Source organism: Danaus plexippus, chromosome 17, assembly GCF_018135715.1.
Source record: "Danaus plexippus chromosome 17, MEX_DaPlex, whole genome shotgun sequence".
NCBI classification, from domain to species: domain Eukaryota; kingdom Metazoa; phylum Arthropoda; class Insecta; order Lepidoptera; family Nymphalidae; genus Danaus; species Danaus plexippus.
Window position 1 is genome coordinate 2,689,223 of NC_083548.1, and position 60,948 is coordinate 2,750,170.

Below are 60,948 nucleotides of genomic sequence, written 5' to 3' on the forward strand. Positions count from 1 at the left end.
TATTTTATTTATGAACGCTCTCGTTAAAGTTAAAATTATCGAGGACTGCATTCGGTTGTGAAAATTAAGTTCAATTGAAATTATATATGAATAATTCAAATTTTTATAATAACTTACAATTGTAAGCGGTCCTGATAATTTAAAATTGTATTTTTATGGTTTTGAAGTGAAATTTAATTAGCAATTTAATTTTGACAGCTTACTGTTACAATTTTTATGACTGCAAGTAGCGGAATTCATTTTGTATAAATAAATTCTAAACAATTAATACGTTTGTTTATAATTTTTCTCTATTTCACTATTCAAAAAGCTATTTTGTTTTATAAAATACACTAGAAATAAATCATTAAATATTTGCAAAATAAATAAGCAAATTAATTAAAATATAATAAATCAAGGATCTGAAGTTGAAAATATATATTACCGATTCGTTCACATTTTGATAGCTTGATCCTGAATGCAGTTAAATAGTTGAGCCGTTATAAGCCGCAGCTTCAATAGCTATATCAGCTTTAATGAGCTCATTACTGCAGTACGCCTGACGGACGAAACATTTGCATATCACCTGACACATACACACATACATACACACACGCACAAGCACACACACACGCACAGATCGAGAGGTGAATTGATATTTTGTCGGGCAACTGCAAACGAAACCCAGGAATAAATATCCCACCCTCATTAATTTGCGCCAATGCGATACAACGGTCAGACGGATACCTACTGTAGGTACACCATCATTGTGGAGGATTTACGGAGTCTCTAATCTCCACCAAATAAAATCCTAATATAATCCTTTGTAATTCTTAAGAAATTTGAAACAGCATCACATTAGTTTACACACTTTAATGACACCAAAATAATTAATATATTAATATATTACAGTACAATTAATATATTACAGTAAAAAAAAGGTTTTTAAAAAAATAAATAAATCAAAAATGGGAAACATTTGAAGCAAATTTATCACTTCATTCACGAATGAAAACCGTATCATCTGTAAAATCCACAAAGCGAATGAATCCACAAATTCCATAAATCCATATATCATGGTGGCACTTGCGCGTCACCTGATTACCTACGACAGAGTATGCGTGCATCTGTAGCGGGAAAAATCGATGGCACGCCGTTTTGAATGACTATAATGAGATTTAAAATTGCAAAGTAATTAATGAGGATTAGCGAGGAACTGGCACTGACGAATGTTGCGGCTCAACTCTCACAAGTTATGCATATTTATATACAAATCCTTTTCATCTGATTGAGAATTTATCTTTAAAGGAACATTAAGGTTTATTGTTTACGTAAAGATAAAAAATTAATCGTCGACATGGGATCGATATTATCTTCAGTTCTATTCTTGTGTATATTTTGTAAGTTATCTTTACTTTAAGGTATGACTGAATTGGATATGTTTCTGTTATTGATGACAAATAATAATGTGAATATTTTTAAATGATATCGCTTATCGGAGTCTGCTCGCAATTAATTACGACAATCAATAATTTTGTGCTTCGTCGGGCGAAACCTACAACACTGTTGGGTAGAGATAACGGCCTTACAAAGCTATCTTGCTAAAATACGACCTCATTATATTATAAAATGTTCAGCTTCGCTGTTTTAAATACAAAACTTTTCAACTATTTATTTTTTTAATTAAATTCTGTGCGTCATAAATACATGTAAGCCATTTAATGCTTTCGTAAAACTCTTCTGTTGAATTATAATGTCACGTCTTCTATTCAATATAAGTATTATTTTATATACTAAAGCAAATATTTTTCTTATTTTTTCATATAAGCCCGTTATAACACGAACTGTCATTTAAAAAAAAAAACAAAAAAAAAGGTTTTATATAAATCGATTAAATCTCTGTGCTTTTAATATTGATAGAAAAAAAAACGAAACAATCCAATGAAAACAATTCATGTTGCGGCCGAACAGAAATATAAACTCTGTTTAAATAAACCATGAACCATACTAAAGCCTTTTAAAGCCGGCTATATATTAGTAAATATAAAAACGTACAGCTATCGTCCTGGCTTATCATCGTCATTTTCATAATGCATACTCAGTGCTCTATAATGCATGCGTGCGCCGCGAACACGGCATATTAATTACATATATCGCTTAATTATTGATTTTTAGTATTAAATACAAGAGCATTTTGGCATTGGACGTTCAGATTTATGCCTCGATGGTAATATACCGTCTAAATAACTGGACGTATAATGAGAGCTGGGGGTCGGTTGGTTTTTTTATTGAGTCGGCATAAAATATAGGGCTTCTGGGAATTAGGAAGGATAACTTGCTGTTGGGTTGTTTTATTTTTGTAATGGATCCGATTATGGAAAAAAAACATGTTCAATATGAGCTTTCTTGGTGAAATATCGCAAAATTTCTGATAAATATTAAATTCTTTGAAATTTTTATCACTTACATCAAAATGTTGATCTTTGAGCTGGAATTGACAATACGGTTTTGTTTCATTTAATTTGTTTAACTATACCTTTAAACGAAAGTGAGCAAGATTAGAGTTAGAGACGATTAAAATCAAAGACCCAAAAAGCTGTTGGAAGCAAATCGTGCAACTATCAGTCTCAACTAGGCTGTCGATGCAGTGGGGGTTTAAGGTAGGGGGGAGCGTAATTTAAAACCACAACCCCCCTTGCGAAATTAAGTGCGAGGCGGTAGCTACGTGACACCGGTAAATGCGCCGTGCCTCCGTGTGTACCCTTAATTGTGAAGCTTCATTTGTACCGTGTCGTCGGAGCGTTGGCAATATTGATGGCTATGTACCCGTCAATATTGCCAACCGCACGGACGTACTTTAAGTTGGCTCATTAATATACCTTCAGATACAAATTTCGTAGGACGTTTGTGACAAATAATTTTATTTTATTAGCTCATTGTTATATGCAATAGAAAAAATACATTAGAAAGTTCATTACAAACGATAATTTCATAATGTCTTAAATCAAAAAATCCATGAAGAACAAAAAAGTGTTTGACCATATATTTATTTGGACTCGACCAATTTTAATTCGCTATCCGTCAATATATGAATTCGAATTTTCCTTAGTCCATTTGAAATATTGCAATTAATACTAGTTCCACACATGAAATGTTTTGCTTTTATAATTTTTACATATACTTAAGACGGTATAATTTTCCCCTACCATTGTCTAACTCGATCGTCTCTAGTCATTTGTGCAGACATTCGCAGACGCGTAATTACTCCTTTCATAGGGACCCCTCAATTACAGTCTTTGTACTTTTGTTTATGTGAAAACGTCAATTATTACAATAATCATGTAACAAAGGGAAACATACAAATTCTTACTTTGCTATACGTATATGTTCTAATTAACGTTATTTCATCCGACGTGTGGAAGAATAAGAAATACGTCGTAATAAAAGTATAAACGTTGAAACACTATGAATACAGATACTAAGATTTTTTTATTAATGAAAATTATAAAAAAGATTTTTCCATGATTTTGTATACAATTTTATTTATTTACATATATATTTTTGAAGCATTTCTGATTAGGTTAGTTTAATTAAGCGGTGTGGCGCTGTGAATGGAAATATTTTAATTATAACCCAGCGCGTAAATTTCCCACGGCTGCGATAAAGAATAAACACGGCCATTGTCTTAATCCCTCCTAAGAATTATTCCTGCCAGGGCTGCCGCTCCATTAAACATCCGTTAAACTGGTCACATTTTAATCAAATTTTAATCCCTGATTAATAAAATACACTAACAACATACCACAGGGCCACTAAATATATATTCAATATGTTTAAAACTATTCTCTAACCTAATTTAATAAATTATCATAAATTTTAGCTTTTAATTTTTAGGTTCGATTTATTAAATATCTTATGGCACATTATACAAGAAACACTGAAATATCTTTTGAACTTAAATAACATACATTATACATATATAATGCTAAATACAACATTTTAATATCATTAATCAAATCATACAATGCTTACACGATTATTAAACAAACAATTAAAGTCGAATCAGAATTTTACTAAAATATAAAAACCATACAAAAAGTCGTCCAAAAAGCGTTATCCCATCATCCCTATGTCTATATCTATGCCTATCCCTGAATGTCTCAAGCCGTGGCTGTCCCGACGGGGCCATTACGCGGTCGCCAGCTGATTACCGCCCGCCTTGATTTCAACCCTTCGGCCTTCGCCCTCGTATTAACACTTCCATAATATGAAACTGTACAAGGAATTGATAATCATATCGAAATTATTATAACAATTATATAAATACATTATATAGGTTAAAGCTATTTATAAAACAATTGTTTATCTTAAAAAAATATATATTTCAGGTTTATTGGAAGGTTATTTATTTTTCTTCAAAACTTTATTGATTCATTCATAAAGTTAAGTCGCGGATATAAGCTTGTTAGCAATAAAACCAGAACACTGACTAATCTAAGTTTAATAGATTTTTCTACGGTAAAATTTTTGAGAGAACCCGTAGTTAATGTTTAAATAATCAGGAATTTACGTAAGTAATAAGGGATATATGACAATTTACAATTTAACATTTTGTTACGTATACAACTACTTATTGACCTACTGACACTAAAACCTATGTAAACTACTTGCGTCTTGATCGTAAAAAAAAATATAATTATATAAAACCTCTTTACATACAGTTCGAGGTAAGAAAGTCCCATTAAAGCTAGATCAAAAAGAAATTAAGCAAGTCAATAAAATTTTATTTTATTGCCAAACAAATTAAAATACAAATATACACTACTTAAATATACACTAATTAAAATACAAATATACACTACAGTACGACTCAAGGCAATGCATTAAAATAAAAGCAATTTATATACATACAAACAAGTTTTCAACTCCACTTAAGTCTCGTTTCCGGGTATTCCTTTTCGTAACCACATCACCGAGTGCCGCCATCTATCGGGGTTAGCGGAAATTGAGAGCACTAGCGCCACCGACACGCACACAAGCAGAACGCAGCACACTAAAAGGAAACCAGGGAAAAGATGCCAAAAATATTACTCAACTCTATTCACTTAAGTGTCACAGACATCGCTATGCCATTTTCTATCTTATTTTCACTGCAGAATGGTTTATATTCAATTGTAGTGGTTGGTAGTTAGGATATTTTAAAATTATTCTCGAATTTATTCAAGAAATTCGAAGAAAATTCCACAAGGGTGTAAGTGTTTTAAATAATACCGTCTTGAGTTCGTTTTGAGCGTTAGAAACGAATACTTTTACGACCTTTTTGAAAATGGAACGAACATTGGAGTTGCTGCGTCTGGGTGAGTTGTCGATGTCGATGTGTGCATAGAGACTGTATACGTACGAGAACTTTCTTGAGGCGTTAGCTTTCTTAAGAAGGCGAAGAAAGCTAAAAGGTTCGCACTTGAAGGAGTTTTGTTAAAAATACTTGCGACACAGTTCGCTGGCCGTCCGTGAGAGGGCGTGTTTAATTTTAGCAAATAAAAAATATTGCTTTTTAGCCACAGACTATTTATATGAAGGTACTAGCAAATAGTATTTTTTTTTGTGAGTAATTCAATGTTGGTTTTTAAAACGAAAGTATAATGAGACCTAGCGTATTAATAATTGGTCGAACGGCACAGCAATCGGCGGCAATCTGCATCGACACCCCAACCGCAAACTCCGCTGATACCACGACAAACAAAACCGATGACAAATCCTTATCACGATACGAGCCATTATCTTAGCGAATAGCGTCACGCGGTTAACCGCAGACTGATCCCGTCCGACCAATCACATCCAATATTTTCTGTTATATATTTTTCCGCGTTGTGGAAATCTTAGAAACCACAGGAACAACCACAAAGGTCAGGTGAACGTCCAATGGGGATCGTAAATAAAACCACAAGCCACGCCCATCCGACCACAAACCAACCACAACGCGAGACGTTCACTTATCGTTATCGATTGAAATAACGAATACAATTTTTTTTCTATTACCCGTCCAACGGTAATTTATCTGGACTCGTTGGACGTCATATTCTCGTCTTATATGACCATACAGTAAGTTTTATATCTATATATCTTTATTGCAATTAATGTTTAATATTGAATATATATTATATTATAATGAGACCGTAAAGTGGTCATCGTCCTTCAAAGATGAAATATTGATTCACCGCGTCGTTGAGAACACTCACACATCTACAGTTAGTATTATTACGCACACACACAACAACATTATATTCATAATGAATACAGCTATCCTACTCGCTGGTCGTCTTTGACTTTGTATAAATATATTTCGTCCCTCTCTGACGGCACTTGAACCTCCGTGGACCCCTCGAGGGAGAGGGACGGCTGAGGGTTAGGAGTTTGTCTTCGAGAGGTCGCCGATTTCTATTTCATTAAGTGGCGCGACTCCAACCGCAGCCGATCGATCGCACTTGGTCACCTCAAAAAATCTTACGCTGGACTTATCGCTTTGGGCTTCATCTGACGCACCTATATCACCCATGAATATATATCTGACTCTATTACTATACCAATAGAGTCTTATTCTGAACAATACTCAGTGATAGGTGGATCATATCTCCATTCAAGACATTTTGTGATACACATCTGGTCAGGCCGATTTTAATAAACATTGTAATATAAGCAAAAAATTTTTTTTGTACTCATAATAAAATATTAGATACGTAGTCTCAATTCATACTATATGTTAAATTATTAAAGCCAAGCGCACTTTTATGGCATTCACATTATAATGGATCCATTTGAACAGAAGATCCATTTTAACATAGCGTTCAAATGGATCCTTTGAGCGGATTCTTATTGTGATTTGAGTGCGCATTAAACATTCATAAGAGGACATGTGCTTTAACTTGTGTTTGTGTATCTTATTTGGGAACGGAATTGCTTAAGGGTAGTCTTTATTATTTATGGATAAATATCCAGCCTCAACGATTCACTAAATCCCGTATCCAAATAAACTAACTGTATATAAAAATAATACATACATATTGTCTTATAAAGTTATGTCATTTTCACTTACAAAGTACACAACAGTTCTTCCATACTCCATGGGTCTTTTATCAATATCATAGCTTAAAAACAATTCAAGCCTTTGAATTCAGTTATGAAATACTCAAATATTTATAGTACCAGTATTAATGGATCTAGCTGAAAAAAAAATTGTACCAAAAATAGCTCAATATTTATATTTTTTTATTCATAATTTAAATTTTACATAATTTTTTTTTTTGTACAAACTACAGTTTTTGTTAACGGACAATGGTCTGTTAAAATGTATGAATCCGATGTTGTATGTTGTTTTGATGCTACTCTCAGCTTCTCCAACGCAGACTCCTGAATAATCAATGGACCGGTCACCTCTGGGACTCTTCAAACATATGTAAATCTCAACCTTTACTGAATGCACCGACTTTACATACATTATAACAAATAATTTACTGTATTCACACGTATAGTAATGTTTTACTATGAAGACAACTATAATGGTAGCTATCAAAGAAAGTTCAAATTAATATAGTTTCAAAAAGTTATTACATTATTTAATAAATTTTAATCAACAAGTTTTTTTTTTTATATCTTTACTGCCACATGGTAGTTATTTATTTTTTCTGTATTCTAAAAGCATCATGTTTAAAGAAATAAATTTTTCTTCATCTCTAAAAGCGTAGTCATTTAAGTATTAGTATTTTATTTAACGCCGCCATGATTTTTATCTTTATAAAAAAATTATTTCGTCCCCCATATTGGGTTGTCCGCCATTTTGGATCGACTATATCACTTACGTATCCAGGTATGAGCATCGGTTGTAAAAAGTTAGCAAACGACTTTCTCAATTTGTTCAGGATAATTAATTGTCAAAAAAATTATTTGTGAGATTTCACCCAAACAACAACAATCACACATACATTTAAACATTTGTACATATATTAAAATACTCAAAGCCTCAAAGCTGAGCATATTATTAATCACTAAACGACATATACCTCTAACTACAAGCATAATTTATTGATTTAAAAATAAGTCACTGACAAAGATATGATTAAGAATATTTTTTTAAATAACGTGTAATAATAAGAACCGAGACAAAGGCTTTAACGCAAACGAGTGCTAACAAGCTATAAATTCTCAAACCCTTGCCCTTACATTAATTAGTGAGCATATTTTGGGGTTATTATTTACGTTAAAGCCTTATTTAGTATCACATGAATGAAATATAAGCAATTGAAGAGAATAAGTACTTAGTATTCCCGTCGTAACCTTTGTTTGTTAACTCTTATATTATTAAAAAAAAAAACAGAGTCCTCGATATATTGCTAAGCAATATATGAATTATAGTGTGAATATTTAATATTAATATAATGTTAATGAAATTATGAACAAAATTCGTATAAAAAAAAAAAAAGTTATCAAGTTATTGAGACGAAAATTTTACTGACATGGTTGACATGTATGGTTTTAAAATTACACATTTATATTTAAATCAGCTTTCAAATTGTAAGCATTTTTTATATGTTTGAAATAACTATAAAATAATTGTTCGTTTCATGAGAATTTCATTGCTCGTTTCTTTTATCCAAATTGCATAGATAAATAAAATAAAATTTAAAATAAATATTAAAATACATTGTCATATGGTTTTGAGTAATTCCTCCCTCCTATAAAGGTGCTTAACTACTTAATCTTATATGATTAATTGATAAAATTTCATAATACTATTTCAGTGGGTATTAACTATAAGAAATATTTATATGAAAATAACATTACATATATGATTCATTATAAAACTATATATAAGATTCCATACAAGATTAGTTTCTTCACTGAAGAGATCATTATTTATTTATAACAAAAACATCAGTTAGTTATCGATCCAAACACTTTATACATGTCTTACTACATACAATGTTATGGAGGGGTAAATAAAATAGAACGAAAATTCTAAGTCAGACCAATTCAGACACAAAAAGTCGGGGCACATATTATTTAAATACAATGGTCGTTCGTTAGGAAGGCCTCAGTTGAAGCAAGATTTAATTAAATCCCCCAGAATCCGGCAATTTCCTCGACTCTTGATTCACAGGTATAGAAGGCGAGCTCTGCGGCTGTTTTGATAAAAATTATCTTCAGATGATTATTATTTATTAGCTATAAAATTGAGAATGTTTAATAAATATTTCGTAGTATAATTATAGTTAAAAATATTATACGAAAGTCTTGATGGAGAGTTACAACCGATTGAAAATACATCCTTTATTAAGATATCAATGACGTTTTCAACAAAATAACGAATCTAGACTAATATTGCTGTTAGTCTAGATATTTGGTCAGACACAACTCTCAAACCGTTACCAAACTTAAGGGAAGTTATAGTTAAGTTTGTATGAAAATGAAATTTATTGTAATCTTTCACTCAACTGCTGGATTAATATAAAAAAGCATTACGTAAATTTTCCACACATTAGTTACCAATTATATGAGTAAACATATTTTTCTGTTAAGTTAGATGGAAAATATGTATGTGAGACTACATAAGAGTTGCGGTTTTGCTTTTAAGGCTTTTATCTGAAGGTAAATATGTATTGAATAAGATTGGTGTATCCAAAGCACATTTCCCTCGGCGAGTTTGTTTCCTTGTCCGATATGATTGTATTTCTCTGCATATGATGATAGATAAACTCAGCCCAAGGGTTGGATCGAACGGGGCTTCGTGATTTATAGACCGGCCGTGTGAAATATTCTGACACTGGATACTTCCTTGTATGAAAATTAATTATATCTCAACGATCTGGAAATATTAACCTATTATTATTATTAAACGTATATGTTAGTCCGATATATAAATAACGACATGCTTCAACTATATTTAGTTTACGTCTAAGCAAAAACTTCGTCGGCATAAATCCAGCGATTCAGAATATTATCCGGAACAAACAGAAAGATAGTCAGTCAAAACAATTAAAAATCGTACCTTTGATATAACAGTCTAAAAAGAGTACAAATATTTTTTTCAACATAACCATCACACAAACTTCTTTTCGATCAAATTTAATAAATATTTATTATAATGCAAAGTTCAAATTAATATATTATACGAAATGTAGATATTATATTAAAAGGCAAGTCGAAGTTGTTGAAGAATTGAGCTGTTTAACGGCGAACATATTTGAGGAGGACTTTTCTAATCCCCGGTCTCTCATCAAAGAACCCGACTTTCCTAAAGACTCTAAACTTTCTTTATTATACAAACTCAAAGCTCTTACATTATCCCTACTAATTAATCAGATACGTATACAAACAAAGTATCAAATTAAAACCGTAATTTCAACAATATTTCATTTAAATATATACTTTATATGAATTATTAACTAATAAATAATACATTTTAATAAACGAGAAGATTACAATAATATAACACATTATAAAATATATACGTACCATATTTATTAGCACTTATTTAATAATCCTTAGCGTATTAATTATTATTAAATCCCACACACTTATAACTATCACCAAGGATTAACTAAAGCACGTTTATAATTCCTTAGAGCACTTTTATTATATCTGTTTATTACATAACAATTTTCGGGCACAACGAAATACGAGCAATAAATATAAAACCAGTTGAGTTATAGCCACGAAGGGCTTGAGTCGATAAATCTTCAGTGGACAAAGAAATGATAAATATAGGAGTGCGTACGAGATATGATTTAGTTTGATACAGTACGTGGTGGGGAAGACGCTGTTCATAAATAATAGCCTGATTGGCTTATTACTATATACGAATATATAGGCGCAAATTACAATATACATGTAATACTCCGAACATACAATCGTAATAAAAATAGACCTACCTATAAATGGACGTCGGTTATTCTATCACGCATACATTAGCGAAATTTACTTCAATAATATCATTACAAAAATGCTGTAACAATGTTCATTGATTTGGTCATAACATCAACGCTAGTGAAACCGCGTATTGAGATCGTAGATATCAATGCTACGTACTGCGTAGCACTAAGTCTACGTGGTGCGTAGCAGTAAGGCTACGCGCCGTCAATGGTATCATTATACCATGTTGCCTTAGACTTTTGGGAAAGCATTTCTAAAATATCTCAAATATCTGACTATATAAGACAAAGGGAGGTTCAGTCTATTATAAACGCCAAGAGAAGATGAGTGGAGGGGAGGACTGGCATAGTCAGATCGACAAAAATATCTGTGAAAATTAACTCCTTTAAATGTTTTGTGGGAGTAACTGTTTAATTCCATATTTATCCAAATCGTGTAAGATTTTTTTTAAATTAGCGCTAAGTTAAAAATTATGGTTTTTTATGACGTACAGTAAAAATATTAATAAAATTGAAATGATATCGTTTTTTAATTACAATAGGAACATTTTCTGATATAAGATTATATTTCCTTGTATAAACTCAATTTAAATACAAACAAACAATAAATTATTCTGTTCCTATATCCTTATATTTAATAATTCTGTAGCTTAGTCAACATTCCCCAGACTCCTCACTATTATCCTGCAACCGATTGCTATTAAAGGATTAACGTCGACTACAAAGCAATGGCATTTTGTTCGCCTTGCCCCTTGTCCACTACGGCCTCCTCCCTCCGCCAGGCTCCCCGACAACCTTGCCACGGATAAGAACCCGTCTCTACCCTTAAGACCCTTGTACATTTGCATAGCTTTGCAACAAGCCTAGACTTTTTCCGTCTTAAAGTATAAAGCCGGATTTGTTTTTCAAATGTTTAAGAAGCCTGAGTAACGATTAACGACCTTAAGGCTTTTGTTTTATACTAAATAGAATATTACTGTAATTATGTAGAACTGGAGTGATTTCAAGGCACTATATATAAAAGATTAGATTGTTTTAGTTCTTAGGCTCTGTATTAAGAAGAAACATTTTGTTAACTCTGAGTTAAATTTTCTCAAATACTACTTACGTCTGTTCAAATGCTACAGTAATTTATAACCCTCCAATAAATTTAAGAAATGATAATTTCTATTTAATTTCCACACATGGAACAATTGATTATAAAGTCACAGACAGACAGACGGACATTATATTTGATAATGTCTTATCTCAGTTTGTATACTTTAATGTGTTTTTTAAATAAAAGCGTACGAAATTTATTTATACTATACGCTCTCAATCTGACGGCACTTAGATAACTCTTCTACTTTAATATTTAATTTAAAGCTGTGGCTATGACGCCCTTTTTTTAAATGCAGGATTCTTAAGTAGCTTTAAATATATATAAGAACTATTTTCATATACTCGTACTTTTATAAAGAATTTTAAAGCGATATTATTTCTGTCAGAAATGTATTACAATGACGGGATACTTATAAAGATGTTAAAATGAAACATGAAGTTTTAACTGTACATATACCTATAAAATATATAAAAAACTAAAATTTGAAACAGCTTATTATAAGATGAGTTGAAATTAAAGGCTTCTATTATATAAAATTTTACATATCACTTAAGAATGATAAAAAAACGGATTTTAATTAAGAAAATTCATTAAAATATCTACCCGACAATATATACTTAGTATATATATTCCAAAAAATAGATTAAATACATAAAATAGGTTGATATAATATTAATAATAAAAATTTGACAACTATTATGTATGTACGTATAATCTGAGAGTGCATATCTCGAATGCCTCACGCTCCTACATTGGAACGCGATGCCGCGTGAATTCTACCGCCGCCAGAGGACTGTGTAATGCCGTAATTTGTGTTATTGCTACCGTGTAAATACCGATCAGTACTGTTACATGTTAATATACAAAATTAACAACGATGATTTGATACAACCAGACATTCAGTAATTAGAAAGTGTTATCATAACTTATTAAAAGAAATTTCTTATAGTTTTACAACAATTTATGTCTTGTAAGTTTACAACAATTGTGTACCACATAGTTATATTATTTGAATATATACATTATACGTGTTATAACAAGCCTGTATAAATTTCATAAATGATGTCCAATGACCACGTTCACATACATACATACACACATACATACATAACTAAATAACTAAAGCCTAAAGTTAGAGATGTCTTGATTGTGTCGCCGCTTCGAAGTTTATGTGAACTGACGTGTCGTACACTGATCGGACTAATAAAGACACAAATATCCTCTGCTATCTAGAATTTAAACCCCACATCAATCTCTTAACGATGAGGTTCCTTAACATCCTCTAGGATGAATATTTCGGTCGATATTATGTGCATTATTTTAATAACTATTCTTAATCGCATTTATGATATAAAAATAAAAATTAAAAAATGTATTGAAAAATTAATTATAAACCAAATTAATTTTATACTCTTCATGAAATACTGTTTTAAGTGTTATTTTTTTGAAAATGTTCCATGCGAATTAATAACTACTTACGAAATACTCTGAAAGGCGAGTAAAATATATAATACATAATAACAATTAGTTTGTTAAATAATACTTACATAGCACATATAAATTATAATAAGTCGTAAAATGCTAAGCATTCTTGCTAAATATTAGTTAGTACGAAATTGCGCTAGTTTCACAGATGGACGCACAGACCCCTCGTTTATAGAAAAACTTGTGCACTTAATGTTAGTGTCGCTTTGTGACCTTTGTCCGTATCACTGCACTGTGAAGATAACTTCCAATAAATGCGGTATTAGGACAACGATATATATAGCACTTTTTTCCTAGTTTCTACTAGAGATTTACACAAATATCGTTGATTTATTTTAAACATACAAAATTAAAGTGTCTATTATTCTTGTAGTCTATATTAATAGTTTATAGGCCGTCTTTATTCAATATCGCAAAATACGCTGTTTTCTCCCGAACAATCTCCACTGCCTACACATTAGGGTTCAAAAGTTATGGATAAATCTTACATTTTTTCATTCAATTCAAACATCGATAAAGTTATCTAGCAATACATTTAAAACTGACAAAATCTACACTAACACCGTATTTAGAATAAACTTACGTAGAAGCTAGACATTATATTTTAATACATAATATATGAGAAAATAGAAATCTTTTACAAGGCAGTGACGTAACTTTGGATATTATTGAATTAACCGGTCGCCTGCACATAACAAGCGGAGATAAAAGTATGGGAAAATTAATATCCATCACTACAATCTGCAATGACGCAAAACAAGGGCGAAGGCAGAATTGGAATGACCCCACCTTACATACTATAGCTGCACTGCTTTTATATTTTCTACGTAAACGCTTAACTTTATCTTTGGAAATACTATTATTTTAATCAACATTTAATGCTATTTAGATGAATGATACAAATTCAATAAATTTTTTCTTCAAATTATACAATTTTAAAAACATCTTAAAGCACTTTGTATATCCCAGAGACTGACCCTTCCGTCAAAGAATTTTGTAGTAGAATTAAGTTTTCAAATGCGCATTTTCCCATGGGGCAGGCTAGAGTTGTAACTTAAAATACATGTAAAGGACGTTGGGGCGTACATCGGATATCTTAAGTGGCTGGGAAGGGCTCGTATATATTTATATTCCTAATATATCCGAACCAGCCAAGTTAAGGACAAGTTCCAACTTGTTAGTTGAAGGGTTTCTGTACTGATACGTGATATTTCGAGATATTGATTCGTAGTTTGAAAACTTTAAACTCAGCCGTCTGTGCACGATACCCATCTTATACCCGTACAGAGTCTAAATCTGATGTATGACCATTATTCATATATTCGTATAAATCGTAATTTGATAGTTACATACTAATATATATAAGAATAACTGCTAATATAACATTGATGAAAAATATAAACGGGAAATAATCTACTCTCTGATGATAACAATTTAGGGTGACAGGGTGCACTATCATCAGTCTTCGGTTGTGCAAACATCCGAGTCACCCGCCAGTTATCACAAAAAAACCATTTAATTTCGCCGACAAAGCATTCGCTTCGATCATTGTGATCGAGTCGAGTCTCCTGGGTCTTACGTAACAGGTTAATGCGATTTCCCTGACTTAAATGGATAGGTGTTCGCTGTTTTTCATGACCTACAATGATTTTTTTCAGCTATTCAGCTATCTAAAAATTTACAACAAATGTATTTATTCAATAACTTCGCTTAATACATTTTGCTAATGTTTAAATACGTGTTATATAATTTAAGAAGGAATACTAACCCTCGGTTTCCAACCTGGACACTAGAGGTATTACGTATTACCGTATTTACATACTCTCTCGCCGCTCTCTGTTTACTTAGTAAGGCTCTCATTTAACAAGTTAGACGTCCGACAAAGCCGCGTCTCATTTGGATAATGTTATGCAAATATACACATTGAGTAAGATAGATCCTTTATGGTCCATGGCTTTATTATTCACTTTATAATTTTCACATACAAAGCATTACATGAAAGAATTTAAGGACGTGATTTACATTTTTGCTTTTTAACATACCGCTATTAGATTTTTTTATGCAATAAGGTAGAATATTTAAGTTAATAAAACATATAATTAAGTAAATGAGTTATATATGATAACGATTCGGTTATATGACATTTTGGCGCGACTAGCGGCCGCGTCAATAAAATTTCACGGAACATAAAGCAAAAACACACCCCACGATATTACCGCTACATCTCCCGACCACACACACAAGACCTTCCACATTCATCCAGATCGCTTCAAATGATATTAAATATCGAGATACAAAGTGTCTTTCTATTTGGTGAATAAAACACATTTCGTTAGTGCGGAATCGGAATCGACAAAGTTTCACGGATGTTGAAATAACAGCTAACAATCAAAACTGTCGTTTGGTATGTTGGTAACGATACTAGGGGCATCAGTTAAGTTTACCATCAACTCGATTTGCTGGATCATAAGGTTACCTTAAATATAACAACATAATATCGATCAAGAGCATGTCGACAATCAGAACAATTTATATTGCCCTAAATAATATGGACATTAGAATTCAGTTGAAACAAATTTAAAACAAAGGTTAGCTCCAAATAACTGTCAAGTGTTGTTAAAGTTGTCGTTAAACCATAATTTTGGGTTAAATTAATTCTTTCATAAGACTAGTTACTATAATTATCTATCTGCATTAATTATATCGAGATGTTTGAGTATTACATTGTCATTACAGACACGTCAGGAGCTATGTTAGGAGGCGTTGGACCGTTCTCATTACGTAAGTCAATCACCGTGAGAATATCGCCTGGGATGCTGGGATACTGATGTATTGAACATAACATCACTCGGGAGGGTTAATCCAAGCTTGTTAGCTGATATCATACCTGTAGAATTATATCATACGATCTCTTATTTAATAGATTATATTAATATTGTAGAATATTTAACATAAAAAATAAAACACAATAAAAAAACTTAAAGGATATTTTAAAACAAATAATATTTTTTGTTCATATCGTCATAGAAAGTAAAAAAAAACTTGGTAACAAAGTATATATTCTGTAAGACAAAGATTAAAATACACATCAATAACATAATCTAATTATAATTCTTAGAATGTATCAGATGAGAAATTTAACTCGTATCTATCAGTAAGCTTGCATACATATTCAGAATAAAACAATTTTTACTCTTGACCTCGCTCTGCCGCATCAAAGAACCGGCCGGATGTAGCCGGAAAGATCATTTTACAAAGAATGGAACTGCCCGAGGGATGAATAGTTGGAGTTCCGTGAGGGGAAATGGGGACGGAACAACGTCAAAGACCGTCTACTATATGGGTCAGTTTAAATAAAATAATAATAATAGCGTTTCCAAATTTAAACTAAAATAATAATTATCTAGACCCCTGTCTATGTTTTATAAATGTCATAAAAATTTCACATAACATCTTATTTTTTACGAGATTCACTTAAGATCTATCTATATGAAAATAGACGATGCATTTACAAAATTCTTACATTTTTCCTATCAACATTATCTCAGTAATATATAACGAAGTAAAAAATGTTAAAATATATCACATCCAGGCGTCTGCATCGTCTCGGACGATCGGCGTCTGCGTGGGGTGTAATTTGAACAAATGAGCGAAGACTACCAAACCAAATTAGATTCCCGCCGCGCCGGTCCACCGCCCCGCGCCCGCACCCGAACAGATTACACCAGTCGACCACCGAGCCGGCTATTTACAAGAACACTCAGCTATAATACATACAAAAATTTATGTATGTTTATAGAAAAATTATTGGAAACCTAGAAGACTATCACAGATTACACATACCTTAATATGTAAAATATATAGTAGCTATAGAAAATATAATAAAATCAATACAGGCTCCTTCACTGTACAGTAACGTGGAATAGCGTTGAGTACCTACTATATATTTAAAGATTACTTAATCCTTCTTACCTAAGATAAAATAGCAGTCGAAAAGACAATAGTGGACATTGTCTACCGTTTCTACATCTCTAAAAGAAGATAATTTAGGTTCTATCGATGTTCATCATTCGACTTGAACAATGAAAACAGTTTTATATTATATTTTTTGTACCAATATTATATAAAGAATATCTCGCCTCACACTAACATAAATACATTTCGCCACCGGCCCTGCAATTTGTAAAGGAAACAACAGAAGAAGTAGACTGAATATTTTATACCACCTTTTTCTGTTGCTGTTTGCTTGTGTGTGGAGCGAACACGTCTCTAGGAAAAGTCACACACACGTCTCTAGGAAAAGAGTAGCATGAACATGTTATTCCCAAATAGAGTAAAACTTATTCTGTGGATTAGCAATAGATAATATTATTCATATCCCTATGTTTTGACTTGGAAATATTTCTATAATAATAAATTATAATAACTATCAAAATATTAGAATATTTTCTTTAAAAAAGTTACGTCTTATAACTTATGAAGAAACTTATCGTACTTATTCGATTAATATTTAAATCCAAAAAGCACAGTCTATATAAATCAAATCAAATCAAATCAAATCAAATCAAGTATTGACCGAATGCAAATAAAAACCCTGTTATCCGGTGTTTGAACTGTGTTTTCGGGTAGCATCAGCATCGGCCCCTAATCAAAAAATTGAACTTTCAATAAAGGGAATCATTAATTCTACTTAGGGAGGGCCGTAAGATCCTAACGAACTTGAAGGATCTCCGGATGTTTTTACCGGATAATTATTTGAAAGAAATACTAAAGTACTCGGGGGATCTCGCGAGACTATTAACATCTTGTTTTTAAATGTCTGCTAATCAGCTTTGTCTAATTAAAAGGAGTTTATGTACATTCTACTTAACTGGTAATCTTGAGGAAGATGTAATATTTATTTCTTATGAAACTTACACGTAATGTACACAGCGCTAGTTTGTTATTATAGGAAAAATGTTAAACAGAACAATGAGATCTTCTTTAACGACGTTGATACGCTGATTCGTTTAAAGGCCTGTTAGCATCGATTTAAAGTGTGTGATATACTTGTAAGACGTAATCAAAGCAGATAAAGACCACAACAAACGTCCGGATATTGATCCGTTATTTTTCTCAGAAGCTATTAGAGTAATGCAGCCAATCCCCCGACAAGCGACCGGCGAGAATTAATGATGTCCCTTATTGGAAGCACAATTTTTTGATTCCACCCATCTTCCTCCATGTCTTGTGCAAAGAAAAACATTATAAAAGTTACAGTTTTATAAAGTGTATTTGAATCACCTAATTGTCCTACTTAACGTATGTTTATTCAGAGGTCGGTTTTATGATACGAGTATACAGTTATGTACATTTTATACGTGTTTGAATCAGTCAATAATGAATCAATCGTGTTGTAATAAGCATTCGGTTGACATAATTATTTAAATCAGTGTCACTAATTTTGGTGGTAAATTCAAACAGAATAACATAAAATACATAAATCTAACCTCAGAGAGCAAAGGAATATATTGTCAAATTACATGTTTATGTACATATTACATGTTTTTAAATTTCTTTGTATAGTACTAAAAAAAAATTAATTATTTCAACAACTACTCTGACCTTAATGTATAACATACAAAATAGTTAAAATGTTAAATAATAAAAATGATATTGAAGGTTGTTGAATTTTATTATTATAACAATTATAACTACATACCAGTTCTGTATGCTATATAATCTTTGGTATGCCGTTGGCAAAGGAAGCCAGCGACAGCGTTGTTTACACGAGCCGGCTCACATTAAAAGGAACCCTCCTCGCTTCAAGGCATGTCGGCTCTAGCTGCTTTAAACAAACCAAACATTCTTTATTCAAAAATATTAATAAATATAATACAATAAGTATTCTTTTTTAAAGTGATATTTTTATACTTTAAACGTTTAACTTTTACGTCTTAAGAAAATGTAAAAAAAACATCCAATAAACATAAATACAGCAGGTCACTAAGTAAATATAACGTAAACTTACTCACAGTATTCACTAAAATGTACGTCTTGAATGGAATAACATCAAAGAGGTAATGAAAAATATTATATGCTTGATAAAATTATTTTATATACACAAATAGATTCCGATTATATACTGAAAAAACTATATGTAACGTACGACAACAATACACATTAAAAATAGAGCTTCTAACTACAAAAATAATTTATATAAAACAAAATAATTTTTCAAAAAAAAAAGCTACAAAATTGTTAAATAGATGGAAACTAAACTTTAATTTTAAATTCAAACCTCTATATATATAATTACTTTATGAAACGACGTCACAATCCACATAGGTACATAACTTATAATTATATTACATTTGACCGTACAAATCCTAAATCAAACATATTAATCTCAAGACAAACAATGCACAGACAAGCCGTACGTTTCAATTAGTCGGCATGTCGACATTTCACGCCACTATCTTCACGTAATCGCTTTAATTACCGGGTATCGAACTTGGGACTTCCCCGACGCCTTTTAGACATGATTGCATTACATTGTTACATGCTATAAGTGATATGTATGTTAATTGGAACGATTTTGATTGATTTGATGAAAATATTTACTCGATCCACATTTTACAGGTTCGTTCGTTAAAATGTTTATCCTATTTAAGTCTTGCTTAAACTTTCCTCTGAATGAAATTGAGTTTTTATGATTTAGGCAATAAAAATAAAAAATATTGAACTGACTTAAGTTATAACATACAATAAAGATAAGATATATACTATGATCGCAGTCTTTTTTTTAATATTCGATCATTATTCATCTGAAAATAACAATATTGATAATTGAATACTAATTTTCCTTAAGCCAATATGTTTTTATGATAAATCAAATATATATATATATATAATTTACCTGTTTCTCGTATATATTAGAATCGGTAAAACATCAGTTGGAAATGTAAGTCCATTTCAATCAATCTTGTTTGTCTACAATTAACGGGACTGCGCTCGACTGCTGAAAGTTGTACTGTAAAAGCTGAAGTCACTATTCTATTAGAAAAAAAAAACTATTTACAAATTCCATCGTATTGAGTAGAAAAAGTATAGAATTTTTTTATTATATACATATGTTTTTGTATATGACTACAGTTTTGGTAAACACACTGATATAACGACATCATCGTTTTTTAATTTATTTATTACAGGAGATAAATATTTTGCATTTGCAATTATACTAAAATGATGACATTCGATACATGACATCCTGCTTTTGAAGTTGGATAAAAAGCGAAAACCTGATAAATTCATATATACATTATTCGAAAGGACAAGTGCCATTTTATATAAAATAGATTTTAGTTAAATGGACTCTACCAGAATAAGCTTCAGTTCGTCATGATTGCAATTGCAGAGACAGGCTAGCAGTTGACGCGCAGTTTTCTGCCCGCGGTTTTCTAATCCGAGACCGAAATTTGTTCACGTTTTACTCACTCTCAACTGTTTATTTTATTTATAACTTGTCTGTCGCTTTAGTGGACGTTACACCTTCATTGAGTAACTCTGTCTATTTATGTAACTGAAGTCCCGTTCACTTGTAAGTAAATCAAACAAATAATAAGTTAATAACATTCATATTTTTTTACATGAAAATATTCACCTTCTTAATAAGATCTTGTTTCGATGATGAAAATTTTTAATATTAAAAATATTTAGTTTTTTTTTTTCTTGTTATTCAATATAAAAACTTTTTAAGCAATCATAAACAATATCTCCGTTTTCGAATTGACGTTTATTGTCTATGTTATTTTGTCACAAGGATCATATAAACTCAAGAAAGAAAGTAAACATAGATCCTCACCATTCACAGTTTCAAAATTTCATGTAACATTAGACTTTTATAATATTCATGGGCAAAAAACGTAAAACTCGAAGCATAGCCTTTAGCTGAACAAAAAATGGCTAAAAATTTCTCAGGATCCAGTGTTTTAAATGATGATTACTACATAGACACGGATTCGTCGGAAGAAAAAGACAAAGCAGAAAATGGCACGCAAACCAGGTTTCTTAAATGTGGCAAAGGTAAAAGATCCTTTCTAACGGACTAAGTTACTTTAAATGTTCATGCATTTCCATAACAAAGTATATGAAAAGCTTGATTAAGAATTCAAAAGTAATGATAAACCAAATATGATTGTAGGGAAATCAAGCAAAATAACTTTTAAATATATAGGTAAAGGAATCGGTCAAATCGCTCCAAAAGAAAAACCAAAAAGGAAACAACGTGAGTTGAACAAAATATTTCTCGACGTTTATTATGGGATGTTACATTCAACGTGTTTTCAATTTATAGTTTTAGTAATGGACTGGAAAAAATTTCATAGGCTGAGTGTTATCTATTCTTTTTTGGACCATTTAGAAAAAGACTTCCCGGCTATATGTACTGTGTCGGTTATCGGTAAATCAGTTGAGGGAAGGGACATTAAGGTAATATCAATAAACATATTTTTACATAATGTTCCTACTTATATATAACAATGGTCTTAAGGGTCTCTTTAACAAAACCATATTTTTAGTAGATGTTAAAGATATCGAACAGCAATGCCAGTAATGCGGCAGTATGGCTTGATGCCGCAATACACTCTAGGGAATGGATCAGCACAGCTGTAGTCACATACCTCGCCGACTTCATCGCCAGGAACTTCCAAGACTTATCCAATTCGGTCACGAATAAAGACTGGTAACACAACAATTAGAGATAATTACTCACGTTATTATACATTTCTTGGTAATACTTGGGAATTTCTTGGTATAAGTGCATTATTGTTTTTAAAAGCAATAAGAAAACTATATAATATCTATTACATATAGATTTCTAGCATTTTATTTCAGAATAAAGATGTGTATGACGTGACAGATAGATAGACAGTAAAAAAATCTTTACTACTTACAAATGTGTGGAATTTCATACCATTTTATATAACAAGGCTAAACTAAAAACCTGAATACTCCAGGTATATAGTACCGGTACTAAATCCAGACGGCTACGAGTACACTCACACACGCGACCGAATGTGGCGTAAGAATAGGGCTCGACGGGACGGTGCCTGTGTGGGTGTCGATCTCAATAGAAACTTCAGGTGTCTTGATATTGATCCTTTAAATATAGTGCTAGCGACTTTTAACTCACCCTTCAATGGACGAAAGGATCGTGCCTCTCATACTTGGGAGACTTCATGCTTTGTTACTTCATTTGTTTTACGTGAGGGGCAAAAAAATAATTAACAATGATATACTTTTGACGTATCTGCAAAAATTGCATGATTATGAGTTTTTTTTTTAACTTTAAAAGATTGTATACATTTTTTTTTTTAAATGAATTAAAAAGTGTACTTAAAGTTTGTTTTTAGCTGTGGATGGGGAAACAATGGTGAGGAGGGGTCCTCAGACAATCCAAACAGTGTGTTTTATAGAGGTCCAGAACCATTTTCAGAACCTGAATCATCAGCAGTGCGGGTATTAATACTGCGTGACTTGATTGAAACCCTTTTCATTGTATGAAATGTAAAATTAATTATTTGTATCAAATAACTTACAGGATACAATATTGAGCTCAGCGACGGCTTTCAAGGTCTTCCTATCATTCCACAGCTATTTCGAACTAATTATATTCCCTTGGGGCTACAAAACAGACCCCTGTCCACACTACTTAGACCTTCTGGAAGGCGCCTCAATAATGGCAAGGGTAACCACGTAAGAAACTATTAAATTAGAAGTGTAAATTCAATAGTAAAAGTTTGTTAACTCAAATTGTAATAGTAAGTGATTAATATTCTAACATTAGACTTTTAAAAACATATAAATTGTAGCCTTAAACGTTGAGTTGAAATAACAAAACATTAGAACATAATTTGTATGAAAATATTTTTAAAAGATCCCTTTTCAGGCCATTTATGAAAGCAGCGGAATAGTATACAAAGTGGGTTGTACAAAAGACCTTACATATTATGCTTGTGGGACGAGTATAGACTGGAGCTATGCTATAGCGAAAATTCCATATTCGTATATGGTCGAATTGAGGAGTAAAAAGTACAGGTTTAAGTTGCCCAAAGACCAAATTGAAGAGACATGCGTGGAGATTTGGAATGCAGTTAAAAGTTTAATGGATTATGTGGACCAACCTTGAAAACTGAGCTTGGTCGATATATTTTTTAATTGTTACTTTATATAGATATGCCTCTATAATATAGGTTTAAATCAAGTGACCAATATAAATAAAATGTTTCATTTTATTCGTCTTTATTGATCAAATTACCATCAATACAAAACTTCCTTGGCTTCACACGGTGCAAACTCAACAATTTTTATTATAAAACATGGTACAATTTAAACATTTTTTCTTGTCAACAAATTCGGCTAAAGCTTTTATGCCACTAAATATTTCTTTACAACAGTCTAAAATCTCTTCTTTCGGTAAAAGGAACTTGTGCTGTTTGCTTCTGAGCTCTATGAGATAGGAGAACGGGATCCGAGCCGTTCCATAGCTCCAATCCACGCTGGTGCCAGTTGCGAAATACATAAGATCCTTGAAATTTCCAACTTTGTACATTCGTCCGTTCACATCATATATTGCCTAAAAAATGTGTAAATAAAATTAATATCTAACAAATATTTAGTTGCTATAAAGAAAAAATAAGGAATTCAATTGTGATCAGTCATATATTCTTACTTTAGCCATAGCAGTGGCACCTTCAAGTAAGTTCACGTAATCAGCGCACGGTTCTGATGTAAAACACCAGGGAAATGCGATGACTTCGCTGTATGAATGAAGGGATATGAAGATCTTGAACGGTGTTCCCGAGTAAAGTATCATATCCTAGAGTAATATAATTATTACTATATTAAATTATAATTTTTATAATAATAATGTACAAAGTAATATTCAAAACCTTCACAGCTGACGTTTCCGGTTCGGAAAAAGGTTCAGGGCCACGGTAATTTATATGACTGGGATCGTCTGTTGAACATTCTAGTCCACTTCGACCCCAGTAATAACTATAAAACACAATAGCAAGTATTAAATAACCATTTAAGTAATAAGTATTGCAATATAATCAAGGACTTTACCCAAAATTACGATTGAGATCAACTCCAAAACATGTGTTATCTATCTTAGCTCTATTTTTTCTCCACATTCTATCAGAGTTATGTGTATGATAGTAGCCATCTGGATTAACAATGGGAAGCAAATACCTAAGAAATAAACTCCATCTTAGATACAAATTATTTGTGTCAAGATATAATAATAAATGTTTACCAGTCTTTATTCGTTATGCTCTGAGGAAGATTATCGAAGTTCTTCGCGATTTGATCAGCAATGTAAGTCACAACGGCTGGTGCTATCCACTCCCGACCATGTATGCCCCCATCAATCCAAACACCAGTGTTACAAGCATCACTATTAGAAATTTTTAACATCTGTGAACGGTTAGTAATACCTTTTCCACTTAGTGATTAATATATTCAGCAAAACCTATTTCTCTAACCTTTATGTCTCTCCCTTCAACAGTCCGTCCGATGGCAGTCGAGGTGCAAGTTGAAGGAAATTGTACCTCAAGACTATCTATGAATCTATAAATCTTCTCAAGGGGATAGAAATCCTTCCAATCCATTTCACGTCCTAAAATTTCAATATTTTTATAAACAATCGATCTATATTAGACTTCTTGAACATTTTCAATCTATTTATAATCTATAAGACTATTGACTCGAAGCAAAATTGAAGATAACCTGTCGGTGTCATAATAATTAAAAACTTGATGGCTTACGTGGGGATCTTGGTCTTGGGCTCAGTAAGACAGGGCTTCTGTTACGAGATCCGCTTAGACTGGAAGGTGTCACTTCAAACGAAATGTCTCTGTCTCGGAGCATTTTCTGTATCTGCATAACTCTATTTGTATCTATCAATATATCCATGGCATCTTTTCCTTCGGTGTAGATTTTTATTGCTACAATTTTATAATATTTAATACTATAGAATTTAAACATTATACTGTCCTTCACATACATAACTTTTTACCATACCACCCTTGTTATCCAAATTTTTGAGAAAAAGTTTTTGACCTTCTTTTGAACATTTTACGTCCCATACCTGATATTTCACACTTTTTCGTGCCACTTTGGCTAAATATATTACAAAAATTTAGATATTTTTGGAGCCTCGCACAAGAATATTAATACTTTCTCATAATTTGTCAAAAACTACATCTAAAAACCATAGCTTAAAATAATGTCATCACTTCAAAACTAAAACTGTTGACTTATATTACAAAAAACATGTATAAAAAACTCCTTTCGAGATTCTCGATATACATAAACACTTTTTACTACCACAACGGCTTTTCAATCAAAATTTAATTTTATGGTGAATATTCGAGCAAACAATGGGCATGTAATCAAGGAAAGCGGATCAAAGAGCTAAGGCGTTAAGAGCCGCGCCACTCGCTCGATAATTAGATGTAATCAGATATTTTCAGTAAACGCCTCACCGTCCCTCGACTATGCACTCCCCTTTAATGAAATTGTACTACCATTGGTTAAAGTCATCATTTACTCACGTATGGCTTACACTATTTCACAATAGTGAACGAATTTGATTATAATAAGAGATTTTGGAAACCTTATTTGTGATTTTATAAATGAAGCTGACACGTGATGTACAAAGATATAAGTTAAATATGCTGTAATATAAAAATTTTCATTTTTGTTGTTACAAAACTATATTCTGTTTAAAAGATGGTTTTGATCGAAAATTATAAATAACATATTTTAAAAACATAACTCCATATTGTGACGAGTTTCCGTAGTAATACCGGGTCTCATGGTAACCCGCTAACCAGACAGCGGTCCCCTAAGGCCCCCACCCAAAATGTCGCCTCGACTCCGTCTTACACGCGTTTATCTTTTTAATTGCGCCCCCTTCTTGTTACCCGCTTGTTAGATTTATCGGAGCCCTATAGTTATTTTATTTCTAATGCTACTTAAATCACTCTCATAAAATTTTTTTTTTGGAATATTTTCCCAATACTTCCAGGTTGTAATATAAATATTTACGAACTGTTCACATAAACAATTAGAAAACATATGAAATTTTTGATCAAATATTTTGATTTTTAATTAATAAGCGGACGACCATAGTATATCACAATGTATGTACATGTGTGTGTATTCAAACTTTATCGACGGTTATATTGTAAACATGTATAGATAGGAGTAATAAAGGGTGCCTCCCTTGCTTTGTTTTTCATTACTAACTGTTTACGTCGTACAGCTGCTGAGCTATACAAGATTAATCTACTTCTGTCTCAGCACAGAAAGTTTCTGAGGCTATTATGTCTTAAGGAATTAATATCTGGGATAAACATTGTTAGCAAAAGGGTAAGTTGCATAATTCTCAAAGTTGCCACCATTAATTTATCTAAACATTTGCTACATAACATATAATTCCTAACCAGCTTTTATAATCTATTCTAGAAAATTGTCAAAATACCAATGTCACTTACAACATGACGACGTAAACATTATAAGAACAGAATTTTTGATCATGGTTTCGTTAAACATACAAGATAAATTCACAATCAACAAAATAAATTGAAGAGTATACCATTCATTGTTTAATAATACTAGAAAAGGTCAAATCCTCCAAGTATACAGAGTCGATCAAACAACAAGTAATGGAAAAACAAACTCACCCACATAACACAAGTGGCGAAGAATTTTCCGATAATGAAGGCTGCGTTTACGAAAATGATTCTTACGAAAGTATCCTAGATGGAGTCTACAGTAACGAATATATATATGACTCTGAGATGACCATCCAAAATAAATATCAAACAAAACACGAAGTTAATCACGTCAATGTGGATGACAGTCGTTACGGGGTTTATAGACGTCCAATTAAAGTAGGGAGTAAAAGATTTTCATACAATCATCTTTCAAAAGACAAACCAGGTATTCAGAAAAAAGGACAAGAAGGTAAGAAAGGAATAAGAAATAATGAGAATAGAAATATTTACACTACTAACAATAATATTGTATTAGATAATTATCATGCCGAAGATCGTAAAGCAAAACGAATGGACTGGAACGATTACCAACGCCTAGATGTTATACATTCGTTCTTAGATGAGTTGGAATACGACTATCCTTCCATATGCACAGTGGGAACAATTGGTTTATCTCGAGAAGACAGAAATCTGAAGGTATAACACATTGACATAAATAAAATTAACTCTATTACAGTAGCGCTTTAATAACTATTGAGATATTAATTTAAATTTACTTATTAATATGCTTGAAGAAACGCTACAGCAATGACTTTTAAAATATTGTAATTAAAAAACCCTATATTAAAGATTTCCTGCATGAATCGATCACTATATACATTTTTAACAACCAGATACTGTATGCAGTATTTTGTATAAAAAATCTATTCTAATGCTCGTAAGAAACCGTTGCATTTACAGATTGGATTCATTACGGTATAGAGCACACTGAAAACTTTAAAAAAACCGGGAATACGTGAACAAGATTCACATTCCTTAATTGTCTTACTTAAGCAAGAAACAAATTATAGCTCTTAGAGCTGGGAATGAGTTATCTTGGCTTTCATTTCCCGTATAGAATTTATAAATTATCATAATTCGATTCGATTAACATAAAAAGATGAATTATCTTCATTAAACAATTATTAAACAAAAATATGTCAAGAATGTGTCCTCGTTGAAACCAGAATTTGAAACGTAATGAAGAATAAATGATTAGCAACAAAGCATACATATCGAAGGATTTACGTAAATCATATAACACAATTATAGCGATTTATGTACGCGTAAAAATTAATATTTTGGGCGACCATAATATAAAAATAAAGTAGGAACATCATTATATAAGATGCATTCATAATTTTGAAAATATTTACTATAATTAAAATATTATATTCTTCTAAATGACTATTCACATCGTTATTTTTTTTTATATTTCAGAAAATTTTTTGTATATATAAACATTCTGTCGATCACTGTCGCTTAAATTAAGTAGTATAACTTTTATCTGATAAGAAATTGAGAAAAACTTGATTTTAAAAGTTTTGCAATGTTATAGTTAGATCTAAATATCGGTAATTTTGCAGATTGACTGGTCGGATGAATGAATCAATGATTCTTTAAACCATTTTCTAATCAATCAATTAATTATACTTACTTAATATTTAAAAATATTACTATTAAAGATGAGATTAAATTTATAGCAAAAAAAGTATTAGATAATTTTTTTCAGATTGAATCTCCAATCGAATAAAGTTTAAAATATGATAATGAAATGATACTCGTATGCATTTAAATAAAACTATGATTTTCTAAATTGACCCTTAAATTTTATTATTAAAATTTCTTCAAGTCTGACATCAAGTCTTTAGTAAAGGTCGGAAAAAATCAAGGTATGAAAAATTCAAGATGTAGCGAAATTAAATCTGAAAAAGAGACATTAATATGAACTATCAAATAATATAAAATTATTTCAATGTTTGTGATAATAAAATAATAAGATATCGTTTTGATTGTATGGCTTTATATTACGTATGAATTGGGATCAAAAAATATTTTTTGTCAAGGAATACATGACCCATCTTGTTTTCCCATTGGATTTTTTATTTAAACTCAAAATTTGTATATAACGTAATTTTTTGAAAATTTCTTTGGTTACTCCTTTATAATTTTTTCTAAGGATATAAATAATAATCAACTGAGTAAGGTACTGACGGTCCAAAAGTACCAGCCATTTAAGCAATAATAAATATCTTGCTAAAAATCAATTTACATACAAACCGCTATTATTTCAATTCATGATTTTCAAAAATAGGACACCGATCTCGTCCTTTCATAAAATTCTATAACCAACCATTCATCGAGGAGCAAAAATCTCTCCCTGATAAACCATTGTCTCAGAAAAAACCTTATATGACGATAATGTCCTAACAGACTAACTTTACGAACATATAAAATAAAAATAAAAAAGTCAAAGATAATTCAATGTAATAAATTAAAGATGAGTAACGCTTTAAACTACTAAGGTAACATTTTTTTTTCGATCAGATTCTTAAAGTATCTAACAGCGACGCTCACAACCCAGCTGTATGGTTGGACGCAGGTATTCACGCCCGAGAATGGATCGCGCCGGCGGTCGCCACTTACATCGCCAACCACATCGTCCGCAACTTCAGCTCTCTGCCGTCCAGCATAACGAATAAGGACTGGTGAATGTTGACGTTATCATGTAGTAAAAAACTGATCGTATAACGTACAGTCTCAAGTAATACCTTTAAAATGATATATTAAACAAAATCCTGAAACCTGTCACAGTTTAGTGTGATAATGCCAACGTATATTCAGACTTTTATTCAGACGTTATCTGTGCTATTTATTAAGTACATAATTTTGTTCTATTATAAACAGTTTCGCTATCATAAAGTTAAAATTATAATTTGCTGTATTTTAAGGTATTTCCATCCGGTTGTAAATCCTGATGGATACGAATATTCTCACACCGTTGATAGGATGTGGAGGAAAAATAAAGCCTATATTGGAGGAAAACTGGTCGGGGTGGATCTCAATAGGAATTTCAGGTAAGACATAATTAATCTATATTTTATTTTTCCTGGAAATTATTTTTTTAATAGTTTTATAAGGAAGATAAATCATATTTATCATCAATTAGTTATGGCTGGGGAGGCAAAGGCTCGTCGGAGACTCCTACCAGCGTGTTCTATCGAGGTCCAGAACCGTTCTCAGAACCTGAATCCTGTGCTGTCAGGGTACTAAGAACTTAATCTTCAACTTACATTCTAATCCGTTCAAAAGTGATGCTGCAAAACTAAATATGCCAGCAATCTGAGCATTTTAAACATCTAATATATATTTTTTTGTCGTCATAACATATGTACATGAACGTGGCCAGAATGGCACTATTCAACACAAATTATCATGTAACCATACCGTTATGTAATAACATAAAACGTTCTGAACAACGCCCACCGTGTGTAAAGCCCATTATATTAATACAGGTGAATGTAAATCTAGCGCCATTTAACTGTAATGTGCAGTTGATACCGAAATCGTGTCATCGAGCTGTAACGCAGAGATTAAACTGCAAACAGGTTTAGTCGTAAATCAATTTCACTGCACCGGTTTTATGCTGTTACGTTTCATTAAATTAATTATTAAAATTTTAACTATAATTTTGAAATTAATCATTTATTCCATTTATAAATTGGTTTTTGTTTAATTTTAACACGTTAAGGGGTGTTATTTAAATTTATTGTCTATGACGCACATGAATTCCATATTCAAAAAATATTTGTTTTATAAAACGTTTAATAATTCTTGCTTATTCTTGAACTATTTACACCCATAATAACATTTTACCGATATAAATAGAATGAATAATTAAATTATAAATAACCGCCTAATTCATATTTTAGGACGTGCTTCTTTACTCTGGCATTCCGTTTAAAGTATATATAACTCTACATAGTTATGGCCAAATAATTTTATTCCCGTTTGCCTATAAAGATGAACTTTGTCCCGACTACGTACGGCTCTTAGAAGGGGCAACTGTAATGTCAAAGGTGATTTTTTTTAATAAAAAATTAATAAAGATACTTTAAAAACGAACGAACTTTTGAAATAAATACCTTTATTTAAGTCTTTCAAGTAATACGTACTAATATCATAAAAGTGAATGTGAGCTTGATTATTCATTTTTTTATTTTTAATTATCAATGAACTATTATAAAATAGGATAAATATCTTCTTAGGAATTGTACATCTTCACGAACAACAATATTTTTCAGAAGGCACATCTATTTGCCTTAAGAATATTTCACAATTTTTTTTTATTATAACAGTTTTTGACGTAATTTAGGCTATCCACGAAAGCAGTGGAAACACATACAAGGTGGGACTATCCAGGGATGTAATGTACGGAGCGGCTGGCACTAGTAATGACTTCAGTTACGGGGTAGCTAAAATACCGTACTGCTATCTTCTAGAACTGAGAAGTAAGAAACATAAGTTCAGATTACCTAAAGAAGAAATAGAAGAGACGGGGAACGAAATACTAAGCTGTATAAAGGCTTTAATGGAGTTTATAGACGAGAAATCTGCAACTGAAAAAACTGAATAGTTTGGTAAGTTTGTTGGTATGATCTCATTATTATAATCAGGTCAGCTGTTTTTGAAGCATTGCTTTATATCGCGCAATATATTTCAAAATTAAGTAGGTATGTACATAAAATTATGTATTATATATATATATATATATATATATATATATACTGGTAGAAATATAGCAAAGCTCATAAAAGCTAATTCAGAAGTTTTTGCATTAAAACCTAACTCATATCCACACATTAATAATCCTCTCCAAGCTCTTTTTAATTTATTGTCAATGGATTATATATTAATCAATTGCTTTGTTCTTCACTTATGTACTAATGTACTTAATGTGTAATTTTAGCTCTAATACTAGCTACTAATAATCACCGTTCACTTAACAAAGATCTTTAGTATGCAACACATTCACAAATACTTTAGGCTGTCAGGCGTAACATAAACTTTTTCTAAGTGACATTTGTTAAGTAAAAAATATATATAAAACATTGACACATAAACAAGTTATAGTTTACATAAACAAATTCACAAATAGATATAAGCTTTCTCATCATGAATTTATGTGTATTTTATAGGCAACATGAATTAATAAAGATAATACCGCTTTTTAATTTATAAGGCTTTAAAAAAGTTTGTAATGAAATGATTCCATAGTAATTCTCGCTTTAATCTCACACAATATTAATTTCTATTTTAGGCATATCTCAAAACAGGTTACAGTACTAACCGTATGACATTTTACCTCCCGCTATATATTAAAATTCTGCTTAAAATCATATTGTAACCCCATTCCTATACTTTCAGTCCTATTCCTATCCTATAATTGAATTACTAGCAAATTGTACTTTTTGGAAATATTAATCTATATCTATTAGGGTTTTTTATTTTTTCTAATAATTAAAAATGTTCGCAAGGCGATTAAAACTCAAGTTCTACAGCGTTACCTCCTCATTTTTGGTAGAGACTGGGAATGACTACTAATCTTTATCGAACTGACTCTAGGGACATCATTTTCTCTTCAATATTCACAATAATAATAAAACTTTGCTACAATTCTTAATTTCAGTTGCAACTTTACAACTAACAAATTTATCCAGAAACTTCTCCTCAATATAAACTTATTGCGATATATCTATAGGAAAATAGCCAACAATTTATAACTTAGACGCTTATTTCCATTAACTTTACTTTTTCTAAAAAATCAATCCATCAAAACAACCCATCGCCGTGCACTATAGAACGTAATCCTAACCCAAAGTATTGAAGCCGTCAATGTCCTAAGAAGTCAGTATCTTCTTCGCCAAAACTCTCGAATTTTAGATTCATTGTGCTGCAGAACATCCTTTTCGCTAACGTAGTCGTGGTCTCCTCCTATTATTTTAATCCCAATTGATCAACTAATTACCTAAAGCCAAAAGGCCCATTTCACTTCTGTCTATTTATTTTACCCGTAAAAGTATGGTTTTAGTTCTCTTTATCAGCAATTCCATTCGCCAATCGAGCAACTTGCACACGATAACTCTTATATTCTTTGGTCTTCTGAATATTATGCCATAGTAGATCGATCTGTTCTAGTAAACAAAAATCTTTCCAAAACCCAGCCTGATCAAAAGGTTCGTTATCATATAAGTTTAGATAAAAAAGATTCGTGATTACTTTAAACCATACTTACCATTCTCTAGACATTAGGAAATTTGTCGGTAGTTCTTTAACGTGATACTGTTCCCTTTATAAAAAATAATACAACTACAGCTCCATATACCTCACGCCTCCAGTGTAATTCCATCGTGGAGAACGGTATAAAGAAGCTTCATCAGCTCTTTAGAACCGAGGTACCTGCTGCTTGAAGCAGTTCTGCCGTAATTCGATCCTCTTCCAAAGCTATATCTTTAACCTTCCTATTAACTGCACACAGTGACGTGGTGTGGCTATAACTAAGGGACGTCTCTATGTCAGCTCCCGTTTCGTCTGTGAGCTTCAAATTTCGTCCCGCGGTTTTTGCTCAAAAATAAAGTTCTGACTTCAAAAAGTACTAACAAATTTTTTCTTACTTAAAAAATACGATAGTATTTACCCTCATTTTTCTATATTTTCTATATATTTTAAAGCTTAAATATAATAACATGTTTTTTTTTTTGCGAAATTAAATTTCGTTAAATGGATTAATATTATTTTGTGGTCAAATCTAAATTGAGCTATGCTCGAGGGTCAAAAATATTTTTTTTACCTTGGACTGAGTGTCATTTTGTACCTTTTCAATATAACTACGTTATTTATTAACATAATCACAAAATGTATACAATTCATACTATAGATTCACTCACTTTGATAGACAGAAAAATATTACCATTAGACTTGTTTTTTTATACACTTGGCTTTTATTTTTTTTATATTTGAATAGTTTTTATTAAGAATATATCAAAACTCTTAAATCCATATGAATACAATGTCTTAATTGACATAATTTTTACCCAACCATGACAAATTGACTATACTGTGTCATTCTTTGTAAATATTTCGACCCAAAATCTAAATTTCAGTGACAAAATCTCCTACAAACAAAATAATTCATATCGCATATCCTTAAACTTTTCCAAAGTGGCGGTAAATCAAGTGTGGGAAATTAAATTTACTCACGAAGGACAGAGATACTTTATCAAAACCCTAGACACAGCTGGAGGTAAAAAATATTTGAAATACTACCATCAACAGTTAAACAGAACTTTGATAACAAGACATTCTAAATATTATTCTCATCCACACATTTGGAGTATAGAGCAATTTATTTAGTTTCACTCTTATTTCTTCCCAATATATTTATCAGGTTATTGTTAGATTTAATGAAAAGCCTATTTATGCAAACCAATATTATTTCTATCTTTTCAATATAACTTAGCATACAAGCAATGAATCTTTTTAAACGATATGTGATATATTTTGTCTAATACTAGCAATAAATATTTGGAAAGAGGAGAGAAGCACAATGGACATTATGGTCGAGAGTCCCCATGCCGCTCAGGTCGCTGGGCTGCTGAACGAAAGAGATATCCCATACAGCATAGCTATCAGTGACGTTAGAACTCTGATTGAAAGGGAACAGGGGAATACTTTAAAAAAGAACCTAAATTCCTCCAAAGGTAAATCTTCTTCGATGTCACCAACGTCCAATATGAGATAAATATTTCTCTTCACTATCTATACTATTGCTATATCTTTCATATTAGTACCTCTTCGTTTATAACCTTTGTTTTCTTTGTAACTAATTTCTCTAATTTGATAGATGTAGTTTCTTGTTACTGCTAAATAAATTTCCTTCGAGTTGTTAGACGAATTACAATTGTATATATTACTTAATTATTATTACTGCATTATATTTGTTACATTAAATTGATGGAACATTTGAATGAACTGTCGTAGAAATGATTAACGCAACCAACCATTAAGTTAATTAATTTTAAGTATATAATATAATAACGATATTATAATGATAATTTTTAAGATCTATTTAAAGACATCATAAATTGAGTTTAATTTATTGTTAGACTGATTCTCAACAAATTGTCTTTATTTTTTTGTGTTTGTATGGTATACATTTTTTTTTTTGTAAAATTTTAAGTTCGTTTATTTAAAAGGTGCAATGGATTGGAAGAACTATCACCGTCTTGATGTTATTTACTCTTTTATGGATGACTTGGCAGCACAGTACCCATATTTATGTACTGTTAACGTTATTGGCAAGTCGGCGGAGGGAAGAGACTTACGGGTAACTATTTATTTAGTGCGTCAATTTTCATGTCTCCACATTATGTTGGATAGTTTATGAATTCCGATTGAACGGTTGACTTAACGAAATTTGTTTCTTATAATTTTATATGAAATAAGTTAACATTCGCTAGCTTTTAAGTTATAGGGTTAATTTTTCCACTGCAGATTTCGCCTGAGTAATTTATTCAACATGTTTAAATCTAATGTGGAAATTTCTTAAAAAATGTCTACTCACTTATCAAATCTATAATATATGCGTATCTATCAATAGTAATTAGTAATTATTATTGATGATGTTTTTAGATGTTAAAAATATCAAATGGCAATAACGAAAATATGGGAGTTTGGTTGGATGGATCCATTCATCCCCGCGAGTGGGTGAGCACAGCTGTCGTGACGTACTTCGCTGACCGGCTCGTAAGAAGCTTTCACGAACAACCAGACAGCGTGACTAATAAAGACTGGTATACTAATATCACACACTGCATTTTCGTACATATAATACAAAACTTCAGCATAATTTTCAGATACTTCATACAATACGTCCACATCTACTATGACGCCTGTTAGACACTAAAGTTTAAATGAAATAAACAAAATTATCAAATTCTATTATAATGCAAACTAATTATTTTCTTTAGAGTCCTCTTCGTAGTATCTTATACGTCTACCGACTTCGTGAAGATTCTATCACTCTGTTTTGCTTGACCTGTCACTCCTATCATTTGAAACGAAATAAGTATTTTTCTATTACACTAATATAAGTTATTGGCTTCTGATATTTCCAGGTATATTCTGCCGGTTTTAAATCCCGATGGTTACGAGTACACACACACACATGACAGAATGTGGCGTAAAAACAGAAATCGTTACGGCGAGTGTGTTGGTGTGGATCTAAACAGAAACTTCAGGTATCAATTAACTACCGATTGCCTCATATTTACTTATGTTTACATTTTTTCATAAACAAATAAATATTCTAATTTGACTATACTTCAATGTTTTGTAATGTCTTTTAGTTATGGTTGGGGCGAAAAGGGCGAAGAAGGATCATCAGAGGACCCAGGCAATATATTTTATAGAGGTCCAAAACCGTTTTCTGAACCTGAAACTGCTGCTTTGAAGGTGTGTTTTTAATGACGTCATTTCAATGTCATTCGCAAAGTCTTGTGCTCATTTTTTTACTATTTTAGCGCGTCATATTGGATGAATCAGCAAAATTCGAGGTGTTTCTATCGTTCCACAGCTATGGTGAAGTGATAATATTCCCATGGGGTTATACTGCGGATCCATGTCCCGATTACGTAGAGCTTTTGGAAGGGGGAACAGCTATGGCGAAGGTATTTTAATTATGAATAACAATTATTACTCTTATAATAACGAAACGGATAATTATTTCACTAAAATTCTTTTTAAACAAGTCACTATTGAGTCATGTTTAAAGGAATTATAGTGGCAGAACCAGCTGAAAAAAATAGCTTTCTTCATGATCAATTCAATTTTAAAAAAGCTTGTAAATGATTAGTGACTACATGATGTTTTCTTAGGCAATCTTCGATACAAGCGGTCATACTTACAAAGTTGGCAGCACAAAGGACCTTATGTACTTCGCTGCCGGGACCAGCACTGACTGGAGCTACGCCGTCGCTAATATAAAATATTCGTACATGATAGAACTGAGAGGTAAGCAGCATAGATTTCTGCTGCCTAAAGAACACATCATAGAAACAGCGACTGAAGTCATGAACGGTGTGTTGAGACTCATGGATTTCGTTGACCGACGATGCAGAAGTACGCAGGCCTGTGTTTGTCCAAAATAAATATATTGAAAACAATATCTTAACTAGCCCTCTATAAGATATAAATTTGATTATTTTATAAATTTTTACAATATTTGAATGTAAATATTATATAATAAAGAAATTGTATTATAAATTATCATCTCATATACGATATACCAAAAATATAATCTTATGATGATTCATTGTTTTGTTTTAAACCCATTTTATATGAGACCCAAACCATTCAATTTTACAAACAAAATTATAAATAATTAAACAAATTTCAATTTATATAAATTAATTAAAACGATGAAATAATAAAAATATGCGCTGTATATTTTGTTCATTATGGACGTAAAGGCCATACGTTTCGCTGCGGTCACGAATTATATGGATGCAATCCAAAAATGTATCCTCACACCACGGCATCAAACGAGCTCCAATACGCTGGTTTATTGTTTCACATCACTGCTTGCCAAAAGTTTAATTTCGATAATATTTATTGTATATATACAGATATAGAACCGGTAGAGGACATAAATAAATTGATTAAAAATTTCGAATAACTTTATTTACAGATCTTGCATTATAATACAATCAACAATTGTTAAAACATTACGATTTGGAATTCACATTCATTTATCTAACGTAAAAACACCTATCCACAATTATCACTATGTCATATCGTATTCGATTCTACACAGCACTACAGTCGCAATGTCAACCTGCACACGGACGGTAATCGTGCCAACACTATACACATTTCCTGTAATATTACCAACAAATATATAAAATATTGCACCACCCGTTATTTTAAAGAAATTTTAATATGGGCGCCACACGTCTATTGGGCGACGCTCGGATGTTGTTAATGATTTGCTTCTAGTTCTAACGCTCTCCGACCATTCCGGGGAGGCCGCTCTTTTCTTTGCGGAGCTTGACGCAGTTGATCCGGCTTCTTCTTGGTCAGGAATTGAATTTGAGTCCTCTTGAGGCGGAGGCGGTCTCAGCCACCAATCATAGTTGCCGTATATTTGGGAGTATAGCCAGGCTGGTGGAGTGGGCAGCAGTGGCGAGTTGAGGAATAATTGCGCTGCCAAAGCACTGTGAAAGAGACTTGATGGGGCTGGTAGTGGCTGTAAGGGTTTCCTTGTTCTGGTGACCGAAGTAAAAGCCCCTGGGCGGTCGTCCGGGGGAGGACTGATTGACGCTGTCACAGAAATATCATCGTCGTCCTGAGGTGAGCTGGGTCTAGAGTTTATTGGACTGGTAGTGCTGTGGGGGTGCATTGTTGACGGATTGTCCGTAGTGACATCTGTAAATAAATTAAAGACTGTGAGAAAAATTTAAATCAATACTTTTATTTGTATTTGGCGTCAGTGAAATACTTAGAGGTGTAAATGAAATGAGCTGATGGTCAATGTCAATTAAAGATTTTAATTTTTAAGTACTAAGTGACAATCGATGATTATGAAAACTTATTATAAGATAGTTATAGAACGAAAAAGATTTGGGAAAAGGATAATATTAATGATTCGCCTCTAATAAATCTCGTCTGCCAGCGATCATACTTGCTGTAAAGGAATCGAAACGGCCGGACTATAAGATAATATAAAAAGCTTCGTTTGTATAAAATATATTATCATTACAGCTAATTCACGAAAATATCCTATTAGACATTACCACCATTTAGGTTAGACTAAATAAGTATTAGTGTTCTCTGTTTGACATTAGCAAAATATTCCACGACTCCAGTGCGAATGAAGCCATAGCATAAAAAAATTATGCAGATGAAGACTTATATAAACAAAACAATATAAGACGATATTCACCTGTCTCATGGGATGGTGGCGGCAGACTATGGTGTTGAGAATGTGCTGGCAGGACGTGTGGTGTGAAGTGGGGATGTGGTGGTAGCAGCGGTGGCGGGTAGTGTCGCGACAGAGCTCCCCACTCACCACCCGGCAGACCTGCCAGTTGATGAGCTATACCTGTGACAAATTCATAGATACCATCAAATTCTGCATTACGTTGGTGATGCTGTTCTCAACTTTTTTCTTATAGCACATAGTATTCTTATCATATGTAATTGTATTAACAATCATTCGGAAACCTAGTGAATTTGTGATGAGTAAATTGCCTTTTTCTAAAAAATGACTACAGTTTTCATATTTTAATGTATTTCATATTTTATTTCTTACTAGCCAAGTTCTTGCAATATTATCAAATAGAAGCACGAATTCTTGAAATTCACTTATAAAACAATTCGATCGACAAAACAATCAAGCTGAGAGTTACGCTCCACTAATGCTAACTGCTTAGCGCACTCATCGGAATATTTATATAATGACACCCTCCGCAGTTTCAATTCAAGGCTTATCTCACCACGACACTCTTGCCTACTGGCTATATCTATTTTGCTATGTTCATTGAAATAAGCCTTAGCATCACAATTTATATTGGAAGATTGATAAGACTTCTAGCCTATATAAATAAACATTTACAAATTAACACATGAACTTTTAAATTTTAAATATAATATTTTTTTTTTGAAATCGTAAATAATAAAAATACAGCATCTCATCATAAACACATTAATGAAATAGGAAATGTGTTTCGGCGTCATAATTTCCAGTTGACATTTTTAAGCGCATAAATTAACAAAGTTTGCCGGCGCGACCCCGTATATTCGGCTTAACCCTTTAGCACCCACCTTGGGTAATTCCCACCCCGAACCAACCCAACCCTTTCAGCAATAGAATAAATTACAGGCCGTTTTATGTCGCTGATACCGTCGCTACGAAAATGTAAAACACATTATTCTGTATCCGACCGCTTAGCCTTTATGGACGCTGTGCTTCGAGAGGTGTATGCATTAGATAATAGCCGCTTTTTGAGGATTACTTTAATCATGCCTTAGATGTCTTTACGAGGTATCGAGTCTCCTTGAAAAGGATTGAATTGAACTTTAGAACACTGTAAAAGAACATCGTTAGCTTAATTGCTATTTCGGATTCACTGTCGATACTTGACTTGACTACATAATTTGAAGAGTTCGTATAACTAACATAAGAAAATGCGAAAGATCGGAAAAATTATATATTAAATAGTACTCATAGTAACCTTATATTTCATAATTCTCAAAGCGTAATAAGCAAAGAAAAATATCATATTTCTTAAAATGTCAGTATCGTGAAAATTGAAAATAATTTTAAATATTACCAATAATTTTACCAATTATTATGTATTTTTTATACTCATATTTTTTATGAAAAGTTACATTTTATTATAATACATCGGAATTGGTCGGATTGGATGTTAAAAAGCATAAATTAAAATACGTATCATTAAAATAATAATAATAAAAAGTCGTGGTGGCCTGGGGTTTAAAAGGCCCGCCTCTCATACGTGAGGGCGCGGGTTCGAAACCTGGCAAGTACCAATGTGATCTTTTCCCAGTCATATGTACTTCCTGAGAGTATTTAGACACCACTGGCTGGAACAGGCTACAGGAAGCCTTGGAGTCTAAATAGCCCCAAAAAAAAGTGGTGGTGCAGAAGGCAACGGGAAACCAGAGCAACTATCTCCCCACGAAAGTAATCATGTATAAGGATCACTGATACGTGATGACCACGACGAGTCTGCCAAGACTCTTGCGACAATGAAGAATCATTTAAATATGTCAATGATATTGTAGTAATTATTGTGGACAACATTATTTTGGTTTGAAATGTATTGGTTTTATAACTTTTAAAGAACGTTCATCTTGGATGTCACGGATGCATATAAAACCAATTATTTACAAGCGATAAACGACGATCAGCATTTTAAATCACAGCACTTAACCTTCGCGTTATTTTATTTAGACATATTTTATCATACAGAATAATTATACACATTTCAAAACGCTTTATTACTATATCTAACAAAGAAAAGAATAAATAAAGCTCTTTCCAACATTGTTATATCCCACTAAGAGAATTTGTTCATATAAATGTAGTTTAAAATTGTCATTAGAAAGAGGATTGCCATGATTATTTTATTCATCCATAAATTCATTTATATGAATTATTTTATGAAACTGTCTTTAAACACAAAAAATCAGATTAAATGTAACAGTTACATTTAAAAATTAAAAACTCTTGCAAAATTTCAAACGTCAGATGTAGTTTTTAATTTAGCATAAACAAAAAAAAAACATGCACACATCCAAAACTCTTTGGACACAAAAAAAACAACGCGTGCTATGCAAAGTGGTACTAAAACATAAAAACTTAGCCATCCCTAAAACTAAAGGCATTGTTTCATTTCGTGTTCACTGTTCAAAGTTGCAGAAGAAAGGGTAGCGCCAGACCATTTGCATTCGTTAATGTTGGAATTCTTTGCTGTGTTCATAGTGTGTAATCGGTGTGTAGAGCGGCTGAATGTAAAGGATCCTTTGCATTCATATGAAAAAATATCATACTAGATTCATACAACTAACTGTTATTCCTTGATTATTACAGTCATTCAACATAATAGGGTCATTTTTAAACCTTGATCAATATTTCCTGATAGGTCGTAAGGAAGCAAATTTCATGTCAGTCAAACCTCAAAGTTGTATGCATATAAAATTATCCAATAATAATTTACTGCCACTTCAACTGAAGAAAGCTTAATAAAAAATCAGTCCCTAAAGAAAAAAAATATGCAGTTCCGCATATTCTTATACATGGGATATGGGTTAGAAATAACAAATCACGTTAATTATTACTTATACAAATAAAATACTACAATGAAGTATATTCTTACGTGAACAAGAAGCACATATTAATATTATTATCACATAAAAAAGATACAACAATGTATAGAGGTTTCATCTGTATCTTAATCGCAAAGAAAGACAAAGCATCAAAACGTTTCCATCGCGGTACATTAGTTTGTACCGTCTTGAAGACGTGCCAGTGCGCTACATTACTCTGTTCGAAGGGATTTTTTTTTTTCAGTTTGAAAAATAGCGAGAGGGTTGAACCCAAACATTTTAATGCCATTTACTAGATTGAATCTTGAATTTTTCCTACCGTTCTTACGGCGCTAATCCGCGAAGACGACCGGGATTAGCGGAATAAAAGTATTATCGTTTTTAGTGCGATTCCAATGTCCTGGGATTAGAGAGAAATTTTTAATCGCTGAGAGCGAATTAAATAAAGGGTTAGACACTACAGAACGATTTATTTTAATGGTGATGTTGAGCATCGTTTCTATTTTATGCCCTTTACTGCTTAAACATAAAAAAAACATTCCCTTAAGTTATTTGATATTGTTTTTTAAAGTCGACATTTTATATCTAGAGTAGTCGTAAGGGTAACCTCTTGAAATTTCTTAAGTGAAATGGTTTTAAACTAATAAGTATGTATACGTTTGGAATAGTGTACTAAAACTTATAATAATTTGAATGGTTTTAACCGCGTTGGATGCTAATGACGTAAGCCAAGATGGATGTCCTCCGTACATCATAAGGTTAATAAGAGGGCTCGCGAACTAACGACGTCGCTTTGTCAACGCGCCTTAACCCGACGCCATCTTGCGCGCCATGTTGTATTTCAATCTGTTTAACACTTAATGAATTTGCCTTTATTGATTTTGTTTAACCCCTTTTTGTTTAGCTTAATTAACCTTTCGTTGTATTTAGCGACAAGATTCGATTGCTGATTAAATATTTGAATACCATCTTATTAATTTCGAAGTTCATATTAATGTTCACGTAAAATTTGTTCTGAATGACTTTTAAACTAAGCATCTATAAACAGAGTTTTCGGTTTGTAATTAATTTGTAAAAAAAATTGAGTTACTTATAACATGAAGAAATTTTAGTTAACACCTCAGTCTATTAACCATAATAGAAAACAAAAGTATGTACTGTATAAATTTTCCACAATAATAAAAGGTACGTTTTTGAACAATAAAGATATGAAGCGTTGATTTTAATATAATTTTACCATATAATAAATGTAGTAAAGTTGTTCGCATTTAGAGTTAATAGGACTGGCGTCATCATCATACGAATTCATTTGAAACCGTTTAAAGGCTCGATAAAAGCGCGAATCACGCCATACAAAAGGCTGTATGAGGTGGGTGGGACATTTAAAATTTACAAATGCGTAATTATGCACCCGCATTGTCGCGCGGTAGCGGAAGGGTTATGCCCCTACTCTTTCTTCCCCCTTCCCCCCCACAATCCCGGGCTTCCGGGCCTAATGCTATATTTAATTTTCTCTAAGGCTCCCTCATTAATAATGCGAAGGCTGCGACTTTAAGTGACGCTCACACGACGTAAGGCGCGGATGTTCTAAATATATAATATATACGAACGATCACAGCTCTCGCTAACATTATTTATATTTGTATTTTATTGTTTTTATCATCATTTTATTATATTTAGTATAAATTAATATATTTTATGTGCCTGGTAATTTTACCTTTTAATTTGAATGTATATTTTGCAAGTAATATTCGTAAACGAGATATGGCTTATTTTTTTTATATCACCTAATACCTTAGCTGCACCGACTCTAAACATTTTCTCTATAAATATTCCTCCTGGTATGTTCTCGTCACATCCATACTTCTCACATCCACATCAAGAAGTTTCGTTCTCAAAACGTGAGTGTGTATAATTTATCATGATTTCAAAGGGTTATCGGAGGGCAGTACAAAATCGCGGATTCGTGGAATTTATATATTGAAAGCAAATTGCTTTGACTGTGATAACATATACTCTGAAGGCAAGAAATGTATGGATGGTAGACGTCGTATAAATTTTATTTTAAACATCAAAAATGTTTTAAATTCGATTTTATTTATTTTTTTTTAATTTTTTACTTTCCTTAATAGGAAAAAAATTATTTCCTTCAGTTGTATGATTGATCATTTAATTTTTTTTAATAACAGATGCAGGAGTTTAAGACGAGGCACGCATCAAGAAATATTTTAATAACAGCTCCGTCATAGTCATCATTCAAAATAATTTAACACAAAAACTTAAACTCTCCATAACTGTTTGATTTTAAAACGTTCAGCTTTGGATATTTTTTTGTCTAAAAGAATTATAAAAATATGTTCTTGAGATTAAAGTCAAAAATTTAAATAAAAAAATAAAAACAAGAATATTTAAATTTTACATGTCTGAATTTAAAGACATAAATTTATATAAAGACACAATATCAGTTACTGGATAATATTATAATAATCGTGTATCATCTGCTTATTAAAATCCTTTAAGAAATACATTTTGAACCATAAATTACATTTTTCTTAAACAAAAATGTTTTATCCCTACATAATAAATATTTCAACTAAGAACAGAAAATATCTCCGTTTCGATTATAAAGGGTGCATAAAATTAATTGTCACCTACATAAAATAATAATTGAAGTATCTCCAAGTAAGTGCAAGGTAATTGAGTTAGAGGCTTTAACACGCGCCCTAACAAGATTCACCCGCCACTTGGCTACAAAATGCCTATAGGAGACATATACATACATATATATATACTCAAAAATCGTATATTGTCAATCATAGTATTTAAATAATTAGAAATATACATATATTTTTACAATTATAATTATTGGACGCTATTAAGAGTACAGTGAGATTTTATTTTCAGAAGTTTTTTTACAAGTGGTTCTTAAAATTACGTGCAAGTATGCCTCTTCGATGTTTATTAGAGCAAGGTGCTGGCGGGGTGGTGCCAGGCAACGGTTATCAAGGTGATGGATCTATTGTTGGCGAGAGAGCCAGGGAGTTATCATTCACTAAATTTAACCGTCGACAATCAGAGAGGTAGATGGAAAAAGGTGACACATTTAAAGAATAAAATGTACAGCTCACCCCCTTATACAGAATAGTTGCAACTCAAAAGATAAACTCTGAATTATAATATTAAATTATATTTCTAAGATTTCATGTATGAAAAAAAAATATCCCTGTTTAATGAATTTTCTTTTCCGTATGTATATTTAGTGCTTGAAGATTTTAATTAATATTTAAAACACAATTCTCTTTCATAAAGAAATTGTAATTATCAAAATCACCTGTAACGATTAACATATAGTCTTAAATTAACTATTAGTTTATTTAACAGTTGATCATAATAAATAAATATATATATATATTGTTATATTAGATCTATTTATAAAATATCAAAGCGGCTGTTTCTTACAGGTGTCAAAAGAGGGTAAGAGTAATAGATAATTAATTGTTGCTCGAAACTTCTCGGCCAAATTAAATCCCCTTCTGAGGATTCGGACGCGACGGCTGACAAAGGTCCGGTGACAATTTAATATCCTCTACTGTCTTTATGCGATATTAATCGCCTTACGAATTTTGATATGTGTTACGAATATAGTTGATATACTGACATATTTATTTTTAAATATATATTTTTGTATACGAGTATTAGTTATAGTTAGAATTTGTGTATTTTTTTTGTTTAATACAAACATTTGAAAGGAAACTGTATTTTTTATATATTTAATTCCTGTGATTCCCTTTATTGTCTAACGTAGATCAGTGGTAACAATAAAGTGAAGTATGTAGTGAATATTGTATGTAACACAGTATATTTTACCTGATAATTTGAAAGGTAGAGATCCCATTAGCGGGTCGGGTGCGAAGCGTGGTCCAAAGTGAAACGGATGAAAGCCGTGATGACGAGTCTTGGACCTTGGCTCGCGAGGTCCGTCCACAGTTACCTTGATAGCCTTCTGATAAGTCGCCACCTGTGGCGGTGATGTCGCCAACATTATGGTTAGCGTGAAAGATTTACCTGAAAAGATATTTTAGTTAAAACCAAAATGAAAACCAAATAGCGATTATTATGGCACAACTTTTGGTCGTGAAAAAGCAGTTTTTTCTATCTATGCATATTCTTTTATAATATTGTAGTATAAATGTTCCTATATATGAATTTATTGACATATTTATTAGCAAATGGAAGTATTCTCTTTTAACATTGACAATTTATCTTAAAGATTCAAAGCCTTTCGGCATTTGTTTAAGCATCTGGAGCACGTATAGCGAAGAATGCAAGAAATCGTCAGCAGTCCGTTGATTTGTGGCGGGTGTCGTGCCGGCACGTCTGCGTTCCAGAAGACATTCGACTGGTATGAAAGAATGTTGAGATCAATTTATACTGGCCGTAATAAAAGTAATTGATGTAACACAGAGTTTCCAGCAGATTCGATTAATTTTAATACATCATAAAACGAATAATCTGTTTTACAGCACAACAGACAGACATTAGTATATATATATTACATGTTATTAGGATGTTCGAAGTTTATTTATCTCCTTCTTTACACACACGTCACACATTCATACGCAGGTCTATTGATTTTTACTCCAAAAGAAAATGTACAAGAAGCAACTAGAAAATAAATAATAATTTTAATAGTCTATCAAAAACTTCAATTTATGATAAAATCTTTGTAAATAAATGATGCAATGAATTACATAAATCAATCTAATTGTCACTAGTGGCTCCATAACTGATTCCATCGATTTTTTTGGACGAAAAATATCATAAATCTTATTCAGCATTACAGATTTTTACTTAAATTCAACAAAATCGTTTCGGTTGCTTACTTTATTTGTAACAATGTGACGTTTAGAAACTAACAAAATTTATAATATGAATGGGGTATGACAAACATAAAATAATGAGTATACGCTAAAGCAATGGAACAGTGGAATTGCTGTCGTAACACATCCACCGCAGAACGGCCGCAAACACGAGGCCAAGCGTTTGAACAATCGGTGCTATATCGACACATGGCGATTCTGGTGAAATTCATGGTCGCAATCAAGCTATCATAAGCGGTAAACAGATATCATCATTCTACTAGTTTTGATACGGACGCTATCTCGCCAACTAATGACTTCACCCATTCGATTTGGGATTAATATATGTTAGGATTTGGTGTCTTTCTGCTTTATTAAATAGAATATTGCGAGGCCAAATGGTAGTAAGTAACATTTAAAATCATTTGTAGCTTATCACATAAGATTATTTTAGTTTCAAACATGTTCGAACATGTTCGTGTAAGTCATAAATAAAGGGAAAAACTCTGCTCATAGAATATTGAGAAAATTTAAATTTCAACACGGTACGTGGAAAAGTTAATGAAGAATTAATTTATATGCTTACATAATAATAGTAATGCGTTTTCTTTGTTTAAACACAATATTAAGAATGCGCTGCACCTTTTAAAATAAGTATAAAGTAATTTCACATGTAACATATAAAATTCACTTGTAAATTAGAAAGAAACTGGCAAGCTACCCAGAAAACAAAACTTGGGTACGTTTACTGCTGGCTTTGAGCCAAAAGACGTGTCTCATTTGGGGAGCACAGACATAAGTCAAGACAGTCTTGTTTATACCTTAAATATTTCAGGTATCATAATGCTCATATATTTTTTTTTTTGTAAGAACCTGCATTATAATGTATGACGAAATTTACCAATTTTAACAAAAAATTTGACCAGCAATAATAGACGGAAGAATCAATAGTCGTAACTTAATAAACTATACAAGAAGGTATAGACATCTTTATAAAGCTTTAGAAAATGTTCACTCCTCCTATTTACACTTAAATTACTTATTAAATGACACTCGTTTAACGACATTTAAAATAGTTTTAGGTAATAAAATAAAGAACAATTAAGTAATCTAAACGGTGATTTGCCTTTCTGTACCTAAAATAGATCCGTCTTAAAAAGGATCTCTCAAGTCTGGAATCTATTATCGTTACAGTAATACCACCCTCACCCAACCCAAAATGAGCGGCCGTCCGCATATTTTCATAAAATGATGATAAATTTTCTAACTTGAGATGAATGATATTATTTTTCATCGTCTAACAAAATGATTTAGCGGCATCGTAATCTTTAAAACACCGCTAGTACCTACAAATGAGGCCCATTAAAATACGTCTTATGAGTTGTGGCTTCATGGCAGTACAAAAGTAATTTTTTTATTATTGTTAAATAACTTCACAGTTTCTCTCAAACCATGATAGTAATAACGATACAATAAAACCTTATTTTATAACAGAATTAAGAAATTTTACATGATAAAATAGAATAAATCAATAATAAGTAATAGTTTAAATTATTCGATTCTTTAGGACTTTTCAAGATCTGTTTAATAATAATTTACTATGAAAAATTTATTTAAGAAGAAAATACAACACAGGTTTTAAATATCACAAATCTATAAGAAATATTAGAAAATTACTCATTCACAAACAGTAAATAAAATATAATATAATAATATCCATAGATTATTTAGAGCTAGAAATATTTACAGTGAAAGGCCTTTACACATGGCATCAAAGGGAGGAATCGAAGAAAAATGCGTTCACGTACACTTCATAAATCATTTAAGTTATTCATAAAAAGAGTTTCGTCTCCCTCGCGAACATATTGCAAGCTGCACGTGCTACACACTTCATAAACTGGGAAATTGATCCCTGGGGGCGACACTCTTCATAAAGATATGTTTGCATCGACGAACACGTATCTGATATTTTGGATACACGACACACCGACCGTCTGTAACCGGTTCCAATAAACTGTTTGTTTGCATTATGTTTTTATGGGATAATATTCAGATTTGATCTCAATCTGCAGTTCTTTGGATCCGTCAGATTAAAAATAAGCTTTATAACGTCATAAAGTAGGCGGGGGCGTTAAGATAAGAGTTCTACGCCGGCTAAATAAAAAATGAGCCACAATCGTAATGGCAGTGAGCTCTTTTGATCTCGGTTTCATGGCTTACTGGGGATTTTCAGCTTAAAGAACGGCAATTTGGATATAAAATACCTAATGCGGGCAGATTCGCTTTAGGGACATTAGCGGATTGGCCGAGGGGTATATCCTAAAGTTATATATGATTCCGTTTCGTAATACCACCAACGATTAAATCATTAAATTAATTACATACTAATAAATTACATACAATACAGATGATAATAATAACTACAAGAAATAATTCCTATAATATATATAAAACATTCCAAAGAAAACATAGGACTAAAACATCCTCAGTAATAAAAGCTAACAGCGAGACAGAGTGAAATTCAAGTTTATTGAAGCGTCTCAAAAGAACAAGTGAAAAGTCAAAAGCTTGTACAATTAAAAACCTCCCCCGAGACGTACCTCAAGCCGAGCGGTCAATATTACTCTACAAGACCCTCAATTTTCACCACTCCCCATCGCTAATAATAATAATTAGGAATGAGTGACTCAATAATTAAAAACGGAAAACAGAACTTGCAAAAGAACACCAAAGGAAATTTGATCTCTCTTTCCATCGAATAGATAGTCCTGTATAAGCGGCTTTCCCTCTCGTTATTAAGGCACGTTTAAATTAATAAAAATAAAGAGAGAACCCTCCTAATCTTATAGAACACTTATGTTTATATGATCTTGACACTAAGAATTTATAATGCTTAAATTCTTCACACAATTTATAGTTTGGTAACGAGATCTACAAAGGTTTCGTAACGTTTTAATACATATATACAAATCCTTGCAGAGAGATTATTACAACACATTACGACGTATGCATTACAGTAAACCTTTTAATGGCCCCATATATAATACGAAACCAAGATTCCGTATGCTAATTTTACATTTACAACATACATTCATTTCTAACAAGGCAAATTTAAAACCATGGGGTAACTTTGCACTGCATCAAAGGGCGATGCTTAATAAAGGAAGGTGAGGTGAAATATTTTTTCGCGGCTCTTATACAAAAATAATTTTCCACTGGGAGGGGGTGCTGACGTCTCGTAATGTTTGACTTACAACCATATTACAGAATTTGATATGTCAGTGGAGTTGTCAGGATGCACAAACTTTTTATAGACAAAAAAATTAATGTCTATGGCCTACGTTTAGTACTTATCACTATATATATTTTAAATCTTTTAATTTTTGTTTCACTTTTACAGATATCCTTTTCATATTATAAAAATATGTAAGAATGTTAAGAAATTTTACAAAATACATTTGTTGTAAAAGCGGGGACACCCGACCCCTGGGTATTTTTTGTCGGATCGCTCTAAAGAGGGGTCAATCAATCGATTAGCAGATGTCGCCTCTTGACTATCGGTGCAGTAAATTGGTCTCTTATTGCAGGCAATATAATGAGAACTAATCACGCCTTTAAACCTTCTGTTAAAATTACTATAAAGGTTTCCTATACTCAACATTTTAAAATTGAAATGATCCGAATTTTTTGTTGAAATAGCAAGTGTAACATAAAAAAGTAGCATCCCCAGCTACCGTTAGATTTAAATAGAGCTGACAGGCCGAAACCGAGCAAAAATTCAGGACCCTCATTAAATTTTTCGCTTATTAAAAATTCCCCGCGCCCTGTCCGTCAGCGTCAGGCAACTTTTTTATACAATCGTAACAAAAGTTGTATTCCGATCTCCCCTTCTTACTTCATCCCGATAATTTGAGTGAGATTTTCTCGCAATTTAAGATAAACAAAGAGAGCGCTTACCCTTAATTGGAAAGCAGAACGTTATTCACGAAGGAACGTGACAAATAGACACCTCTTAACTTCTTTTCCACTTTCCAGTTTAGGGCTATATTGGTTTTTTATACACTCTCCGGTCAAACGCTTTTGTTTGTTTAAAGAAATGTTAATGAGTTAGACCTGTTTACTTTGGCTGATAAATAAATGGTTGTTGGTATTCTACATCCATACCATTGAGACTGGACAAACGTAATGTGGTTTAAAGAATGTTTTGGAAACTAATTACAATATGGTACTAATACTAATACAATCTCACTGACATTATACATTGAAATGTGTGTGAGCATGCATAGATATATGTTTGTCTGTCTTTCACGCTTAAACTACTAAATAGATTTTGATAAAATTTTGCAGTAACGTAGCAAAGACATCAAAATAACATATAGGCTATAATTTATCCCAGAATTTCTTGAATTTCGTTTGGGTTCACGGCAAACACTTGTATTTGTATGAAGCCATGTGAAAAGCTATAGATGGTGATGTGGATTGGTAGATGTGGATATCATATCTATTTTTTTTTTACTATATTTCTGACATTTCCCTATACCGAACTGCATAAACCACTAGTTAGGAAGAATTATTTGTAAATTCCGGTTAACTAGAAAGAATGTCTATGAAATTATTTTTGTTGAATGTATATTAATTTGCCTACATACCGTAAAACAAAAGTATACCGGATAACTACTAACTATGCGTATAAAATTTTTATAATAAAAAAAAATCAAAGATTTCAGATATATTTTTTCCATAGATGTTATTAAAAAAAATGTTTTAATTACTCTGTCATCGAGAGTCTTTATATTTTGTTATATTAGAAACGTATTAACTTTACTGATGCCCAATTCAAACATCACCTCTATTAACTATCAAACTTGATTTAACTTGATTGACAGTTCTATAAAAAATTGATTTTTTATATAATTTAAAATAGATATCGGAATAGCAATAGAAAAACCAAAAAAAGGGATACTTTCACTAGCGTAAATTAAATAGAAAAAAAGAGGAATATTACAAGTCGTTTCTTGAACATGTGATAACAAACAACAACATTTATACAAATTCCTTAGAACGAGTTGTAAGTAACATTACCCCTGACTGTTGATGTATTTTGGCAGATCTGCTTCGTTAGCTCCCCACTATTTGAATATAAGACAGTTTACAGTTCAAATGTTCCGCGAGCGACCCTAAACATTTAAGTTTTACATTCTATTTGAATACTGAATGAATATAGTTTCCTCCCTGTTTGTAGTTAGGATTGTTTGAACACAGTGGGTCGGAGATATCGTTGACGTAAAATTATTAATGATTATTATGAATTTAATCATAAAATTGGTTAACTTAGCAACACTGAATCTGCGAATAACTGAACTTTCTTTTAAACTAAATTTGTTTTATTTTAAATTTATGTATCATGCGCAATTGAAAGTCTTTTTTTAAGTTGAGGTTTTAACAACCAATGGAGTAAATTAAATTTATACCTAGTATCATTTGCAAATGGTAAATGGATCCGCAAATGAGAAGTTGTACAAGTGCCCGTCTAAGTACTAGACTTGAGGGTTAGATCTAAGTGCGTATTAAATTAGACGATTAATTCACTATTACTTAGCTGTTTAGTTTAAATGGTTGCCCTATCGATTTTAATGATAAAGAACTTTTTTTAATTATAAATAGTCCTTAAACATTTCTTATTTAAAAAAAAAGTATAATATTTAAGATTATCTACATAAATTCAAATGTAGGAATACTTTTTTGTAATGTATTGATGGTAACTTTTAAAACAGGATCATGGTAATGATGATGATAAGAAGAAATCTCAAAGTGCTCTTGACCTTAGGACGCAATAAACCTGCTATGTACAGTATCTTAACAGATCAATTACCCCCATTGACTTAATATTCCTACAAAGAGAAGACCTGTTGAAATATTCAGAAGCAAAGGCGCACGGAGCTTTGTTTTTGAGTGCTCACTCAAGGGAGGGGGATTTTTTATGAGTAGTCTGCATTATCGTAAACATCAAGATATGTTCGTTAGAACGTATGAAATATTTAATATGTTTTGGATATTGATTCGCAAACACAAAGAAGACGGTAGGGATACCAACACTAAAAGAGAATCTATTTGTATGAATACATACAAAAAAAAAACACATCTTTCACGTCCGTTTGGACCGTAACCGTATCCTTGTGAAACGTATTATGTAATTGCAATAATCCTAAGACGATTGACCCGGTCAATTGCCTCCAACATCGTCTACACTTGAGGTGATTCCGACACGAATGAGTGCATTGCCACTGTTGATTCTTTGTTTTCGTAGTTCATTTAGATAGTACTTTTGTGGCTTACAGACTTTATGTTAAAAATATTTAAACATAATCTTACCTCTACCACTTCTCCCCACAAACCTCAGGTCATTAAATTTTGCGACCTGATTCTTCATAACTGCTGTACAATTTCTCAATTCAGCTGAACAATTTTCATCGTTTCCAGCTCTGACAGTCACGAGAGTACCGTCGCCTATTTCTCCAAGAGCTACCACCTTAAAGGCCACTGGTAAGGTTTTATTTGACCTCCAGTGTGGAGGCAGCACTGTGCATACCTGGTAATAGAGAAAGAGTTGTTATAATTTGTACATACATCCATATATAGAATTATAATATATGTAAGGTGTTTTTTATATGGCTTTTTTCTAAAGTCTCTGATTACTTCATACCAAAATATAAACAATCTATAAAAAAAAAGATTTTTCTGTCTCTCATTTTGTTTGTCCAGGTTAATCTTTAGTAAGTTAGTCTGAAGTAATTATGATGGAACTTACAATTAATGCTTTAATGGATTTCAGAAAAAATATTCGAAATCGCTGCCAAAAGTGTACAAAATTATAATTTTTTACACTAACAAACATTTTTTTTTAATCAACTACAAAGAGCACCAAGGCATGACAATATACCATTCATACAATCAAGGCCATAGTCAAAAACTAGTATATGTTTAAGTTACAAGCTTCTAGAATTCAAAAGACACTAATAGATTTATTATTTTTATTATTATTTATAATATTCAAATAAAAAAATATACTTCACAAGGCGGACGAGTGAGTTTAAAAATAAATTATTTTAAACTTACCACATGCGGGCTACCGGTTTTAACTAGTTCACCAGGATGATCAGCGAGTAGACCTTCAAGGGTACGCTCAGCCAGGAGTTCAGCAGTCAAAGGCTGGCTAGGCAGAGCGTTACCATAGCTAGACGACGGCGCCTCGTGCCCCAAACCATTGGTTGTAGAACTCACTTCACTCGATAAATGCATCGTTAATATAATGTCCAAGTCAATAACAATACACTATATCCGTCACATAACTTTGAGATATCTGTCGGGATGAAAATCGCACTTTTCTAATCTAACACTTGCTTGATTTGACACAGCCATGGTGTTTCACCTGAAATCAAAGTTATTTATATTAAACAGACTATTTCAGGCAATATTTACTGAAAAAAATACGTTTCAACAAAAATTGTGCTCTGATGTCACTGGTTAGTCTAATGTGGGAATCGCCGTTATTTTTCTGTTTCGTTAGACATAAAAAAAATATCTGTTTAATATTTATGTCACTCCAATTAGGAACTATACTTGTGGCATTTACTTTGATATAAACAAAAGAATAAGTTGAATTTACAGGCGTGAATTCGACGCAAAAAAGTCGTAATGTCATAGAATTTATTGACAGCATCAAAGAAACATTACAAAGAGAAGCACAATCAGTCACTAGAAGCGCATCCGGGGTAGCAACTGAATTGAATAAAAAGAATTCTTCTTTTATAAAGCATTTGAAACATCTCTTTCTCCTGCATTTTATTTTGGTAATAACTAACTAAACATAACGATCTACTTTAGTTCACAGAAATGTAATATATCTTTTATACAGTAAAGTAAAACATTATAAATTATAATCTACTGAAGTGTATTTTCATTGAGATCAGTTATAATCAAGTCTTACAGTAGTGAATAAATCGTAGCAAATCAGAAGGTATCGTAAGACACGCTTGGTTAAGCTTTCTTCGTACATAACAGCTTCTATCTCGTGTTACAAGCCCCCTTTGATGTTTGATACAAAATGGAATGATTCGCAAATATAAACTAACGAGTGTTCATACATTTGTTATTTGGGAGAGTTGTGAGTTGTAATTGAGAAGGTAAAATAAATGGTTCCCTCAAACAGCTCTACATTATGACGCTTTCAGTAAAGGATACTTCCAGTAAGTTGAGAAATTACTAAAGAGTTGAAAGACAAATGTCTAAGGTTACATTTGGTTACAAGTTTTGCGTTTAAAGTAAATATTGATAATTTTAAGATATTTCTACTAAGAAAACTTCTTATAAAAGTATTAAATTTAATGAAAACGAAAAACTTCAGGGTACTTCAACGTAATATTGAGGGTACTTTAATTAATATGATACAAAAATCCCAAATCTATATAATCCTTAATTACAGTCGTTATAAATTAAAATTACAAAACCATTAGCCATAAAAATATATTCTGTATAAAGTAATTTGAAACAGGAAAATAGGAACCGTAATATTAACCAGGCAATTACTATAAAATATCTCACAAAGGCTTTCCCCTTTCCATGGAAGGTTGTTGGGCACATGTTTACGCAACGCGATATGTCGATAGGATGTTACACTTAATTCCTACAAGGGGTCCCTACATGCCTTTTACTGGTTTGTGTTCTTTGATTTCCCGATAAGGCCCCAAGGTGATTTCTTTGTCAATAAATTATGACATATTAAATTTCCGCCGCCATATTGATTTTAGAATATGATTCAGGAATGCGGATACGATTTCAATACTTAAATCAGCAAATATGTACATATATTAATTGTATGTTCTATGCACTCTATTTTACACATGTACGAATTTGCTTTCGTATATTATAAGATGATTATCTTGATTTTAAATAGGGCATAGGGTATTCTATTGCGACTTTCTTTACCACGTTTAATTGATTTTGTTTAGTAATATTTAGTAAAAAATTGGATGTTTCTGCTTGAATTTGAAGCGAAAGTGTATAAAAAAAAAATCAAAGAAATCAGCGGGTGATAAGATATACGCTAGAAAACGGAACTATTTCAGCGCAGGATCGTTTCGAGTCCAATATACATATACATATATTATAGAAATTCCTATATAATCAGATTAGAAATTCAAATGTTACAATGACGTTGAATATAATATTTGACTTAAAAACATAAAATAAAAATCAGTGTTGCATGTAAAAGAGATTCACAGTGGATTTAGCTCATGAATAGGGCAGCAATAAAATCTTAGCTTAAAAACACAGCTAGGGCGCAAGTCGTAAATAATAAAGCATGTAGGGGCCAAGTGGGTAATGCTCGTTACCCGGCCTGCACCCTTCCACAAAGAACCGGATAGGGTAAAGATAGATACATTACACAAAACCTTTTCTGTTCTCTGTCCGATATTACTTTTTTACTGCTGTATATTTTTCTCCGGATGAAAAATTCCTTTGTTTTTTTTTTTTAATCAATGAGACGACAAGTCAAAAAGTTTCCGTAGCTCATTATTATATTACGTGTACGTTACCTTTCATTCGATAGTGTTGAATAAGTTTAAAAAGGGCTGTCTAAATTACACGGGTCTCATCTGTGCCGGGAATCTTCAATTCCAAAGCCCGAGGGAACACGGAGGGAATCAATAGCATCACATTCCTGAGGGCGCCCGAAACCTTTCGGACATGCATAATGACCCAACGACGGTTACAAATAGGTTAGCAAATGTAATATCCGGACCCTACGTGATATTCAAATAGATGCTAAGACGCTCGGACATCCTGATTTCAAGACGTTCCGAGTGATCAATTGTGAAACACCGCATTATATTCCACTTCGAAATCAAATTTAAGCTAATCTAATACCACTTTAAAGCTATCCATAACCTACTTGTGCAGTGATATAATACATAACTACATACATATATATTATGTTTCTTTTTCTTGGGAAGCAATAAATTAGGAATTTAGTTCTCTCAAAAATCACATAGTGGTCTGGACAATTAAATGCTTGTAAGTGAAACTCAGTTGAGTTTCCTTTAAACAATTTCTGCTTTCTAGAAACTTGCAACTCTATTTAATGGACATAAATTCCTTAGTGATTCAGATTTCAGTATTCTGCTTGCAAAATGTTAAAAATTATTTTTCGTAAAGATGTTTTTTTTTATTACTAAAAAATTGAATGTACGCTTGTTATGTATAGATACAATTGTACTTTTGTACCTGATTAATTAAATTTGCATATATAAAATATATTTATTACTTTTATTCTCGATTTAAAATATCCCACACGAAAACATAACCCCCTTCTTTACAATACTTCAAAGTAAGAAACCTTAAATAAAATCGGTTAAACATTATATTTTACCAAGAACCAAAAGGTTTTTTTACTATCTTTAATTATTATTGAAGAACCCTAGTGAAGCATCTTGGTTTATCTGCGGTTGAATATACGAGTATTAGATATACAACCCTGCTTTTCTAACTTTACATTGTTTTAGGACGATATTAATTTCTAGTTGCTGTAAATTATATTGAAACAGACAAGTTCCAGAATAAGATTTCACAATTCTAGATTATAAATCGTATTGCTCAATGTATTTTAGTATAAAGTAAATAATATAAATGTACTCAAAATTCAACTAACTATTTTCGAAATTTACATGTAAAAGACTGGAAAAACCTGGATCAAAGAATATATTACTTTATTAGTAATGCCATTATCGTTAATATTTTTTACGTTTTTTAAATAAAACTTTGTTGTTGTGGGAAATTCAAGGTTACAAGAAAGAAAATATTTTCGTATTCATAACGTGGGAAATAATAAGCCTTACAAATCTTTAATTTTATTCTTACTTTTTTTTCTGTGAATGAAATAACTTTGCGTTTGATTTATGATTAGAATATTATTTTCTTCTGGCAACAATTATAATACTTCCAGTTCTTTAGTCAAATTGAAATCTAACTTACATATAATTAAAAGTTTGTAAGTTCCGACGGAAAGGAGGTATGAGAAGTTAGTCATGTTTAATTTGTCTGTCTGTTTATATCTATTTTTGTGTGTACAAAGTATTAGTGATTAAGTTCGAAATTTAAAAAAGGCGAGATTTTGTTTATATTTGAAATAATATGCGTTTAATGTGAATTTACCCAAGAAAAAGAAAAAAAATTCATGCATATCATTTTTACGTGTCAAAGATATTTATAGTACAAAATTCCGATTCGTAAGAGATTTTATTAATTTTTGTATTTTATTTCAACAGAAAAAACTGTTTTGACCAAAGCAGTTGTTTATCAGTTGCGGTAAAGAGAACAAACTTTACCCAGAGACATTACATAAAAAAAATAAGTTTTTTCAGACGAATAGAAGATCTCATTTTTCAATATTTTATTTAAAAGATTATTAATTCCTTGATATATTATACAAAACACTAGACCTTATTAAAAAGAATGCTTAATCAAATCCTCACGTATGTATAAAAGATTATAAATCAAATGAAGCATAAACTTTCCGGAACATCACTTTAAAGCGTCATAACGCATCATTTGACATATAGGAAGGCGCGTTTCAAGTCGACGCGGCAATTAGCAGGTGAGAGCTGAGGGGATAATGGGAGTTCGCACTTACTTTTTAACAAGTCCTCACCGAAGTTACTGCTGGCATAATTGATTGCTCATTTTTAATAATTTAATGATTCTTATGATATCTATTTTGAATTTTAAACATTACTTTCGTTTTGAATTAAAGGTTGGTGTTTGGCTTTTTTTGTTTATGTGGTATGAAACCTCCGTGGATTTTATTTTTTTTGTTATTCTATAAAATGTTTTTATGTTAAAAATCCCGATGTCATAATAATGCAAAATACTTTCAAAAAAAAAAGGTATTATTGAATTGAAATTATTGATTGTATGTTTATTTTTAACCTTATATTAAATATATTTTTAAAAATTATATATTTACTGCATTGATGGGAGTTCTTGATAAATTTTTCAACTAACATTAAAAATAAATTCCTCTCTGACATTTCAGTTCAATATTTAATTTAAGATCAAACCATAAAAATGAAAAGACAACAAAAATAATTAATATAAAACAACAAAAGGAATATTTTAAAAAATTATATAAACATAATGTATGTGGATCTAAGTGCAAATATAAAAATTAACAATTTTAATTATTAACAGCTCTTTAATCATTACTCGATAAGTATTTGTATGTAGTTTCCTGCCATTTAATATATAACATCAATATAAAACTGTTGTTTACATACAAACAGCCTACATATTAAACTATAATATAAGGTAAACAAAACTTTAATTAATCGGGTGCCTGACGTTATCACAATGCGGCCCTATCTCGGAGTTTAATCGCGTAGTGCGCGCCAGGGCTAATGAGTCTGCGGTTACATGAAAACAAACTCCAACCAAGTTCGGCAACTTGAAAACTTTCGACTGTTAAAATTAAAAAAAAAACAATGGTAATACCAACTTACAAAAAAAATTATTAATGTTTTTTTTTTCACTAACACCAACACTCAAGTCCGTCACCAAAAAGTTTCATTCGACCGCGAGACGCGCGTCCGCCACCAAAACGTGGTCGACATTAAAACCTTAGCGGGAAAGAAACGGTCCCCTTATTACGTCTCGAAAGAAATTCGCCCGCACACAGGGGCGAGGAAAGAAGTTCACTCACACAGAGACAGGTTGCAGCTACATGGGGGAGACGCTAGTGTGCGACCAAGGCACAATAAGTACAAAAAGAGATAGTTAGCGAGACAAGTACTCACATTCAACATGCCAACGTTTTGATGATAGGAAAAAATATTTAAAAATATATTTAAAAAAATTTTGCTCACTGAAAATATAATACGTAAAGGTTTTGCTAAATAACGCAGACGAATTATTTAAATCGAATAAAGACTTTTTGGTTAAAGTTTAGAATTTTTTTTTTCATTTATCACGTAAATGGGATATCCACAAAGCAAAAGCTTTTAAATGACAAATATATATATTTTAATAACAATTTGTTTTTTTTTTACAATTTTTTTTTATTATAATACACGTAATTTAAATTGTCTCTAATGTTTTTTGCAAGAATACAAAATATTTTATAATGCAGCATGATAAAAGAATTGAACCCATTACTGACTTGTCGCAAACCAGACAGAAAAACTTTAAAAAAATGTCATATATTAATGTCTCAATACAGTTGACATTACATTTTTTTAATATTGAAAAGTGAAAAAATTTATAAAATTTCCAGTGCATTTCAGATATAAAATGATATCATTAAAAATAGATTTTATCAAATATGTTTATGAATTTTCATTATTTTTTAAAATCCTTATTTTTCTCTAATATACGTATTATATAAAGGAATGAAACTATTTGCTGATGCATGAAAACAAATACCTTCAGGTCATTCCAAAAGCCAAGAATGGAAAATATCATACTAAAATTTAAGTACCCACTTTAATAACTAAAGCCTCAGGCCAGAGTATCGCGGACAAAAGGAAACCTCTTCGCCCACACCACTACACCCACACCTGTAACCGCATAGCCGCATGTACACACAGACGCACACATGCAGAACATCACCATTACAAGCCCGAAACCCGCACGCCCACCAGCCAAACACGCCCAACGTCTTGGGTTTTCTTATAAACCGCGTTGTTGCCCGTCCCGTTTTCTCATACTCCACTAAGCGCCATCTCTCGCTCCGACGCAATGACGAGCCTCACATAAAGCGGCGCCACATTCCCGCCTTTTTTCCCACTCCATTTTGACAGCTCGTGGCTCCATATCTGGCCGGAACTAAGACAGTGTTCACACACTATTCCCGTCTTAGAAAATTACTTAAGTACTGGCAACACTTAACTTGATAACCTGTCATTTATAATGTTAGCACTTTATTAGTATTCGATCGATATTTTTATGAATAACATAGAATGTGTGTCGTAATTAAAAATTACATAAATCGTTACGCAACTCTTATTCTTTTTATGTATTTTATAGTAAAGAATATCATATGTAACTGCGAC

At 31.9% G+C, this 60,948-nt stretch overlaps 5 protein-coding genes across 9 annotated transcripts in view; 3 read left to right on the plus strand and 2 right to left on the minus strand.

Moving 5' to 3' along the window:
- Window positions 1–268, plus strand: part of LOC116771339 (runt-related transcription factor 3) — a 20,777-nt gene extending 20,509 nt beyond the window's left edge. For both annotated transcript variants that reach the window (XM_032663171.2, XM_032663172.2), the window contains exon 5: window positions 1–268. This exon is cut by the window's left edge and continues 1,205 nt beyond it. The gene's annotated coding sequence lies outside the window, so the exon portion shown is untranslated.
- Window positions 269–21,294: 21,026 nt separating this feature from the next.
- LOC116771555 (carboxypeptidase B-like) lies at window positions 21,295–23,765 on the plus strand. 2 transcript variants are annotated; one of them, XM_032663437.2, is made up of 8 exons: window positions 21,295–21,555; window positions 21,674–21,757; window positions 21,827–21,960; window positions 22,053–22,213; window positions 22,488–22,613; window positions 22,884–22,989; window positions 23,072–23,218; window positions 23,420–23,765. In XM_032663437.2, the coding sequence occupies exons 1-8, from the start codon at window positions 21,432–21,434 to the stop codon at window positions 23,657–23,659; spliced, it is 1,122 nt and encodes a 373-aa protein (XP_032519328.1). In that variant the 5' UTR covers window positions 21,295–21,431; the 3' UTR covers window positions 23,660–23,765. The 2 variants fall into 2 exon arrangements, with proteins under 2 accessions (XP_032519328.1, XP_032519329.1); XM_032663438.2 differs by having other exon boundaries at window positions 23,072–23,226; window positions 23,420–23,531.
- LOC116771556 (carboxypeptidase B-like) lies at window positions 23,756–25,762 on the minus strand. 3 transcript variants are annotated; one of them, XM_032663441.2, is made up of 8 exons: window positions 25,625–25,762; window positions 25,302–25,481; window positions 25,020–25,153; window positions 24,791–24,951; window positions 24,601–24,726; window positions 24,423–24,528; window positions 24,203–24,349; window positions 23,756–24,106 (listed from the first exon to the last, which is right to left on the minus strand). In XM_032663441.2, exons 2-8 carry the CDS (start codon window positions 25,447–25,449, stop codon window positions 23,828–23,830), a joined length of 1,101 nt encoding a protein of 366 aa, XP_032519332.1. In that variant the 5' UTR covers window positions 25,450–25,481; window positions 25,625–25,762; the 3' UTR covers window positions 23,756–23,827. The 3 variants fall into 3 exon arrangements, with proteins under 3 accessions (XP_032519332.1, XP_032519330.1, XP_032519331.1); XM_032663439.2 differs by having other exon boundaries at window positions 25,558–25,762; XM_032663440.2 differs by having other exon boundaries at window positions 25,553–25,762.
- A 1,283-nt stretch (window positions 25,763–27,045) lies between these two features.
- On the plus strand, window positions 27,046–37,434 carry LOC116771558 (uncharacterized). The gene is made up of 15 exons (XM_032663442.2): window positions 27,046–27,507; window positions 27,574–27,734; window positions 29,625–29,785; window positions 30,029–30,154; window positions 30,247–30,343; window positions 31,010–31,156; window positions 31,453–31,712; window positions 34,187–34,380; window positions 34,652–34,837; window positions 35,333–35,463; window positions 35,769–35,929; window positions 36,254–36,376; window positions 36,485–36,590; window positions 36,659–36,805; window positions 37,013–37,434. The coding sequence occupies exons 1-15, from the start codon at window positions 27,207–27,209 to the stop codon at window positions 37,283–37,285; spliced, it is 2,574 nt and encodes an 857-aa protein (XP_032519333.2). The 5' UTR covers window positions 27,046–27,206; the 3' UTR covers window positions 37,286–37,434.
- A 591-nt stretch (window positions 37,435–38,025) lies between these two features.
- LOC116771206 (runt-related transcription factor 1-like) lies at window positions 38,026–54,145 on the minus strand. The gene is made up of 5 exons (XM_061523304.1): window positions 53,963–54,145; window positions 53,219–53,435; window positions 45,855–46,052; window positions 39,079–39,237; window positions 38,026–38,561 (listed from the first exon to the last, which is right to left on the minus strand). Exons 1-5 carry the CDS (start codon window positions 54,143–54,145, stop codon window positions 38,071–38,073), a joined length of 1,248 nt encoding a protein of 415 aa, XP_061379288.1. The 3' UTR covers window positions 38,026–38,070.
- Between the last annotated feature and the right edge of the window lie 6,803 nt (window positions 54,146–60,948).

Coding starts and splice junctions, on each gene's coding strand:
- LOC116771555 (XM_032663437.2), top strand. CDS start 21,432: ATGGCTAAAAATTTCTCAGGATCCAGTGTTTTAAATGATGATTACTAC. Junction 21,556..21,673: donor GTTTCTTAAATGTGGCAAAG/GTAAAAGATCCT, acceptor ATATGATTGTAG/GGAAATCAAGCAAAATAACT. Junction 22,614..22,883: donor GATCTCAATAGAAACTTCAG/GTGTCTTGATAT, acceptor GTTTGTTTTTAG/CTGTGGATGGGGAAACAATG.
- LOC116771556 (XM_032663441.2), bottom strand. CDS start 25,449: ATGGATATATTGATAGATACAAATAGAGTTATGCAGATACAGAAAATG. Junction 24,529..24,600: donor GATCTCAATCGTAATTTTGG/GTAAAGTCCTTG, acceptor TGTGTTTTATAG/TTATTACTGGGGTCGAAGTG. Junction 24,350..24,422: donor CGGAAACGTCAGCTGTGAAG/GTTTTGAATATT, acceptor ATATTACTCTAG/GATATGATACTTTACTCGGG.
- LOC116771558 (XM_032663442.2), top strand. CDS start 27,207: ATGGAAAAACAAACTCACCCACATAACACAAGTGGCGAAGAATTTTCC. Junction 27,735..29,624: donor GAGAAGACAGAAATCTGAAG/GTATAACACATT, acceptor TTTTTCGATCAG/ATTCTTAAAGTATCTAACAG. Junction 35,930..36,253: donor AGCGTGACTAATAAAGACTG/GTATACTAATAT, acceptor TGATATTTCCAG/GTATATTCTGCCGGTTTTAA.
- LOC116771206 (XM_061523304.1), bottom strand. CDS start 54,145: ATGCATTTATCGAGTGAAGTGAGTTCTACAACCAATGGTTTGGGGCAC. Junction 53,436..53,962: donor AAACCGGTAGCCCGCATGTG/GTAAGTTTAAAA, acceptor CTCTATTACCAG/GTATGCACAGTGCTGCCTCC. Junction 38,562..39,078: donor GCCACCATCCCATGAGACAG/GTGAATATCGTC, acceptor ATTTATTTACAG/ATGTCACTACGGACAATCCG.